The sequence below is a fragment of the Heptranchias perlo genome, unplaced genomic scaffold (genome assembly GCF_035084215.1).
Source record: "Heptranchias perlo isolate sHepPer1 unplaced genomic scaffold, sHepPer1.hap1 HAP1_SCAFFOLD_184, whole genome shotgun sequence".
In the NCBI taxonomy this organism is placed as follows: Eukaryota; Metazoa; Chordata; class Chondrichthyes; order Hexanchiformes; family Hexanchidae; genus Heptranchias; species Heptranchias perlo.
Genome location: NW_027139120.1, coordinates 609121 through 681209, shown reverse-complemented (window position 1 = coordinate 681209; position 72089 = coordinate 609121). Strand labels below are relative to the sequence as shown.

At 51.2% G+C, this 72089-nt stretch overlaps 1 protein-coding gene across 2 annotated transcripts; it reads right to left on the bottom strand.

Annotated features, from left to right (window-relative positions):
- Positions 1–13046: 13046 nt before the first annotated feature.
- On the bottom strand, positions 13047–54571 carry LOC137309852 (uncharacterized). 2 transcript variants are annotated; one of them, XM_067977866.1, is made up of 5 exons: positions 53999–54139; positions 48814–48974; positions 38677–38890; positions 35291–35493; positions 13047–14721 (listed from the first exon to the last, which is right to left on the bottom strand). In XM_067977866.1, exons 1-5 carry the CDS (start codon positions 54081–54083, stop codon positions 14545–14547), a joined length of 840 nt encoding a protein of 279 aa, XP_067833967.1. In that variant the 5' UTR covers positions 54084–54139; the 3' UTR covers positions 13047–14544. The 2 variants fall into 2 exon arrangements, with proteins under 2 accessions (XP_067833967.1, XP_067833968.1); XM_067977867.1 differs by lacking the exon at positions 53999–54139 and adding an exon at positions 54339–54571 and having other exon boundaries at positions 13049–14721.
- Positions 54572–72089: the final 17518 nt, after the last annotated feature.

Sequence of the window (72089 nt, the reverse complement as noted above, 5' to 3'; positions counted from 1 at the left end):
TGATTAATAGAGCAGTGACATTCGGAGAAAGTTGATTCCCAGTGGATTGTTGGCACATGGAAAGCTTTGCATATGAACACTGAGGCAGGGAAAATTGGATCAATATTTGACGCAGAAAGAAAGAAATTGCATTTGAATCGCACCATGCACAATCTCGGGACATCCCAAAGAGCTTTGCAGCCAATGAAATACCTTTGAAGTGTTGTCTTTGTTGTAATGTAGGGAATCTGGCAGCCAATCGGCACACGGAGAGTGATAGAGGGCTATGGGGAGAGAGTGGGGCAGTGGGATTAGTTTGGGGATTGATAGAGGGCTATGGAGAGAGAGCGGGGCAGTGGGGTTAGTTTGGGATTGATTCAGGGCTATGGGGAGAGAGTGGGGCAGTGGGATTAGTTTGGGATTGATACAGGGCTATGGAGAGAGAGTGGGGCAGAGGGATTAGTTTGGGATTGATACAGGGCTATGGGGAGAGATCGGGGCAGAGGGATTAGTTTGGGATTGATACAGGGCTATGGGGAGAGAGTGGGGCAGTGGGATTAGTTTGGGATTGATACAGGGCTATGGAGAGAGAGTGGGGCAGAGGGATTAGTTTGGGATTGATACAGGGCTATGGAGAGAGAGTGGGGCAGTGGGATTAGTTTGGGATTGATACAGGGCTATGGAGAGAGAGTGGGGCAGAGGGATTAGTTTGGGGATTGATACAGGGCGATGGGGAGAGAGTGGGGCAGTGGGATTAGTTTGGGATTGATACAGGACTATGGGGAGAGAGTGGGGCAGTGGGATTAGTTTGGGGATTGATACAGGGCTATGGGGAGAGAGTGGGGCAGTGGGATTAGTTTGGGGATTGATACAGGGCTATGGGGAGAGCGGGGCAGTGGGATTAGTTTGGGATTGATACAGGGCTATGGGGAGAGAGCGGGGCAGTGGGATTAGTTTGGGATTGATACAGGGCTATGGAGAGAGAGCGGGGCAGTGGGGTTAGTTTGGGATTGATACAGGACTATGGGGAGAGAGTGGGACAGTGGGATTAGTTTGGGATTGATACAGGGCTATGGAGAGAGAGCGGGGCAGTGGGGTTAGTTTGGGATTGATACAGGGCTATGGGGAGAGAGTGGGGCAGTGGGATTAGTTTGGGGATTGATACAGGACTATGGGGAGAGAGTGGGGAAGTGGGATTAGTTTGGGATTGATTCAGGGCTATGGGGAGAGAGTGGGGCAGTGGGATTAGTTTGGGATTGATACAGGGCTATGGGGAGAGAGTGGGGCAGTGGGATTAGTTTGGGATTGATACAGGGCTATGGGGAGAGAGTGGGGCAGTGGGATTAGTTTGGGATTGATACAGGGCTATGGGGAGAGAGTGGGGCAGTGGGATTAGTTTGGGATTGATACTGGGCTATGGGGAGAGAGCGAGGCAGTGGGATTAGTTTGGGATTGATACAGGGCTATGGGGAGAGAGTGGGGCAGTGGGATTAGTTTGGGATTGATACTGGGCTATGGGGAGAGAGCGAGGCAGTGGGATTAGTTTGGGATTGATACAGGGCTATGGGGAGAGAGTGGGGCAGAGGGATTAGTTTGGGATTGATACAGGACTATGGGGAGAGAGTGGGGCAGTGGGATTAGTTTGGGATTGATACAGGGCTATGGGGAGAGAGCGAGGCAGTGGGATTAGTTTGGGATTGATACAGGGCTATGGGGAGAGAGTGGGGCAGTGGGATTAGTTTGGGATTGATACAGGGCTATGGGGAGAGAGTGGGGCAGTGGGATTGTTTGGGATTGATACAGGGCTATGGGGAGAGTGGGGCAGTGGGATTAGTTTGGGATTGATACAGGGCTATGGGGAGAGAGCGGGGCAGTGGGATTAGTTTGGGATTGATAGAGGACTATGAGGAGAGAGTGGGGCAGTGGGATTAGTTTGGGGATTGATACAGGGCTATGGGGAGAGAGTGGGGCAGTGGGATTAGTTTGGGATTGATACTGGGCTATGGGGAGAGAGCGGGGCAGTGGGATTAGTTTGGGATTGATACTGGGCTATGGGGAGAGAGTGGGGCAGTGGGATTAGTTTGGGATTGATACTGGGCTATGGAGAGAGTGGGGCAGTGGGATTAGTTTGGGATTGATACAGGGCTATGGGGAGAGAGCGGGGCAGTGGGATTAGTTTGGGATTGATACAGGGCTAAGGGGAGAGAGTGGGGCAGTGGGATTAGTTTGGGGATTGATACAGGGCTATGGGGAGAGAGTGGGGCAGTGGGATTAGTTTGGGATTGATACAGGTCTATGGGGAGAGAGCGGGGCATTGGGATTAGTTTGGGATTGATACAGGGCTATGGGGAGAGAGCGGGGCAGTGGGATTAGTTTGGGATTGATACAGGGCTAAGGGGAGAGAGTGGGGCAGTGGGATTAGTTTGGGGATTGATACAGGGCTATGGGGAGAGAGTGGGGCAGTGGGATTAGTTTGGGATTGATACAGGGCTATGGGGAGAGAGCGGGGCAGTGGGATTAGTTTGGGATTGATACAGGGCTATGGGGAGAGAGTGGGGCAGTGGGATTAGTTTGGGGATTGATACAGGGCTATGGGGAGAGAGTGGGGCAGTGGGATTAGTTTGGGATTGATACAGGGCTATGGGGAGAGAGCGGGGCAGTGGGATTAGTTTGGGATTGATACAGGGCTATGGGGAGAGAGTGGGGCAGTGGGATTAGTTTGGGATTGATACAGGGCTATGGGGAGAGAGTGGGGCAGTGGGATTAGTTTGGGATTGATACAGGGCTATGGGGAGAGAGTGGGGCAGTGGGATTAGTTTGGGATTGATACAGGGCTATGGGGAGAGAGTGGGGCAGTGGGTTAGTTTGGGATTGATTCAGGGCTATGGAGAGAGAGTGGGGCAGTGGGATTAGTTTGGGATTGATACAGGGCTATGGGGAGAGAGTGGGGCAGTGGGATTAGTTTGGGATTGATACAGGACTATGGGGAGAGAGTGGGGCAGTGGGATTAGTTTGGGATTGATACAGGACTATGGGGAGAGAGTGGGGCAGTGGGATTAGTTTGGGATTGATACAGGGCTAAGGGGAGAGAGTGGGGCAGTGGGATTAGTTTGGGATTGATACAGGGCTAAGGGGAGAGAGTGGGGCAGTGGGATTAGTTTGGGATTGATACAGGGCTATGGGGAGAGAGTGGGGCAGTGGGTTAGTTTGGGATTGATACAGGGCTATGGGGAGAGAGTGGGGCAGTGAGATTAGTTTGGGATTGATACAGGGCTATGGGGAGAGAGCAGGGCAGTGGGATTAGTTTGGGATTGATACAGGGCTAAGGGGAGAGAGTGGGGCAGTGGGATTAGTTTGGGATTGATACAGGGCTATGGGGAGAGAGTGGGGCAGTGGGATTAGTTTGGGGATTGATACAGGACTATGGGGAGAGCGGGGCAGTGGGATTAGTTTGGGATTGATACAGGGCTATGGGGAGAGAGTGGGGCAGTGGGATTAGTTTGGGGATTGATACAGGGCTAAGGGGAGAGAGTGGGGCAGTGGGATTAGTTTGGGGATTGATACAGGGCTAAGGGGAGAGAGTGGGGCAGTGGGTTAGTTTGGGGATTGATACAGGGCTAAGGGGAGAGAGTGGGGCAGTGGGATTAGTTTGGGATTGATACAGGGCTATGGGGAGAGAGTGGGGCAGAGGGATTAGTTTGGGATTGATACAGGGCTATGGGGAGAGAGTGGGGCAGTGGGATTAGTTTGGGATTGATACAGGGCTATGGGGAGAGAGTGGGGCAGAGGGATTAGTTTGGGATTGATTCAGGGCTATGGGGAGAGAGTGGGGCAGAGGGATTAGTTTGGGATTGATACAGGGCTAAGGGGAGAGAGTGGGGCAGTGGGATTAGTTTGGGGATTGATACAGGGCTATGGGGAGAGAGTGGGGCAGTGGGATTAGTTTGGGATTGATACAGGGCTATGGGGAGAGAGTGGGGCAGTGGGTTAGTTTGGGATTGATACAGGGCTATGGGGAGAGAGCGGGGCAGTGGGATTAGTTTGGGATTGATACAGGGCTATGGAGAGAGAGCGGGGCAGTGGGGTTAGTTTGGGATTGATACAGGACTATGGGGAGAGAGTGGGACAGTGGGATTAGTTTGGGATTGATACAGGGCTATGGAGAGAGAGCGGGGCAGTGGGGTTAGTTTGGGATTGATACAGGGCTATGGGGAGAGAGTGGGGCAGTGGGATTAGTTTGGGGATTGATACAGGACTATGGGGAGAGAGTGGGGAAGTGGGATTAGTTTGGGATTGATTCAGGGCTATGGGGAGAGAGTGGGGCAGTGGGATTAGTTTGGGATTGATACAGGGCTATGGGGAGAGAGTGGGGCAGTGGGATTAGTTTGGGATTGATACAGGGCTATGGGGAGAGAGTGGGGCAGTGGGATTAGTTTGGGATTGATACAGGGCTATGGGGAGAGAGTGGGGCAGTGGGATTAGTTTGGGATTGATACTGGGCTATGGGGAGAGAGCGAGGCAGTGGGATTAGTTTGGGATTGATACAGGGCTATGGGGAGAGAGTGGGGCAGAGGGATTAGTTTGGGATTGATACAGGACTATGGGGAGAGAGTGGGGCAGTGGGATTAGTTTGGGATTGATACAGGGCTATGGGGAGAGAGCGGGGCAGTGGGATTAGTTTGGGATTGATACAGGGCTATGGGGAGAGAGTGGGGCAGTGGGATTAGTTTGGGATTGATACAGGGCTATGGTGAGAGAGTGGGGCAGTGGGATTAGTTTGGGATTGATACAGGGCTATGGGGAGAGTGGGGCAGTGGGATTAGTTTGGGATTGATACAGGGCTATGGGGAGAGAGCGGGGCAGTGGGATTAGTTTGGGATTGATACAGGACTATGAGGAGAGAGTGGGGCAGTGGGATTAGTTTGGGGATTGATACAGGGCTATGGGGAGAGAGTGGGGCAGTGGGATTAGTTTGGGATTGATACTGGGCTATGGGGAGAGAGCGGGGCAGTGGGATTAGTTTGGGATTGATACTGGGCTATGGGGAGAGAGTGGGGCAGTGGGATTAGTTTGGGATTGATACTGGGCTATGGAGAGAGTGGGGCAGTGGGATTAGTTTGGGATTGATACAGGGCTATGGGGAGAGAGCGGGGCAGTGGGATTAGTTTGGGATTGATACAGGGCTAAGGGGAGAGAGTGGGGCAGTGGGATTAGTTTGGGGATTGATACAGGGCTATGGGGAGAGAGTGGGGCAGTGGGATTAGTTTGGGATTGATACAGGGCTATGGGGAGAGAGCGGGGCAGTGGGATTAGTTTGGGATTGATACAGGGCTATGGGGAGAGAGTGGGGCAGTGGGATTAGTTTGGGGATTGATACAGGGCTATGGGGAGAGAGTGGGGCAGTGGGATTAGTTTGGGATTGATACAGGGCTATGGGGAGAGAGCGGGGCAGTGGGATTAGTTTGGGATTGATACAGGGCTATGGGGAGAGAGCGGGGCAGTGGGATTAGTTTGGGATTGATACAGGGCCATGGGGAGAGAGTGGGGCAGAGGGATTAGTTTGGGATTGATGCAGGGCTATGGAGAGAGAGTGGGGCAGTGGGATTAGTTTGGGATTGATACAGGGCCATGGGGAGAGAGTGGGGCAGAGGGATTAGTTTGGGATTGATAGAGGGCTATGGGGAGAGAGCGGGGCAGTGGGATTAGTTTGGGATTGATACAGGGCTATGGGGAGAGAGTGGGGCAGTGGGATTAGTTTGGGATTGATACAGGGCTATGGGGAGAGAGTGGGGCAGTGGGATTAGTTTGGGATTGATACAGGGCTATGGGGAGAGAGTGGGGCAGTGGGATTAGTTTGGGATTGATACAGGGCTATGGGGAGAGAGTGGGGCAGTGGGTTAGTTTGGGATTGATTCAGGGCTATGGAGAGAGAGTGGGGCAGTGGGATTAGTTTGGGATTGATACAGGGCTATGGGGAGAGAGTGGGGCAGTGGGATTAGTTTGGGATTGATACAGGGCTATGGGGAGAGAGTGGGGCAGTGGGATTAGTTTGGGGATTGATACAGGGCTATGGGGAGAGAGTGGGGCAGTGGGATTAGTTTGGGATTGATACAGGACTATGGGGAGAGAGTGGGGCAGTGGGATTAGGTTGGGATTGATACAGGACTATGGGGAGAGAGTGGGGCAGTGGGATTAGTTTGGGATTGATACAGGGCTAAGGGGAGAGAGTGGGGCAGTGGGATTAGTTTGGGATTGATACAGGGCTAAGGGGAGAGAGTGGGGCAGTGGGATTAGTTTGGGATTGATACAGGGCTATGGGGAGAGAGTGGGGCAGTGGGTTAGTTTGGGATTGATACAGGGCTATGGGGAGAGAGTGGGGCAGTGAAATTAGTTTGGGATTGATACAGGGCTATGGGGAGAGAGCAGGGCAGTGGGATTAGTTTGGGATTGATACAGGGCTAAGGGGAGAGAGTGGGGCAGTGGGATTAGTTTGGGATTGATACAGGGCTATGTGGAGAGAGTGGGGCAGTGGGATTAGTTTGGGGATTGATACAGGACTATGGGGAGAGCGGGGCAGTGGGATTAGTTTGGGATTGATACAGGGCTATGGAGAGAGAGCGGGGCAGTGGGGTTAGTTTGGGATTGATACAGGACTATGGGGAGAGAGTGGGACAGTGGGATTAGTTTGGGATTGATACAGGGCTATGGAGAGAGAGCGGGGCAGTGGGGTTAGTTTGGGATTGATACAGGGCTATGGGGAGAGAGTGGGGCAGTGGGATTAGTTTGGGGATTGATACAGGACTATGGGGAGAGAGTGGGGAAGTGGGATTAGTTTGGGATTGATTCAGGGCTATGGGGAGAGAGTGGGGCAGTGGGATTAGTTTGGGATTGATACAGGGCTATGGGGAGAGAGTGGGGCAGTGGGATTAGTTTGGGATTGATACAGGGCTATGGGGAGAGAGTGGGGCAGTGGGATTAGTTTGGGATTGATACAGGGCTATGGGGAGAGAGTGGGGCAGTGGGATTAGTTTGGGATTGATACTGGGCTATGGGGAGAGAGCGAGGCAGTGGGATTAGTTTGGGATTGATACAGGGCTATGGGGAGAGAGTGGGGCAGAGGGATTAGTTTGGGATTGATACAGGACTATGGGGAGAGAGTGGGGCAGTGGGATTAGTTTGGGATTGATACAGGGCTATGGGGAGAGAGCGGGGCAGTGGGATTAGTTTGGGATTGATACAGGGCTATGGGGAGAGAGTGGGGCAGTGGGATTACTTTGGGATTGATACAGGGCTATGGGGAGAGAGTGGGGCAGTGGGATTAGTTTGGGATTGATACAGGGCTATGGGGAGAGTGGGGCAGTGGGATTAGTTTGGGATTGATACAGGGCTATGGGGAGAGAGCGGGGCAGTGGGATTAGTTTGGGATTGATACAGGACTATGAGGAGAGAGTGGGGCAGTGGGATTAGTTTGGGGATTGATACAGGGCTATGGGGAGAGAGTGGGGCAGTGGGATTAGTTTGGGATTGATACTGGGCTATGGGGAGAGAGCGGGGCAGTGGGATTAGTTTGGGATTGATACTGGGCTATGGGGAGAGAGTGGGGCAGTGGGATTAGTTTGGGATTGATACTGGGCTATGGAGAGAGTGGGGCAGTGGGATTAGTTTGGGATTGATACAGGGCTATGGGGAGAGAGCGGGGCAGTGGGATTAGTTTGGGATTGATACAGGGCTAAGGGGAGAGAGTGGGGCAGTGGGATTAGTTTGGGGATTGATACAGGGCTATGGGGAGAGAGTGGGGCAGTGGGATTAGTTTGGGATTGATACAGGGCTATGGGGAGAGAGCGGGGCAGTGGGATTAGTTTGGGATTGATACAGGGCTATGGGGAGAGAGTGGGGCAGTGGGATTAGTTTGGGGATTGATACAGGGCTATGGGGAGAGAGTGGGGCAGTGGGATTAGTTTGGGATTGATACAGGGCTATGGGGAGAGAGCGGGGCAGTGGGATTAGTTTGGGATTGATACAGGGCTATGGGGAGAGAGTGGGGCAGTGGGATTAGTTTGGGATTGATACAGGGCTATGGGGAGAGAGTGGGGCAGTGGGATTAGTTTGGGATTGATACAGGGCTATGGGGAGAGAGTGGGGCAGTGGGATTAGTTTGGGATTGATACAGGGCTATGGGGAGAGAGTGGGGCAGTGGGTTAGTTTGGGATTGATTCAGGGCTATGGAGAGAGAGTGGGGCAGTGGGATTAGTTTGGGATTGATACAGGGCTATGGGGAGAGAGTGGGGCAGTGGGATTAGTTTGGGATTGATACAGGGCTATGGGGAGAGAGTGGGGCAGTGGGATTAGTTTGGGGATTGATACAGGGCTATGGGGAGAGAGTGGGGCAGTGGGATTAGTTTGGGATTGATACAGGACTATGGGGAGAGAGTGGGGCAGTGGGATTAGTTTGGGATTGATACAGGACTATGGGGAGAGAGTGGGGCAGTGGGATTAGTTTGGGATTGATACAGGGCTAAGGGGAGAGAGTGGGGCAGTGGGATTAGTTTGGGATTGATACAGGGCTAAGGGGAGAGAGTGGGGCAGTGGGATTAGTTTGGGATTGATACAGGGCTATGGGGAGAGAGTGGGGCAGTGGGTTAGTTTGGGATTGATACAGGGCTATGGGGAGAGAGTGGGGCAGTGAGATTAGTTTGGGATTGATACAGGGCTAAGGGGAGAGAGTGGGGCAGTGGGATTAGTTTGGGATTGATACAGGGCACTGGGGAGAGAGTGGGGCAGTGGGATTAGTTTGGGGATTGATACAGGACTATGGGGAGAGCGGGGCAGTGGGATTAGTTTGGGATTGATACAGGGCTATGGGGAGAGAGTGGGGCAGTGGGATTAGTTTGGGGATTGATACAGGGCTCAGGGGAGAGAGTGGGGCAGTGGGATTAGTTTGGGGATTGATACAGGGCTAAGGGGAGAGAGTGGGGCAGTGGGTTAGTTTGGGGATTGATACAGGGCTAAGGGGAGAGAGTGGGGCAGTGGGATTAGTTTGGGATTGATACAGGGCTAAGGGGAGAGAGTGGGGCAGTGGGATTAGTTTGGGGATTGATACAGGGCTAAGGGGAGAGAGTGGGGCAGTGGGATTAGTTTGGGATTGATTCAGGACTATGGGGAGAGAGTGGGGCAGTGGGATTAGTTTGGGATTGATACAGGGCTATGGGGAGAGAGTGGGGCAGAGGGATTAGTTTGGGATTGATACAGGGCTATGGGGAGAGAGTGGGGCAGTGGGATTAGTTTGGGATTGATACAGGGCTATGGGGAGAGAGTGGGGCAGAGGGATTAGTTTGGGATTGATTCAGGGCTATGGGGAGAGAGTGGGGCAGAGGGATTAGTTTGGGATTGATACAGGGCTAAGGGGAGAGAGTGGGGCAGTGGGATTAGTTTGGGGATTGATACAGGGCTATGGGGAGAGAGTGGGGCAGTGGGATTAGTTTGGGATTGATACAGGGCTATGGGGAGAGAGTGGGGCAGTGGGTTAGTTTGGGATTGATACAGGACTATGGGGAGAGAGTGGGGCAGTGGGATTAGTTTGGGATTGATACAGGGCTATGGGGAGAGAGTGGGGCAGTGGGTTAGTTTGGGATTGATTCAGGGCTATGGGGAGAGAGTGGGGCAGAGGGATTAGTTTGGGATTGATACAGGGCTATGGGGAGAGAGTGGGGCAGTGGGTTAGTTTGGGATTGATTCAGGGCTATGGGGAGAGAGTGGGGCAGAGGGATTAGTTTGGGATTGATACAGGGCTATGGGGAGAGAGTGGGGCAGTGGGTTAGTTTGGGATTGATACAGGGCTAAGGGGAGAGAGTGGGGCAGTGGGATTAGTTTGGGATTGATACAGGGCTAAGGGGAGAGAGTGGGGCAGTGGGTTAGTTTGGGATTGATACAGGGGTATGGGGAGAGAGTGGGGCAGTGGGATTAGTTTGGGGATTGATACAGGGCTATGGGGAGAGAGTGGGGCAGTGGGTTAGTTTGGGATTGATACAGGGCTATGGGGAGAGAGTGGGGCAGTGGGATTAGTTTGGGATTGATACAGGACTATGGAGAGAGAGTGGGGCAGTGGGTTAGTTTGGGATTGATACAGGACTATGGGGAGAGAGTGGGGCAGTGGGATTAGTTTGGGATTGATACAGGGCTAAGGGGAGAGAGTGGGGCAGTGGGATTAGTTTGGGATTGATACAGGGCTATGGGGAGAGAGTGGGGCAGTGGGATTAGTTTGGGATTGATACAGGACTATGGAGAGAGAGTGGGGCAGTGGGTTAGTTTGGGATTGATACAGGGCTAAGGGGAGAGAGTGGGGCAGTGGGATTAGTTTGGGATTGATACAGGACTATGGAGAGAGAGTGGGGCAGTGGGATTAGTTTGGGATTGATACAGGACTATGGAGAGAGAGTGGGGCAGTGGGATTAGTTTGGGATTGATACAGGGCTATGGGGAGAGAACGGGGCAGTGGGATTAGTTTGGGATTGATACAGGGCTATGGGGAGAGAGTGGGGCAGTGGGATTAGTTTGGGATTGATACAGGGCTAAGGGGAGAGAGTGGGGCAGAGGGATTAGTTTGGGATTGATACAGGGCTATGGGGAGAGAGTGGGGCAGTGGGATTAGTTTGGGATTGATACAGGGCTAAGGGGAGAGAGTGGGGCAGTGGGTTAGTTTGGGATTGATACAGGGCTAAGGGGAGAGAGTGGGGCAGTGGGTTAGTTTGGGATTGATACAGGACTAAGGGGAGAGAGTGGGGCAGTGGGATTAGTTTGGGATTGATACAGGGCTATGGGGAGAGAGTGGGGCAGTGGGATTAGTTTGGGATTGATACAGGGCTAAGGGGAGAGTGTGGGGCAGTGGGTTAGTTTGGGATTGATACAGGGCTATGGGGAGAGAACGGGGCAGTGGGATTAGTTTGGGATTGATACAGGGCTATGGGGAGAGAGTGGGGCAGTGGGTTAGTTTGGGGATTGATACAGGGCTTTGGGGAGAGAGTGGGGCAGTGGGATTAGTTTGGGATTATTCTAGCAGAGCGTTGGCAGAGACACGATGGGCTGAGTGTCCTCCTCCTGTTCGTAAACTGCTTTGGTTCCTGTAAGCAGACCTCGTGTTGGCCATGATCTGGAGTGCAGCCTTTTCAACCCAGTATCGAGAGAAATGATTGTGAGCCCCCGAGAACTCTTGCTCTAAACCCCGGCTATTGTAATATGTCTCACGCTGCCTCTCCTGGAAAGGAGGGCTGAAGATGCACTGTGTCAGACAGAAGATCAGAATCTAGGCCAACAGTTTATTTAAATAAAACAGGTAAATGAATGCTTTACAGTATAAAACAGTGAATCATACACTTTACTATCCTCACTACATAAAATAATAGAGACACCACTCACTCCCGCTCTAATTGGGGCGACGAGCATAGATACATTTAAGGGGAAGCTAGATAAACAAATGAGGGAGAAATGAATAGAAGCATATGCTGATAGGGTTAGATGAAGTAGGGAGGGAGGAGGCTCGATTGGATCTTAATCACCAGCATGGACCAGTTGGGCCGAATGGCCTGTTTCTGTGCTGTATGTTATGTGTGAATCCATGAAAAATGGGTGGCCAATCCACTATCGCCAAGACAAGTTTCTACCCTAAATGCATCTACAGGTTGTGCTGTGAATTCCCTTCATTGTACAGAAGATAGCCAGCTGTCACTGATGATAACCCTGTGTGACCCCTGACTTTAACCCCTCACTTGCTGAATCCAGCAATAAATAATCTACCCCTCTTCCTGTCCATTGATTTCTCACGAAACCCCACTTCCCGTCCATTGGTATCTCCCCATCGACCCCCCACTTTCTGTCCATTGGTATCTCCCCATCGACCCCCCACTTCCCGTCCATTGGTATCTCCCCATCGACCTCCACTTCCCGTCCATTGGTATCTCCCCATCGACCCCCCACTTCCCGTCCATTGGTATCTCCCCATCGACCCCCCACTTCCCGTCCATTGGTATCTCCCCATCGACCCCCACTTCCCGTCCATTGGTATCTCCCCATCGACCCCCCACTTCCCGTCCATTGGTATCTCCCCATCGACCCACCACTTCCCGTCCATTGGTATCTCCCCATCGACCCCCCACTTCCCGTCCATTGGTATCTCCCCATCGACCCCCCACTTCCCGTCCATTGGTATCTCCCCATCGACCCCCCACTTCCCGTCCATTGGTATCTCCCCATCGACCCCCCACTTCCCGTCCATTGGTATCTCCCCATCGACCCCCCACTTCCCGTCCATTGGTGTCTCCCCATCGACCCCCCACTTCCCGTCCATTGGTATCTCCCCATCGACCCCCCACTTCCCGTCCATTGGTATCTCCCCATCGACCCCCCACTTCCCGTCCATTGGTATCTCCCCATCGACCCCCCACTTCCCGTCCATTGGTATCTCCCCATCGACCCCCCACTTCCCGTCCATTGGTATCTCCCCATCGACCCCCCACTTCCTGTCCGTTGGTATCTCCACATCGATCCCCCACTTCCCGTCCATTGGTATCTCCCCATCGACCCCCCACTTCCCGTCCATTGGTATCTCCACATCGATCCCCCACTTCCCGTCCATTGGTATCTCCCCATCGACCCCCCACTTCCTGTCCGTTGGTATCTCCCCATCGACCCCCCACTTCCTGTCCATTGGTATCTCCCCATCGACCCCCCACTTCCTGTCCGTTGGTATCTCCCCATCGACCCCCCACTTCCCGTCCATTGGTATCTCTCCATCGACCCCCCACTTCCTGTCCGTTGGTATCTCCCCATCGACCCCCCACTTCCCGTCCATTGGTATCTCCCCATCGACCCCCCACTTCCTGTCCATTGGTATCTCCCCATCGATCCCCCACTTCCCGTCCATTGGTATCTCCCCATCGATCCCCCACTTCCTGTCCATTGGTATCTCCCCATCGATCCCCCACTTCCCGTCCATTGGTATCTCCCCATCGATCCCCCACTTCCCGTCCATTGGTATCTCCCCATCGATCCCCCACTTCCTGTCCATTGGTATCTCCACATCGATCCCCCACTTCCCGTCCATTGGTATCTCCCCATCGATCCCCCACTTCCTGTCCATTGGTATCTCCCCATCGATCCCCCACTTCCCGTCCATTGGTATCTCCCCATCGATCCCCCACTTCCTGTCCATTGGTATCTCCCCATCGACCCCCACTTCCTGTCCGTTTATCCACTGTCTCTTGTGTTTTTTTGCTTTGTTTATTAAAGTATAATTTTCTCTGCATAAACCTATTGTATATGAAAAATTTAGGGTTTTTACAGATCGAACCTTAGTGAAAGATTATTGCAGAAACAAATGAAGATATTTTTGTCACACCACCTGTGTAAATAAACAGTGCTGAAGTCCGCTGACCTTCTCCTAATGTGGCACAGTCTGACCAGGGCTAACAATTAACAATTTTAGCCAGTGTGCCATTGTCAGAAATCAAGACCAAGGCCCAGAGATTCCTGGATGGGAGAGAGGGCAAGACCCATTTCCACCCGGGGAGTGGGCCTGGAATATGGGCCAGAACCTGGTTCCATCAGGATTCCGCCTGGTTTCGGCCAGACCTCTCAATCCCAGTCGGGAGGGGTTGGTCAGATTTTCCACTCTCCCCCTCTGCTCCCCATGTCCGGGGGGGAATGGGGAGGGTTTTCCCAGAACAGCCTGAGAGTTCCCTCCTTTATGTCCTTGAAAGGCCTCAGTTGAGACCTGGAATTAGTCCATTTGAAGGCCCTCAGCCTTTCTTAAAGTAAGGTCATCGATCGGGCCTACTCTAGAGGCTTCAGTGGGAGGGTCAACTCAGGTAGAATGGCAGGGCACTGCCTTCCCATATAAGGGCAGAGGGGGCTGGGCGGGGTGGGTGCTGCTGTTGGGCCTCGGCTAAGCAAATTTGGGAAAGTGTCACCAGCCTGGGGCAAGGGTGGAGCGGGCATTCTGCCAGCTGCCATGGCATTTACATGGAGGTAGAGCACAGTGAGCGTATTGGCGGGTGTATCGGTGGGTAGAGCAGGTGACTGAATACAAAGTACGACTGATTCCTCCACAGCTCTTTAGGGGCATTCTTGGTGTGCCCTTCACCCAGGGGAACTGGTGCCCTTTAGCTGTACCCACTGAGTATGGGGTTGTGGTGCTCTGTACCCAGTGGGGTGCCCTGTACCAGCTGCCCTTTTGAAAGCGGCAAGATGCTCAGTCCCAATGTGGGTCTGAATTCCGTTCCTGCCTCGTTTCACTGCAGAAATTACCATGGACATTTGCATCAATCAGTGGCCCAGTGACACGTCAGCTCATTGGCTCATTCTGACCTGGACCTGAACCAGGCAGGATATGGCCGTCAATGTGAAGGCTGGACTCGGGCCTACAGGTCACTATGGCCTCTGCTTTTGTGATGAATTGGATGGAGGAGGCAGTGAGACGTACTGCGGGGCTCCGAGAAACCACTGGACAGAGACAGAGAGTCAGGCAAGTGGGGCCAAGTCCCTCTCCCTACTGATGCCAGTCTAAGAGATGCCTCACTCACTGTATAAAGAATATAATGGATCATTTATTTGTGCCCGCGCTCGAGAATTCCTCTGTTTCTCCAAAGAAATCCTTTGGATTTGCTCCCTCAGAGATTCCATCATTTCCCTCTCCACATCCACATCTGGTTGGGTAGATTCCTGCTTTGGACCCCTCACTCTCCTTAAAACCTGAAAGAAATGATGGGAGTGAGATGATGTTGCCTTTTGAAAGCCAGTAAAGAAAGAATCATAGAAACATAGAAAATAGGAGCAGGAGTTGGCTATTCAGCCCTTCGGGCCTGCTCCTCCATTCAAAATGATCATGGCTGATCGTCTAACTCAGTACCCTGTTCCTACTTTTTCCCCATATCCCTTGATCCCTTTAGCATTAAGAAATATATCTATCTCCTTCTTGAATACATCTAATGACTTGGCCTCCACTGCCTTCTGTGGTAGAGAATTCCACAAGTTCACCACCCTCTGAGTGAAGATATTTCTCCTCATCTCGGTTCTAAATGGCATACCCCGTATCCTGAGACTGTGACCCCTGGTTCTGGACTCCCCAGCCATCGGAAACATCCTCCCTGCATCTAGTCTGTCTAGTCCTGTTAGAATTTTATATGTTTCGATGAGATCACCTCTCATTCTTCTAAACTCTAGTCAATATAGGCCTAGTCGACCCAATCTCTCCTCATACGTCAGTCCTGCCATCCCAGGAATCAGTCTGGTAAACCTTTGTTGCACTCCCTCCATGGCAAGGACATCCTTCCTCAGATAAGGAGACCAAAACTGCACACAATACTCCAGGTGTGGTCTCACCAAGGCTCTGTATAACTGCAGTAAGACATCCCTGCTCCTGTACTCAAATCCTCTTGCAATGAAGGCCAACATACCATTCGCCTTCCTAACTGCTTGCTGCACCTGAATGTTCGCTTTCAGCGACTGGTGTACAAGGACACCCAGGTCTCGTTGCCCCTCCCCTTTTCCCAATCTATCACCATTCAGATAATAATCTGTCTTTCTGTTTTTACAACCAAAGTGGATAACCTCACATTTATCCACGTTATACTGCATCTGCCATGTTCCTGCCCACTCACCCAACTTGTCTAAATCACATTGGAGCCTCTTTGCATCCTCCTCACAGCTCACATTCCACCCCAGGTTTGTGTTGTCTGCAAACTTGGAAATGTTACATTTAGTTCCCTCATCCAAATCATTGATATATATTGTGAATAGCTGGGGCCCAAGCACTGATCCCTGCGGTACCCCACTAGTCACTGCCTGCCACCCGGAAAAAGACCCGTTTATTCCTACTCTCTGTTTCCTGTCTGTCAACCAATTCTCAATCCATGCCAGTATATTCCCCCCAATCCCATGTGCTTTAATTTTGCACACTAATCTCTTGTGTGGGACCTTATCAAAAGCCTTCTGAAAATCCAAGTACACCACATCCACTGGTTCTCCCCTATCTATTCTACTAGTTACATCCTTAAAAAACTCCAGTAGATTAGTTGAGCATAATTTCCCTTTCATAAACCCATGCTGACTTTGTCCAATCCCGTTAATGCCCTCCAAGTGTTCTGTTATCACATCTTTTATAATAGACCAGCATTTTCCCCACTACTGATGTTAGGCTAACTGGTCTGTAATTCCCTGTTTTTTTTCTCTCCCTTTTTTAAATAGTGGGGTTACATTTGCCACCCTCCAATCTGTAGGAACTGTTCCGGAGTCGATAGAATTTTGGAAGATGATCACCAATGCATCCACTATTTCCAGGGCCACTTCCTTTAGTACTCTGGGATGTAGATTATCAGGCCCTGGGGATTTGTCAGCCTTTAGCCCCATTAATTTCCCGAGCACTATTTTTTAACTAATACTGGTTTCCTTCAGTTCCTCCCTCTCACTAGACCCTTGGTTCCCTAACATTTCCGGGAGGTTATTTGTGTCCTCTGTGAAGACAGAACCAAAGTATGTGTTTAATTGTTCTGCCATTTCTTTGTTCCCCATTATAATTTCCCCCATTTCTGACTGTAAGGGACCTACATTTGTCTTCACTAATCTTTTTCTCTTGACATATTTATAGAAGCTTTTACAGTCAGTTTTTATGTTCCCTCCTGGTTTATTCTCATATTCTATTTTTCCCCTCTTAATCAATCTCTTTGTCCTCCTTTGCTGAAAGATAGAAGTTACATTTCTTTTGCACCTTTCACAACCTCAGGCCGTCCCAAAGAGCCAAGGAAATACTTTTTGAAGTGTAGTCACTGTTGTAATGTAGGAAACACGGCAGTAAATTTGTGCACAGCAAGATCCCACAAACAGCAATGTAATAATGACCAGGTAATCCATTGGATGAGGGATAAATATTGGCTCGGACACTGGGGAGAACTCCCCTGACTCTTCGAATAATGTCATGGAATCTTTTACATCCACCTGAGAGGGCAGACGGGGCCTCGGTTTAACATCTCATCCGAATGGCAGCACTTCCAACAGTGCAGCACTCCCTCAGTACTGTCCCTCCAACAGTGAATCGCTCCCTCAGTACTGACCCTCCGACAGTGCAGCACTCCCTCAGTACTGACCCTCCGACAGTGCATCACTCCCTCAGTACTGACCCTCCGACAGTGCAGCGCTCCCTCAGTACTGACCCTCCGACAATGCAGCGCTCCCTCAGTACTGACCCTCCGACAGTGCAGCACTCCCTCAGTACTGACCCTCCGACAGTGCAGCACTCCCTCAGTACTGACACTCCGACAGTGCTGCACTCCCTCAGTACTGACCCTCCGACAGTGCAGCACTCCCTCAGTACTGACCCTCCGACAGTGCAGCGCTCCCTCAGTACTGACCCTCCGACAGTGCAGCACTCCCTCAGTACTGACCCTCTGACAGTGTAGCACTCCCTCAGTACTGCCCTTCTGACAGTGCAGCAGTCCCTCAGTACTGACCCTCCGACAGTGCTGCACTCCCTCAGTACTGACCCTCCGACAGTGCAGCGCTCCCTCAGTACTGACCCTCCGACAATGCAGCGCTCCCTCAGTACTGACCCTCCGACAGTGCAGCACTCCCTCATTACTGCCCTTCTGACAGTGCAGCACTCCCTCAGTGCTGACCCTCCGACAGTGCAGCGCTCCCTCAGTACTGACCCTCCGACAATGCAGCGCTCCCTCAGTACTGACCCTCCAACAATGCAGCGCTCCCTCAGTACTGACCCTCCGACAGTGCAGCGCTCCCTCAGTACTGCCCCTCCGACAGTGCAGCACTCCCTCAGTACTGACCCTCCGACAGTGCAGCACTCCCTCAGTACTGCCCCTCCGACAGTGCAGCACTCCCACAGTACTGCCCCTCCGACAGTGCAGCACTCCCTCAGTACCGACCCTCCGACAGTGCAGCACTCCCTCAGTACTGCCCCTCCGACAGTGCAGCACTCCCTCAGTACTGACCCTCCGACAGTGCAGCGCTCCCTCAGTACTGACCCTCCGACAGTGCAGCGCTCCCTCAGTACTGACCCTCCGACAGTGCAGCACTCCCTCAGTACTGACCCTCCGACAGTGCAGCGCTCCCTCAGTACTGACCCTCCGACAGTGCAGCGCTCCCTCAGTACCGACCCTCCGACAGTGCAGTACTCCCTCAGTACTGACCCTCCGACAGTGCAGCACTCCCTCAGTACTGACCCTCTGATAGTGTAACACTCCCTCAGTACTGACCCTCCGACAGTGCAGCACTCCCTCAGTACTGACCCTCTGATAGTGTAGCACTCCCTCAGGACTGACCCTCCGACAGTGAAGCACTCCCTCAGTACTGACCCTCCGACAGTGTAGCACTCCCTCAGTACTGACCCTCTGACAGTGTAGCACTCCCTCAGTACTGACCCTCCGACAGTGCAGCACTCCCTCAGTACTGACCCTCCGACAGTGTAGCACTCCCTCAGTACTGACCCTCCGACAGTGCAGCACTCCCTCAGTACTGACCCTCCGACAGTTTAGCACTCCCTCAGTACTGACCCTCCGACAGTGTAGCACTCCCTCAGTACTGACCCTCCGACAGTGCAGCGCTCCCTCAGTACTGACCCTCCGACAGTGCAACACTCCCTCAGTACTGCCCTTCTGACAGTGCAGCACTCCCTCAGTACTGACCCTCTGACAGTGTAGCACTCCCTCAGTACTGCCCTTCTGACAGTGCAGCGCTCCCTCAGTACTGACCCTCCGACAGTGCAGTGCTCCCTCAGTACTGACCCTCCAACAATGCAGCGCTCCCTCAGTACTGCCCCTCCGACAGTGCAGCGCTCCCTCAGTACTGACCCTCCGACAGTGCAGCGCTCCCTCAGTACTGACCCTCCGACAGTGCAGCACTCCCTCAGTACTGACCCTCCGACAGTGCAGCACTCCCTCAGTACTGACACTCCGACAGTGCTGCACTCCCTCAGTACTGACCCTCCGACAGTGCAGCGCTCCCTCAGTACTGACCCTCCGACAGTGCAGCACTCCCTCAGTACTGACCCTCTGACAGTGTAGCACTCCCTCAGTACTGCCCTTCTGACAGTGCAGCACTCCCTCAGTACTGACCCTCCGACAGTGCTGCACTCCCTCAGTACTGACCCTCCGACAGTGCAGCGCTCCCTCAGTACTGACCCTCCGACAGTGCAGCGCTCCCTCAGTACTGACCCTCCGACAGTGCAGCGCTCCCTCAGTACTGCCCTTCTGACAGTGCAGCACTCCCTCAGTGCTGACCCTCCGACAGTGCAGCGCTCCCTCAGTACTGACCCTCCGACAATGCAGCGCTCCCTCAGTACTGACCCTCCGACAATGCAGCGCTCCCTCAGTACTGACCCTCCGACAGTGCAGCGCTCCCTCAGTACCGACCCTCCGACAGTGCAGCGCTCCCTCAGTACCGACCCTCCGACAGTGCAGCACTCTCTCAGTACTGACCCAAGACAGTGCAGTACTCCCTCAGTACTGACCCTCCGACAGTGCAGCACTCCCTCAGTACTGACCCTCTGATAGTGTAGCACTCCCTCAGTACTGACCCTCCGACAGTGCAGCACTCCCTCAGTACTGACCCTCTGATAGTGTAGCACTCCCTCAGGACTGACCCTCCGACAGTGTAGCATTCCCTCAGTACTGACCCTCCGACAGTGTAGCACTCCCTCAGTACTGACCCTCCGACAGTGTAGCACTCCCTCAGTACTGACCCTCCGACAGTGCAGCACTCCGTCAGTACTGACCCTCCGACAGTGTAGCACTCCCTCAGTACTGACCCTCCGACAGTGCAGCACTCCCTCAGTACTGACCCTCCGACAGTGTAGCACTCCCTCAGTACTGCCCTTCTGACAGTGCAGCACTCCCTCAGTACTGACCCTCTGACAGTGTAGCACTCCCTCAGTACTGCCCTTCTGACAGTGCAGCGCTCCCTCAGTACTGACCCTCCGACAGTGCAGTGCTCCCTCAGTACTGACCCTCCAACAATGCAGCGCTCCCTCAGTACTGCCCCTCCAACAGTGCAGCGCTCCCTCAGTACTGACCCTCCGACAATGCAGCGCTCCCTCAGTACTGACCCTCCAACAATGCAGCGCTCCCTCAGTACTGCCCCTCCGACAGTGCAGCACTCCCTCAGTGCTGACCCTCCGACAGTGCAGCGCTCCCTCAGTACTGACCCTCCGACAATGCAGCGCTCCCTCAGTACTGACCCTCGAACAATGCAGCGCTCCCTCAGTACTGCCCCTCCGACAGTGCAGCACTCCCTCAGTACTGACCCTCCGACAGTGCAGCACTCCCTCAGTACTGCCCCTCCGACAGTGCAGCACTCCCTCAGTACTGCCCCTCCGACAGTGCAGCACTCCCTCAGTACTGACCCTCCGACAGTGCAGCACTCCCTCAGTACCGACCCTCCGACAGTGCAGCACTCCCTCAGTACTGACCCTCCGACAGTGCAGCGCTCCCTCAGTACTGACCCTCCGACAGTGCAGCACTCCCTCAGTACTGACCCTCCGACAGTGCAGCGCTCCCTCAGTACTGACCCTCCGACAGTGCAGCACTCCCTCAGTACTGACCCTCCGACAGTGCAGCACTCCCTCAGTACCGACCCTCCGACAGTGCAGCACTCTCTCAGTACTGACCCAAGACAGTGTAGTACTCCCTCAGTACTGACCCTCCGACAGTGTAGCACTCCCTCAGTACTGACCTTCCGACAGTGTAGCACTCCCTCAGTACTGACCCTCCGACAGTGCAGCACTCCCTCAGTACTGACCCTCCGACAGTGCGGCGCTCCCTCAGTACTGACCCTCCGACAGTGCAGCACTCCCTCAGTACTGACCCTCCGACAGTGTAGCACTCCCTCAGTACTGACCCTCCGACAGTGCAGCACTCCCTCAGTATGACCCTCCGACAGTGTAGCACTCCCTCAGTACTGACCCTCCGACAGTGCAGCGCTCCCTCAGTACTGACCCTCCGACAGTGCAGCGCTCCCTCAGTACTGACCCTCTGATAGTGTCGCACTCCCTCAGTACTGACCCTCCGACAGTGTAGCACTCCCTCAGTACTGACCCTCCGACAGTGTAGCACTCCCTCAGTACTGACCCTCCGACAGTGCAGCACTCCCTCAGTACTGACCCTCCGACAGTGTAGCACTCCCTCAGTACTGACCCTCCGACAGATTGGCACTCCCTCAGTACTGACCCTCCGACAGTGTAGCACTCCCTCAGTACTGACCCTCCGACAGATTGGCACTCCCTCAGTACTGACCCTCCGACAGTGTAGCACTCCCTCAGCACTGCACTGAAGTGTCAGCCTGGATTTTGTGCTCAAGTCTCTGGAGTGGGCCTTGACCCCATGACCTTCTGACTCACAATAAGAGTGCAGCCACTGAGCCATGGCTGACACTGTAAGATTCCTCACTGACCACTGGTTCCCTCCAGCCAGGTGCTGAACAGTGTTCAGGATGCGAGTCTAACCAGGATACACAGTGACCCCTGGGCTCTGCTCACTCTCACTGGTAAAACTGATGGAGCAGTGTCTGGGGCACAGGGGATTGTGGGGATTGTTGCCACCATAATCAGGTGGGATTGATGGAGGGAGCAGCATCGCTGGCGGGAGTTGGACAGGACCAGAGACCCCCCACACCACCTGTCTCCAGCCTCTGACCCTCGAGCTCTGCCGTTCCCGGGCCTCATGTAATCTTCAGTGTTTGACTGGCTTTTGGCCCCAAGCATTTATACCACCTGTCTTACATCTCCACTGTTCCCTGGGTCGGTACATTGTGTCTGGGGAGATCTCACAGTGTGTGTACCAGTCTGTACACTGTGTCTGGAGAGATCTCACAGTGTGTGTACCTGTCTGTACACTGTGTCTGGGGAGATCTCACAGTGTGTGTACCAGTCTGTACACTGTGTCTGGAGAGATCTCACAGTGTGTGTACCAGTCTGTACACTGTGTCTGGGGAGATCTCACAGTGTGTGTACCAGTCTGTACACTGTGTCTGGGGAGATCTCACAGTGTGTGTACCAGTCTGTACAATGTGTCTGGGGAGATCTCACAGTGTGTGTACCAGTCTGTACACTGTATCTGGGGAGATCTCACAGTGTGTGTACCTGTCTGTACACTGTGTCTGGGGAGATCTCACAGTGTGTGTACCAGTCTGTACACTGTATCTGGGGAGATCTCACAGTGTGTGTACCTGTCTGTACACTGTGTCTGGGGAGATCTCACAGTGTGTGTACCAGTCTGTACACTGTATCTGGGGAGATCTCACAGTGTGTGTGCCAGTCTGTACACTGTGTCTGGGGAGATCTCACAGTGTGTGTACCAGTCTGTACACTGTATCTGGGGAGATCTCACAGTGTGTGTACCTGTCTGTACACTGTGTCTGGGGAGATCTCACAGTGTGTGTACCAGTCTGTACACTGTGTCTGGGGAGATCTCACAGTGTGTGTACCAGCCTGTACACTGTGTCTGGAGAGATCTCACAGTGTGTGTACCAGTCTGTACACTGTATCTGGGGAGATCTCACAGTGTGTGTACCTGTCTGTACACTGTGTCTGGAGAGATCTCACAGTGTGTGTACCAGTCTGTACACTGTATCTGGGGAGATCTCACAGTGTGTGTACCTGTCTGTACACTGTGTCTGGGGAGATCTCACAGTGTGTGTACCAGTCTGTACACTGTGTCTGGGGAGATCTCACAGTGTGTGTACCAGCCTGTACACTGTGTCTGGAGAGATCTCACAGTGTGTGTACCAGCCTGTACACTGTGTCTGGAGAGATCTCACAGTGTGTGTACCAGTCTGTACACTGTATCTGGGGAGATCTCACACTCTGTGTTCTATGTAATTCTATGTAAAACGAGGGGACAATCCACTATCGCCAAGTCAAGTTTCTGCCCTAATGCATCTACAGCGACCCCTTTGCGCCCAGACTGTGTTGTAAATTCCCTTCATTGTACCGAAAATGGCCAGCTGTCACCCTGGTAACCCTGTGCGACCCCTGACCTTTAACCCCTCACTTGCTGTTTCCAGCAATAAAGAATCCAAATCAAAAGATGAGTACAGACAAAAAATGAAGATATTTTTGTCACACCATCTGTGTAAATAAACAGTGCTGAAGTCCGCTGACCTTCTCCTAATGTGGCACAGTCTGACCAGGGCTAACAATTAACAATTTTAGCCAGTGTGCCATTGTCAGAAATCAAGACCAAGGCCCAGAAATTCCTGGATGGGAGAGAGGGCAAGACCCATTTCCACCCGGGGAGTGGGCCTGGAATATGGGCCAGAACCTGGTTCCATCAGGATTCCGCCTGGTTTCGGCCAGACCTCTCAATCCCAGTCGGGAGGGGTTGGTCAGATTTTCCACTCTCCCCCTCTGCTCCCCATGTCCGGGGGGGCATGGGGAGGGTTTTCCCAGAACAGCCTGAGAGTTCCCTCCTTTATGTCCTTGAAAGGCCTCAGTTGAGACCTGGAATTAGTCCATTTGAAGGCCCTCAGCCTTTCTTAAAGTAAGGTCATCGATCGGGCCTACTCTAGAGGCTTCAGTGGGAGGGTCAACTCAGGTAGAATGGCAGGGCACTGCCTTCCCATATAAGGGCAGAGGGGGCTGGGCGGGGTGGGTGCTGCTGCTGGGCCTCGGCTAAGCAAATTTGGGAAAGTGTCACCAGCCTGGGGCAAGGGTGGAGCGGGCATTCTGCCAGCTGCCATGGCATTTAGATGGAGGTAGAGCACAGTGAGCGTATTGGCGGGCGTATCGGTGGGTAGAGCAGGTGACTGAATACAAAGTACGACTGATTCCTCCACAGCTCTTTAGGGGCATTCTTGGTGTGCCCTTCACCCAAGGGAACTGGTGCCCTTTAGCTGTACCCACTGAGTATGGGGTTGTGGTGCTCTGTACCCAGTGGGGTGCCCTGTACCAGCTGCCCTTGTGAAAGCGGCAAGATGCTCAGTCCCAATGTGGGTCTGAATTCCGTTCCTGCCTCGTTTCACTGCAGAAATTACCATGGACATTTGCATCAATCAGTGGCCCAGTGACACGTCAGCTCATTGGCTCATTCTGACCTGGACCTGAACCAGGCAGGATATGGCCGTCAATGTGAAGGCTGGACTCGGGCCTACAGGTCACTATGGCCTCTGCTTTTGTGATGAATTGGATGGAGGAGGCAGTGAGACGTACTGCGGGGCTCCGAGAAACCACTGGACAGAGACAGAGAGTCAGGCAAGTGGGGCCAAGTCCCTCTCCCTACTGATGCCAGTCTAAGAGATGCCTCACTCACTGTATAAAGAATATAATGGATCATTTATTTGTGCCCGCGCTCGAGAATTCCTCTGTTTCTCCAAAGAAATCCTTTGGATTTGCTCCCTCAGAGATTCCATCATTTCCCTCTCCACATCCACATCTGGTTGCGTAGTTTCCTGCTTTGGTACCATAGAACCATAGAAAAGATACAGCACAGAAGGAAGCCATTCGGCCCATCGTGTCCGCGCCGGCTCAAAGAACAACCAGGTGCCCATTCTAATCCCACCTTCCAGCACCCGGTCCGTAGCCCTGCAGCTTACAGCACATTAGGTGCAGGTCCAGGTACTTTTTAAAAGAGCTGAGGGTCCCTGCCTCTACCACCAATTCGGGCAGTGAATTCCATACACCCACCACCCTCTGGGTAAAAAAGTTTTTCCTCATGTCCCCTCTAATCCTTCCATCAATCAGCTTAAATCTATATCCTCTAGTTCTTGTACTCTCCGCTAGGGGAAACAGGTCCTTCCTGTCTGCTCTATCTGGGCCCCTCACAATTTTGTATACCTCAATCAAGTCTCCCCTCAGCCTCCTCTGCTCCAAGGAAAATAACCCCAGCCTATCCAATCTCTCCTCATAGCTGCAATTTTCAAGCCCTGGCAACATTCTTGTAAATCTTCTCTGCACTCTCTCTCCAGAGCAATTATGTCCTTCCTGTAATGTGGTGACCAGAACTGCACACAATAGTCCAGCTGTGGCCTTACCAGCGTTTTATACAGTTCCATCATTACATCCCTGCTTTTGTATTCTATACCTCGGGTAATAACAGAGAGCATTCCGTATATGTTCTTCACAACCTTATCTACCTGTACTGCCACCTTCAGGGACCTGTGCACGTGCACTCCAAGGTCTCTCACTTCCTCAACCCCTCTCAATATATTCCCGTTTACTGCGTATTCCCTTTTACTGTTTGCCCTCCCTAAGTGCATTACCTCACACTTCTCCGGGTTGAACTCCATTTGCCACTTTTCCGCCCACTCCACCAACCCATTGATATCTTCTTGGAGTCTACAGCTATCCTCTTCACTATCAACTACACGGCCAATTTTTGTGTCATCTGCAAATTTGCCAATCATGCCCCCTACATTCAAGTCCAAATCATTAATATATACCACAAACAGCAAGGGACCCAACACTGAGCCCTGTGGCACACCACTGGAAACGGATTTCCATTCGCAAAGACATCCATCGACTTTTACCCTTTGTTTCCAGTTACTGAGCCAATTTCGGATCCAATTCGCCACATTTCCCTGTATCCCATGGGCTTTTACCTTTCTGACCAGTCTGCCATGTGGGACCTTGTCAAATGCCTTACTAAAATCCATGTAGACAACACCCACTGCACTACCCTCATCAATCCTCCTTGTCACATCCTCAAAGAATTCAATCAGATTTGTAAGGCATGACCTTCCCGGAACAAATCCATGCTGACTATCCCTGATTAAACCATGCCTTTCCAAGTGACAGTTTATCCTATCTCTCAGTATTGATTCTAATAGTTTGCCCACCACCGAGGTAAGACTGACCGGCCTATAATTGTTCGGCCTTTCCCTCGTGCCCTTTTTAAACAATGGTACTATGTTTGCAGTCTTCCAGTCATAGAGTCATAGAGTCATAGAGTTATACAGCACGGATAGAGGCCCTTCGGCCCATCGTGTCCGCGCCGGCCATCAGCCCTGTCTACTCTAATCCCATATTCCAGCATTTGGTCCGTAGCCTTGTATGCTATGGCATTTCAAGTGCTCATCCAAATGCTTCTTGAATGTTGTGAGGGTTCCTGCCTCCACAACCCTCTCAGGCAGTGAGTTCCAGACTCCAACCACCCTCTGGGTGAAAAAGTTCTTTCTCAAATCCCCTCTAAACCTCCCGCCTTTTACCTTGAATCTATGTCCCCTTGTTATAGAACCCTCAACGAAGGGAAAAAGCTCCTTAGTATCCATCCTATCTGTGCCCCTCATAATTTTGTACACCTCAATCATGTCCCCCCTCAGCCTCCTCTGCTCCAAGGAAAACAAACCCAATCTTCCCAGTCTCTCTTCATAGCTGAAGCGCTCCAGCCCTGGTAACATCCTGGTGAATCTCCTCTGCACCCTCTCCAAAGCGATCACATCCTTCCTGTAGTGTGGCGACCAGAACTGCACACAGTACTCCAGCTGTGGCCTAACCAGTGTTTTATACAGCTCCATCATAACCTCCTTGCTCTTATATTCTATGCCTCGGCTAATAAAGGCAAGTATCCCATATGCCTTCTTTACCACCTTATCTACCTGTTCCACTGCCTTCAGGGATCTGTGAACTTGCACACCAAGATCCCTCTGACCCTCTGTCTTGCCTAGGGTCCTCCCATTCAATGTGTATTCCCTTGCCTTGTTAGTCCCTCCAAAGTGCATCACCTCGCACTTTTGCGGGTTAAATTCCATTTGCCACTGTTCTGCCCATCTGACCAACCCATCTATATCGTCCTGCAGACTGAGGCTATCCTCCTCGCTATTTACCACCCTACCAATTTTTGTATCATCAGCGAACTTACTGATCATACCTTTTACATTCATATCCAAGTCATTAATATAGACCACAAACAGCAAGGGACCCAGCACCGATCCCTGTGGTACCCCACTGGCCACAGGCTTCCAGTCACAAAAACAACCTTCGACCATCACCCTCTGCCTTCTGCCACTAAGCCAGTTTTGTATCCAAAGTGCCAAGGCACCCTGGATTCCATGGGCTCGTACCTTCTTGACCAGTCTCCTGTGGGGGACTTTATCGAAGGCCTTACTGAAATCCATGTATACCACATCCACTGCGTTACCCTCATCCACACGCCTAGTCACCCCCTCAAAAAATTCAATCAAATTAGTCAGAGATGATCTTCCCTTGACAAAGCCATGTTGACTATCCCTGATTAATCCTTGCTTCTCCAAGTGGAGACTAATTTTGTCCTTCAGAATTTTTTCCAATAATTTTCCTACCACTGATGTTAGGCTCACTGGCCTGTAGTTCCCTGGTTTTTCCCTACTCCCCTTCTTGAATAATGGTACTACATTAGCGGTTCTCCAGTCCTCTGGCACATCCCCTGTGGCCAGAGAGGTTCTGAATATATGTGTCAGAGCCCCCGCAATCTCCTCCTTTGCCTCACACAGTAGCCTGGGATACATTTCGTCCGGGCCTGGGGATTTATCCATTTTTAGGCCTGCTAAAACCGCCAATACCTCCTCCCGCTCGATGTTAATATGTTCGAGTATATCACAGTCCCCCTGCCGTATTTCTATGTCTACATCGTCCTTCTCCATAGTGAAAACAGATGCAAAAAATTCATTTAGAACCCCTCCTACATCTGCCGGCTCCACACACAGATTGCCATTTTGTCCCTAATGGGCCCTATTTTTTCCCTAGTCATCCTCCGGTACCTCCCCTGTATCTAGTGAGGATTGGAAAATGATCCTCAGAACATCCGTTATTTCCTCCCTGGCTTCCTTCAATAGCCTCGGAAACAATCCATCCGGCCCTGGTGACTTATCAACTTTCAAGGATTCCAGTCCCTCTTGTACTTCCTCTCTCGTTATGTTTACCTTATCCAATATTTCACACCTCTCCTCTTTAACTACCATGTCCGGATCATCCCTTTCCTTTGTGAATACGGAGACAAAATATTAATTTAAAACCCTACCCACATCCTCTGCTTCTACACACAAGTTACCCTCATCATCCCTGATAGGTCCCACCTTTTCCTTAGCTATCCTCTTGTTCTTAATGTACTGATGAAACATCTTTGGGTTTTCTTTAATCTTACTGGCTAATATTTTTTCATGCCCTCTCTTTGCTTTCCTTATTTCCTTTTTTACGTCATCTTGTACTTTCTATACTCCTCTCGGCTTTCTGCAGTATTTAGTTTTCTGTGACAGTCATAAGCTTTCTTTTTCTGCTTTATCTTGCCCGTATACTTCTAGACAACCAGGGGGCTCTAAATTTGGCAGTGCCACCCTTTTTCTTTGAGGGGACGTGTCTGCATTGTACCCGTAGAATTTCACTTTTTTGTGCCTCCCACTGGCTTGCCACTGATTTCTCCTCAAGTAGTTGTGTCCAGTCCACTTCTGCCAAATCACCTCTTAGTTCTGTAAAATTTGCCTTCCCCCAATTTAAAACGTTTACTTCTGATTTAAATCTGTCCTTTTCCATAATAATGCTAAAACTAACTGAATTGCAGTCACTATCCCCAATATGGTCACCCACTGTCACTTCACCCACTTGCCCATCTTCATTTCCCAGGACTAAATCTAGAATTGCATCCCCTCTTGTTGGGCTTGTCACGTACTGGCTAAAAAAGTTCTCCTGGACACCGGTCAAGAATTTTGCACCCTCTGTGCCCCTCACACTGTTTGAATCCCAGTTGATGTCAGGGTAGTTGAAGTCCTCGACTATTATTGCCCTCTTATTTTTGCACTCAGAAATTTGCCGACATATTTGTTCTTCTATCTCCCTTTCGCTATTCGGGGGTCTATAGTACACTCCTAGTAGTGTGACTGCCCCTTTTTTATTTCTTAGCTCAACCCATATGGCCTCGATTGATGATCCATTTAGCATATCATCCTTTCTCACAACTGAAATTGATTCTTTAACCAATAATGCTACCCCCCCTCCTTTTTCATCACCCACTCTATCCTGCCTGAAAACTCTATATCCAGGGATATTGAGCTGCCAATTTAGGCCAGGTTTCCATTATAGCAATAATATCATGCTGCTATGTGTCTATCTGTGCCCTTAGCTCATCTGCTTTGTTTGTAATACCCCTTGCATTGAAGTATATACCCTTTAACCCCGTCAAATTCCTGTGCAGAACACTATTTAAACTTTGCTTCTTTTGCCTTTCTGAGTCACTAACTACGTCACTAACTGCTTTTCCACTTCCAGTTTTCTGGTCTGAATTTGTCCTATCTGTACCTGCCCTTTAGTTCCCATTCCCCTGCCATACTAGTTTAAACCCTCCCCAACAGAACTAGCAAATCCCCCGCGAGGATATTGGTCCCGGCTCTGCTTGGGTGCAACCTGTCCAGCTTCTACAGGTCCCGCCTTTCCCAGAATCGGTCCCAATGCCTCAGGAATTTAAACTCCTCCCTCCTACACCATCTCTCAAGCCAAGCATTCATCTGGTCTATTCTCCTATTTCTGCTCTCGCCAGCACGTGGCACTGGGAGTAATCCTGAGATTACTACCTCAGAGGTCCTGCTTTTTAATTTATTTCCGAAATCCCTATATTCTGCTTGCAGAACCTCATCCCTTTTTTTACCGATGTCGTTGGTACTGATATGGACCAGGACCTCTGGCTGTTCACCCTCCCCCTTCAGAATGTCCTGTAGCCGCTCCGTGACATCCTTGACCCTAGCACTCCTGTCCCTTCACTCTCCTTAAAACCTGAAAGAAGTGATGGGAGTGAGATGATGCGGCCTTTTGAAAGCCAGTAAAGAAAGATAGAAGTTACATTTCCATAGCGCCTTTCACAACCTCAGGCCATCCCAAAGAGCCAATGAAATACTTTTTGAAGTGTAGTCACTGTTGTAATGTAGGAAACGCGGCAGTCAATTTGCACACAGCAAGATCCCACAAAGAGCAATGTGATAATAACCAGATAATCTATTGGATAAATATTGGCTCAGACAATGGGGAGAACACCCCTGGCTCTTTGAATAATGCCATGGAATCTTTTACATCCACCTGAGAGGGAAGACGGGGCCATAATCAGGTGGGATTGATGGAGGGAGCAGCATCGCTGGCGGGAGTGGGACAGGACCAGAGACCCCCCACAATCCCCCCACACCACCTGTCTCCAGCCTCTGACCCTCGAGCTCTGCCGTTCCCGGGCCTCACGTAATCTTTAATGTTTGACTGGCTTTTGGCCCCAAGCATTTATACCACCTGTCTTACATCTCCACTGTTCCCTGGGTTGGTACATTGTGTCTGGGGAGATCTCACAGTGTGTGTACTAGTCTGAACTCTGTGTCTGGGGAGATCTCACAGTGTGTGTACCAGTCTGTACACTGTGTCTGGAGATCTCACAGTGTGTGTACTAGTCTGTACACTGTGTCTGGGGAGATCTCACAGTGTGTGTACCAGTCTGTACACTGTGTCTGGGGAGATCTCACAGTGTGTGTACCAGTCTGTACACTGTGTCTGGGGAGATCTCACAGTGTGTGTACCAGTCTGTACACTGTGTCTGGGGAGATCTCACAGTGTGTGTACCAGTCTGTACTTTGTGTCTGGGGAGATCTCACAGTGTGTGTACTAGTCTGAACTCTGTGTCTGGGGAGATCTCACAGTGTGTGTACTAGTCTGTACACTGTGTCTGGAGATCTCACAGTGTGTGTACCAGTCTGTACACTGTGTCTGGAGATCTCACAGTGTGTGTACTAGTCTGTACTCTGTGTCTGGGGAGATCTCACAGTGTGTGTACCAGTCTGTATTCTGTGTCTGGGGAGATCTCACAGTGTGTGTACCAGTCTGTATTCTGTGTCTGGGGAGATCACACAGTGTGTGCACCAGTCTGTACTCTGTGTCTGGGGGAGATCTCAAACTCTTTGTACCAGTCTGTACCCTGTGTCTGGGGCTGATTCCACACTCTGTGAACCAGTCTGTACCCTGTGTCTGGGGGTGATTCCACACTCTGTGTACCAGTCTGTACCCTGTATCTGGGGGTGATTCCACACTCTGTGTACCAGTCTGTACCCTGTGTCTGGGGATGATTCCACACTCTGTGTACCAGTCTGTACCCTGTGTCTGGGGGTGATTCCACACTCTGTGTACCAGTCTGTACCCTGTGTCTGGGGCTGATTCCACACTCTGTGAACCAGTCTGTACCCTGTGTCTGGGGGTGATTCCACACTCTGTGTACCAGTCTGTACCCTGCGTCTGGGGGTGATTCCACACTCTGTGTACCAGTCTGTACCCTGTGTCTGGGGGTGATTCCACACTCTGTGTACCAGTCTGTACCCTGTGTCTGGGGGTGATTCCACACTCTGTGTACCAGTCTGTACCCTGTGTCTGGGGATGATTCCACACTCTGTGTACCAGTCTGTACCCTGTGTCTGGGGGTGATTCCACACTCTGTGTACCAGTCTGTACCCTGTATCTGGGGATGATTCCACACTCTGTGTACCAGTCTGTACCCTGTGTCTGGGGGTGATTCCACACTCTGTGTACCAGTCTGTACCCTGTATCTGGGGATGATTCCACACTCTGTGTACCAGTCTGTACCCTGTGTCTGGGGATGATTCCACACTCTGTGTACCAGTCTGTACCCTGTGTCTGGGGGTGATTCCACACTCTGTGTACCAGTCTGTACCCTGTGTCTGGGGATGATTCTACACTCTGTGTACCAGTCTGTACCCTGTGTCTGGGGGTGATTCCACACTCTGTGTACCAGTCTGTACCCTGTGTCTGGGGATGATTCCACACTCTGTGTACCAGTCTGTACCCTGTGTCTGGGGATGATTCCACACTCTGTGTACCAGTCTGTACCCTGTGTCTGGGGATGATTCCACACTCTGTGTACCAGTCTGTACTCGGTGTCTGGGGATGATTCCACACTCTGTGTACCAGTCTGTACCCTGTGTCTGGGGGTGATTCCACACTCTGTGTACCAGTCTGTACCCTGTATCTGGGGATGATTCCACACTCTGTGTACCAGTCTGTACCCTGTGTCTGGGGATGATTCCACACTCTGTGTACCAGTCTGTACCCTGTGTCTGGGGATGATTCCACACTCTGTGTACCAGTCTGTACTCGGTGTCTGGGGATGATTCCACACTCTGTGTACCAGTCTGTACTCGGTGTCTGGGGATGATTCCACACTCCGTGTACCTGTCTGTACTCGGTGTCTGGGGATGATTCCACACTCCGTGTACCAGTCTGTACTCGGTGTCTGGGGATGATTCCACACTCCGTGTACCAGTCTGTACTCGGTGTCTGGGGATGATTCCACACTCCGTGTACCAGTCTGTACTCGGTGTCTGGGGATGATTCCACACTCCGTGTACCAGTCTGTACTCGGTGTCTGGGGATGATTCCACACTCCGTGTACCAGTCTGTACTCGGTGTCTGGGGATGATTCCACACTCCGTGTACCTGTCTGTACTCGGTGTCTGGAGACTGAATCCTATGCCAGTCAATGATGCCGCTGTTATTTGATGTGCCGTAGAAACTGCAAAAATTGACAGGGGGTGTCCCAGGACGTGCGATGCACTCCTGGTCGATGCCCCCAATGTGTACAGGGCAAGACAGGAGGAGAGGGACAATGAGGGGCTCGGTTCCACTGGGGTCTCGGCGAACCAGAATCCGCCAGCACCCTCATGGAAAGAATTGAGAGGCGGGCTCAGATCGGACTGTGTTACTGTGGCCAAGGTCCCAAGGCTATTGAGGCATGAGGTGTCCTGCTTAACTCTGCCCTAGGAGGGGGCTGTGGATCAGGCTGGTGACAATAGGCACCAGACAGAGCACCTCCTGCCTGACCACAGACAGAGCACCTCCTGCCTGACCACAGACAGAGCACCTCCTGCCTGACCACAGACAGAGCACCTCCTGCCTGACCACAGACAGAGCACCTCCTGCCTGACCACAGACAGAGCACCTCCTGCCTGACCACAGACAGAGCACCTCCTGCCTGACCACCAGACAGAGCACCTCCTGCCTGACCATAGACAGAGCACCTCCTGCCTGACCACTGACAGAGCATCTCCTGCCTGATCACAGACAGAGCACCTCCTGCCTGACCACAGACAGAGCATCTCCTGCCTGACCATAGACAGAGCACCTCCTGCCTGACCACAGACAGAGCACCTCCTGCCTGACCACAGACAGAGCACCTCCTGCCTGACCACAGACAGAGCACGTCCTGCCTGACCACAGACAGAGCACCTCCTGCACCATTAGCAGCTCGGACAGGACGCGTTTAACAAACCCAACCTTTAATGAGTTGCCTTACACCTTCAATGGAGAACAGGGATGTCCACATGAGCCCAATACTCTGGCCAAATAAAGCAGCTCCTCCACTGGACCCAGATGTACATCAAGGCCCATGAATCCAGCCACCTTTCCCCCAAGAACCTTCACCTCCCTCGCACTGAGAGAACTGTCAGAGAGCACTCCAGGGTCGACCAACCCAGCTTTCAGGAACCTCTCATGTACTCAGGGCTTTTGGCCCCTGTGCTCCCATTCAGTGAAGGGGTATGGGGGTGAGTTGAGTGGGTGTGGGTGTGGGGTCTGGGGGAGGCCCAGTCACTGGGCGGGTGTGGGTGTGGGGTCTGGGGGAGGCCCAGTCACTGGGTGGGTGTGGGGTCTGGGGGAGGCCCAGTCACTGGGCGGGTGTGGGTGTGGGGTCTGGGGGAGGCCCAGTCACTGGGTGGGTGTGGGGTCTGGGGGAGGCCCAGTCACTGGGTGGGTGTGGGGAGTGGGGGAGGCCCAGTCACTGGGTGGGTGTGGGGTCTGGGGGAGGCCCAGTCACTGGGTGGGTGTGGGTGTGGGGTCTGGGGGAGGCCCAGTCACTGGGTGGGTGTGGGGTCTGGGGGAGGCCCAGTCACTGGGTGGGTGTGGGGAGTTGGGGAGGCCCAGTCACTGGGTGGGTGTGGGGTCTGGGGGAGGCCCAGTCACTGGGTGGGTGTGGGTGTGGGGTCTGGGGGAGGCCCAGTCACTGGGTGGGTGTGGGTGTGGGGTCTGGGGGAGGCCCAGTCACTGGGTGGGTGTGGGGTCTGGGGGAGGCCCAGTCACTGGGTGGGTGTGGGTGTGGGGTCTGGGGGAGGCCCAGTCACTGGGTGGGTGTGGGGAGTGGGGGAGGCCCAGTCACTGGGTGGGTGTGGGGTCTGGGGGAGGCCCAGTCACTGGGTGGGTGTGGGGTCTGGGGGAGGCCCAGTCACTGGGTGGGTGTGGGGAGTGGGGTCTGGGGGAGGCCCAGTCACTGGGTGGGTGTGGGGAGTGGGGGAGGCCCAGTCACTGGGTGGGTGTGGGGTCTGGGGGAGGCCCAGTCACTGGGTGGGTGTGGGTGTGGGGTCTGGGGGAGGCCCAGTCACTGGGTGGGTGTGGGGTCTGGGGGAGGCCCAGTCACTGGGTGGGTGTGGGTGTGGGGTCTGGGGGAGGCCCAGTCACTGGGTGGGTGTGGGGAGTGGGGGAGGCCCAGTCACTGGGTGGGTGTGGGGAGTGGGGGAGGCCCAGTCACTCTTTCTGCTGGGTTGGCGGGCGGCCTTCTAACTACCGTTGCCGTGGGTACTGATGGGGTGGCTCCTTGGCCCCTCCGTGTGACCCAACACATGGCGAGTCACTTGTTTGGGGTGGGCCGGGTGGTACAGATATGTTGTTGCCCTGAGAGACATCTTCACCACCCGTGCCAGCTCCTGCCATTCCCCGGTATGGGCACTCCCTTAGAATGGCCCGAGCTCTGTGTTGGAGCAGGCTGCAGGGTAACAGTGAGGCTGTTACCACCTCAGTCTGATTCTCTAACATGGTGACTTTGGAGCCAAAGGTCTCGAGAGCCCCAGTCAGAGCCATGCCTCAGCCCACAAGCTCGGGCAAATTGGGGGCACTGCCGAGGAGAGGCCCCTGGAGAGATCACTTTCTCCACGCGGGGCCTGCAGCTCGGCCAGGGGGTGCGGCCGCTCGGCCAGGGGGTGCGGCCGCTCGGCCAGGGGGTGCGGCCGCTCGGCCAGGGGGTGCGGCCGCTCAGCCAGGGGGTGCGGCCGTTCTTTTACCCTTAGAATTACGCCCTTTGGTTTATGATCTTTAAAGAAGTTAAATTCCATTTTGATTTCAGGGGATCTGAGGATTTTTCTGGGATCTTACTGGGTTTTCAGGGACTGTATTCCACAGTTCCGGCTATTTATTGGTGAAAACCTTACACCAGCAGCCTTAGCCATTCTGTACCCGTGGTTTATCAGAGCCAATCGCATCGCACATTTAGTCTCGAGCCCCTCCCCCCATCGCTGGAATACAATTCACAGTCATTGAGAATGATCTCACCTGGATACAGCAGTAACAGGCCAGGCCTTTGACGATATATAAAACAGCCACAAAGCTGAGGGATGCACTGGTGCCTATTGTGGACGGGATACATAGGCAGGGAGCCGGGAGAGTGACGAGCTGTGGGGCACTCGGAGACATCAGGCTAAACACTCCCCGAGACACTGCTGCAGGACTTGTGGCTGGTCCAGTGGGTGAACACACTGTGGAGGCAAAAAACCATCGTCAGAACATAAAGAGTCTTAAAGGGGCAGAGCCTCACTACCAATCGAAATCCCCCTCCCCTTTAAATAGGGTGAGGTTTCACTGTGGGCAGAATCTGCCCTCCCCTTTAAATAGGGTGAGGTTTCACTGTGGGCAGAATCTCCCCTCCCCTTTAAATAGGGTGAGGTTTCACTATGGGCAGAATCTGCCCTCCCCTTTAAATAGGGTGAGGTTTCACTATGGGCAGAATCTGCCCTCCCCTTTAAATAGGGTGAGGTTTCACTGTGGGCAGAATCTGCCCTCCCCTTTAAATAGGGTGAGGTTTCACTATGGGCAGAATCTGCCCTCCCCTTTAAATAGGGTGAGGTTTCACTATGGGGAGCTGTTAGGGGGACGTCAGCCATGTGCTGAATTTGTTTTTTCCCATTTCTCCATCAGACCAAGAGATGGTTTCGAGTTTAAGAGGTACCATTAAATACTGGGGGGAGAATTCCCGCCCAGCTGCCGAACAGCTGTATAAAGGGGCTTTACGCCACAGTTCCTGTGGTGGAGCAGGATTATCCCTGAGGAAATTCACCACCAATAAATGGTTAACCCCTCTGACTGACAAGTGAGAACAAAAATAAATTCAGTCTTTGAGGATGTAACTGGTAGAATAGATAAGGGAGAACCAGTGGATGTGGTTTATTTGGATTTTCAGAAGGCTTCCGATAAGGTCCCACACAAGAGGTTGGTGAACAAAGTTAGAGCACATGGGATTGGTGTAATATACAGACATGGATTGAGAATTGGTTAACAGACAGAAAACAGAGAGTAGGAATAAATGGGTCTTTATCAGGGTGGCAGGCGGTGACTAGTGGGGTACCACAGGGATCAGTGCTTGGGCCCCAGCTATTCACAATATATATCAATGGTTTGGATGAAGGGACCAAATGTAATATTTCCAAGTTTGCTGATGACACAAAACTAGGTGGGAATGTGAGTTGTGAGAAGGATGCAAAGAGGCTTCAAGGCGATAGAGACAGGCTAAGTGAGTGGGCAAATACATGGCAGATGGAATATAATGTGGAAAAATGTGAAGTTATCCACTTTTGTAGGGAAAACAGAAATGCAGAGTAATTTTTAAATGGTGAGAGATTGGGAAATGTTGATGTTCAAAGGGACCTGGGTGTCCTTGTACATGAGTCACCGAAAGCTATCATGCAGGTGCAGCAAGCAATTAGGAAGGCAAATGGTATGTTGGCCTTTATTACAAGAGGATTTGAGTACAGGTGTAAAGATGTCTTACTGCAATTATACAGGGCCTTGGTGAGACCGCATCTGGAGTATTGTGTACAATTTTGGTCTCCTTACCTAAGAAAAGATATACTAGCCATAGAGGGAGTGCAACGAAGGTTCACCAGACTGATTTCTGGGATGGCGGGATTGTCGTATGAGGAGAGATTGAGTGGACTAGGCCTGTATTCTCTCGAGTTTAGAAGATTGAGAGGTGACCTCATTGAAACATACAAATTTCTTACAGGGCTCGACAGGGTAGATGTAAGGAGGATGTTTCTCCTGGCTGGGGAGTCTAGAACCCGGGGTCACAGTCTCAGAATAAGGGGTAGGCCATTTAGGACTGAGATGAGGAGAAATTTCTTCACTCAGAGGATGGTGAATCTTTGGAATTCTCAACCCCAGAGGGCTGTGGAGGCTCAGTCATTGAGTACATTCAAAACAGAGAGTGATAGATTTCTAGATATTAAAGGCATCAAGGGATATGGAAATGGTGCAGGAAAATGGCGTTGAGGTAGAAGATCAGCCATGATCTTATTGAATGGTGGAGCAGGCTCGAGGGGCCGGATGGCCTACTCCTGCTCTTATTTCTTATATTCTTAGCATATTCCAAACCAAATCTCCCTCCGTTTAACTTTGTCTTTGGTTTGCCTCCTGCATTGGAACTCTTAAAGGGGAATTCCCCATTCATTGTTTTCCCAATTGTTTAATTCTCTTTAACATTCTATGTTTATGTGGCCCACTTTGGCCTTTTGGGACAGTGTGTAACCATGGAAACCATTAATGATGGATTAAGCTGAATAGAAGCCAGTCAATAAATATCACATAAATAAAAGCAGAAAATGCTGGAAACACTCGGCAGGTTAGGCAGTGTCTGTGGGGAGAGAAACAGAGTGATCTGAATTGTTAACTCTGTTTCTCTCCCCACACACACTGCCTGACCCGCTGAGCATTCCCAGCATTTTCTGTGTGGATTTCAAATTTATAGCATCGGTAGTATTTTGCTTTTGAATAAATATATGGTAACATGAGGCTGTTTGAATATCCACAGAGCTACACACAGGAAACAAAGTGGGCCTGATTTTCAGGGCCTGTGTCCCTGAGGTCTCAGGCCGCAATTTGAGCAGTAAGTGCCCATGGGGGCCTCCATCTCACCATCCCCCTCAACCCCCTCTCTCAGTAACAGTGACACTTACAGCTTTTCAGTGTGCATTGGTGGAAATTTATTCCACATCTCTGTTACTCTTCTGGGCTGCCAATTTCTGCTGATTTCCCTATTAATTCCCAGGATCCTCATTTTTATTCAGTAACCCCTGGGATTTGAACTCTTCTCCTCACTTCAGGAAGGATGTCTAGGCCTTGGAGAGGATGCAGAAGATATTTACTGGGGAAGCGGGAATTCCGTTATGTGGAGAGACTGGAGAATCTGGGATTGTTCTCCTTCGAGCGGAGAAGGTTAAAGAGAGATTTGATAGAAGTGTTCAAAATCAGGAAGGGTTTTGATAGAACTGTTTCCACTGGCAGGAGAGTCAGTAGACAGAGGACACAGAATGAAGATAATTGGAAAAAAAACAGGATGGAAATGAGAATTTTTTTCACGCAGTGAGCTGTAATGATCTGGAATGCACTGCCTGAACTCCAGCAGATTCAATAGTAACTTTCAAAAGGGAATTGGATAAATACTTGAAGAGAAAAATGTGCAGGGCTATGGGGAAAGAGCAGGGGAATGGGACTAATTGGATAGCTCCTTCAGAGAGCCTGCACAGGCACGATGGGCCGAATGGATTCTTCCTGTGCTGATTTTTTCCCAAAGAAAAGAGCCCAACTCCCTGAACTTTTCCTCAATTTCAATTACTGATACCCGGAATCAGTGCCCTGCAGTGTATAAGATGCTGATTGAGTCCCACCTGAAACCTGTAGGGACACATGTCCATCCTGATTGGAGCCTCCCAGAGAGGCAAAGAGAGAGCACCGATATATGCCAGCATCCTCTTCAGTCACATGTGCAATAGTGAGCGAGTCACTCTCACCTATCGTCACACTCCTGTCAAAGCCCTTGTAAAGCAGAACACTGCTGTCCACTTTCCGAATAATCCCCATCAGCTTCATCTGATTTACCACCTGGGAATGGAGTAACGGTTTGAGATTAGTGATCTGCCAAGACCACAATCACTGCCTGCTGTCTTTTTTAAAGAAACACACCCTTTCTTTCCCATTGCTATATACAAGGCTCACTACTCCATAACCAACGGTGCAGAGAAATCCTTTCCCCAAATATCAGTTCTGGTCCACGCCAGGTGTCTCAGTCTTTGCTGAGCGTCCTCAGTGTCCTGGGACCTCAGAAGCAAGAATCAGAAACCAGGCTCCCTCCCACTTCTTTTACAGCAAAACATCTCCCCCACGCTCTGCTATTTTCTCCCCTTCACCTTCAACTCTCTGGCGTGAAACCTGGCGGCAAACAGCGGGGCTCCAAGGCCTGCTCCCCGGAGGTCGATAAAGTGGGTTCACATTCAGGATCCCATGTACTCAAAAAGCACACAATTGATATCCACAAAGATAGGCAGCATTGTAAGCAGTGTAGATGGAAGCACAAAATTACAGAGAGATATTAATAGATTAAGTGAATGGGCAAAACTGTGGCAAATGGATTTCAAGGTAGGTAAGTGTGAGGTCATCCACTTTGGACCTAAAAAGGATAGATCAGAGTACTTTCTAAATGGTGAAAAGCTCGAAACAGTGGAGGTCCAAAGAGACTTAAGGGTCCATGTCCATAGATCATTAAATGTCATGGACAGGTGCAGAAAATAATCAAAAAGGCTAATAGAATGCTGGCCTTTATATGAAGAGGACTAGAATACAAGGGGGTAGAAGTTATGCTACAGCTATACAAAGCCCTGGTTAGACCTCACCTGGAGTACTGCGTACAGTTCTGGGCACCGCACCTTAGGAAGGATATAATGGCCTTGGAGGGCGTGTAGCATAGATTTACTAGAATGATACCTGGACTCCAAGGGTTAAATTACGAGGAGCGATTACACAAACTAGGGTTGTGTTCCCTGACATTTAGAAGATTAAGGGGTGTTTTGATCGAAATTTTCAAGATATTAAGGGGAACTGATGGTGTAAATAGTGAGAAACTCTGCTGTTTGGGGAGTCTAGAACTAGGGGACACAGCCTAAACATTAGAGCCAGGATTTTCAGGAGTGAAGTGAGGAAACACTTCTACACGCAAAGGGTGGTAAAAGTTTGGAACTCTCTTCTACAAATGGCAGTTGATGCTAGCTCAATTATTAATTTTAAATCTAAGATTGATAGATTTTTGTTAACCAAAGATATTAAGGGATATGGGGCTAAGGCGGGTAAATGGAGTTAGGTCACAGATCAGCCATGATCTCATTGAATGACGGAACAGGCTCGAGGGGTTAAATGGTCTCCTCCTGTTCCTACATTCCTATGAGATCTCAATTATTCAAAAGGACACACTTGATATCCCATGTACTCAAAAAGCACACGCACACAGGGAACATGGGAATGAGAATAGCAACCTAACATACACAGCACAGGCCTTGCCAGGAGGGCTAACCTCTCAGCCCAACTATACCCTGCTGGTACCAGCAACCATCTGCCTGCAGAGGCAAGATGTTGTTTGAGGGCACTGAGAGTAGCTACAACACTTGTGTCTCTTATGCAAGTATCTCTGAGGGCAGGTACACCCCTGGTATATATTATGAAAGTATATCTGAGGGCAGGAATTACTGCTGGACCTAGTAATTGGAAATGAACTAGAGAAGTAAGCATAGAGGAACATCTAGGCAATAGTGATCATAACAGAATAAGGTTTTGAGAAGGACATAAGGAAGACAAAGACCAAAGTAATATATTGGAAAAAAGCTAATTTTAAGGGGATGAGAATGGAACTAGGGAAGGTTAACTGGAAAAAATTCCAGACAAACAAAGAGATAGAACAGCAGTGAGAAATATTTAAAACGGTGATCAATAGAGTTCAGGAGAAATATATTCCTCTAAAAACAAGAACAAACTAACCAATAAAGAAACACCATGGATGAATAAAGAGATAAGAGTAAAACTGAAACTAAAGGAAAGGACACACTCTAAGTACATGGACAATAAAGGGGAGGATGATAAAAGGGAATATGAAGAGATTAGGAAAGAAGTCAAAAAAACAATTCGGAAAGCAAAGAGGAACTACAAGATTAAATTATCAAGGAATATATAAAAATAGTAAAGTATTCTACAGACACATAAATAACAAAAGAAAAATCAGGAAAGTGATAGGGCCACGAAGGGATACACAAGATAAACTCACAGGGAAGTGGCAGAGATATTGAATAATGACTTTGCCTCAGTATTTACCCGGGTGACTAACAAGGTGGATATGACATTAGAAGAAGAGATCAAAAAAGATATAAAGACTTTTAAGAAAGAAAGGGGGGAGATAATCGATAAACTTAGAGGATAAAACCCCCGGTCCGGATGGATTGGATCCACGCATATTAAAAGAAGAAGGAAAGAGATTGCAGAGGCACTATTATATAGAATGGTTACGGCACAGAAGGAGGCCATTCGGCCCATCAAGCCTGTGCCAGCTCCTTGTAAGAGTAATCGAGTTATTCCCAATCCACCGCCCTATCCCCATATCCCTGCAATTTTTTTCCCTTCAAGTACTTATCCAGTTCCCTTTTGAAGGCCATGATTGAATCTGCCTCTACCACCCCCTCGGGCAGTGCATTCCAGATCCTAACCACTCGCTGTGTAAAAAGGTTTTTCCTTATGTTGCCTTGGTTCTTTTACCGATCACCTTAAATCTGTGCCCTTTGGTTGTCGACCCTGCTGCCAATGGGAACAGTCTCTCTCCATCTACTCTTTCTAGATCCCTCATGATTTTGAATACCTCTATCAAATCTCCTCTCAACCTTCTCTGCTCCAAGGAGAACAACCCCAGCTTCTCCAGTCTATCCACGGAACTAAAGTCTCTCATCCCTGGAATCATTCTAGTAAATCTCTTCTGCACCCTCTCTAAGGCCTTCACATCTTTCCTAAAGTGCGGTGTCCAGAACTGGACACAATACTCCAGTTGTGGTCAAACCAGTGTTTTATAAAGGTTCATCATGACTTCCTTCCATCTGTACTCTATGCCTCCATTTATAAACCCAGGATCCCGTATGCTTTTTTAACGGCTTTCCCAAACTGCCCTGCCACCTTCAATGATTTGTGCACATATACCCCCAGATCTCTCTGTTCCTGTACCCCGTTTTAGAATTGTACCATTTAGTTTATATCGCCTCTCCTCATTCTTCCTGCCAAAATGTATCAATTCTCATTTCCCTGCGTTAAATTTCATCTGCCACGTGTCCGCCCATGCCACCAGCCTGTCTATATCCTCTTGAAGTCTATCACTATCCTCCTCACTGTTTACTACCCTACCAACTTTTGTGTCATCTGCAAATTTTGAAATTGTTCCCTGTACACCCAAGTCATTAATATATATCAAGAAAAGCAGTGGTCCCAGCACTGACCCCTGAGGAACACCATTGTACATCTCCCTCCAGTCCGAAAAACAACCATTCACCACAACTCTCTGTTCCCCGTCACTTAGCCAATTCTGTATTCATGCTGCCACTGCCCCCTTTATTCCATGGACTTCAATTTTATTGCCAAGTCTATTATACGGCAGTTTATCAAACGCCTTTTGAAAGTCCATATACACCACATCAACTGCATTGTCCTCATCGACCCTCTCTGTAACATCATCAAAAAACTCTATCAAGTTAGGTAAACATGATTTGCCTTTAACAAATCCATGCTGGCCTATAGTTGCTGGGTTTATCCTTACTCCCTTTTTTGAACAAGGGTGTAACATTTGCAATTCTCCAGTCCTCTGGAGCACCTCCATATCTACTGATGTTTGGAAGATTTTGGCCAGTACCTCCGCAATTTCCACCCTTACTTCCCTCAGCAACCCAGGATGCATCCCATCCGGACTGGGTGATTTATCTACTTTAAGTACAGTCAGCCTTTCTAGTACCTCTTCTTTATCAATTTTTAGCCCATCCAGTATCTCACTATATCTTCCTTTACTGAGACTCTGGCAGCATCTTCTTCCTTGGTAAAGACAGATGAAAAGTATTCATTTAGTACCTCAGCCATCCCCTCTGTCTCCAAGCATAGATCTCCTTTATGGTCCCTAATTGACCCCACCCCTCCTCCTACTATTTACATGCCTGTAGAAGACTTTTGGATTCCCTTTTATGTTGGCCACCAGTCTATTCTCATACTCTCTCTTTGCCCCTCTTATTTCCTTTTGAATTATAGAATCATAGAAGGTTACAGCATGGTCGGAGGTCATTTGGCCCATCGAGTCTGTGCCGGCTCTCTGCAAGACCAATCCAGCGAGTCCCACTCCCCTGCCCTTTCCCTGTAGTCCTGCAAATTTTTCTCCTTCAGGTACCTATCTAATTCCTTTTGAAAGCCATGATTGAATCTGCTTCCACCACCCCCTCGGGCAGTGCATTCCAGATCATAACCACTCGCTGCGTAATAAAGTTTTTCCTCATGTCACCTTTGGTTCTTTTGCCAATCACCTTAAATCTATGCCCTCTGGCTCTTGACCCTTCCTCCAATGGGAACAGTCTCTCTCTATCTACTCTGTCTGGACCCTTCATGATTTTGAACACCTCTATCAAATCTCCTCGTAACCGTCTCTGTTCCAAGGAGAACAACCCCAGCTTCTCCAGTCTATCCACGTAACTGAAGTCCCACATCCCTGGAATCATTCTAGTAAATCTCTTCTGCACCCTCCCTAAGGCCTTCACATCTTTCCTAAAGTGCGGTGCCCAGAACTGGACACAATACTCCAGTTGTGGCCGAACTAATGTTTTATAAAGGTTCATCATGACTTCCATACTTTTGTACTCTATGCCTCTATTTATAAAGCCCAGGATCCCATATGTTTTTTAAACTGCTTTCTTAACCTGTCCTGCCACCTTCAACAACTAATGTAGATATACCCCCAGGTCACTATGTTCCTGCACCCACTTTAGAGTTGTACCCTTTAGTTTATATTGCCTCTCCTCATTCTTCCAACCAAAATGTATTGCCTCACACTGCTACGCGTTAAATTTCATCTGCCATGTGTCCGCCCTCTGAACTTTCTATATTCTGCCTGGTTCTCACTTGTGTTATCAACCTGACATCTGTCATATGCCCCTTTTTTCTGCTTCATCTTACTCTCTATCTCTTTTGTCATCCAGGGAGCTCTGGCTTTAGTTGCCCTATCTTTACCCCTCATGGGAATGTGCCGAGACTGTACCTGAACCATCTCCCACTGTTCAATTACAGTTTTCCCTGCCAATCTTTGATTCCAATTTACCCGGGCCAGATCTGTTCTCCACCCACTGAAATTGGCCCTCCTCCAATTGAGTATTTTTACTTTAGATTGCTCCTTGTCCTTTTCCATAGCTGATCTAAACCTTATGATACTTATGATAAATGCTCCCCCACTGACACTTGCTCCACTTGTCCCACCTCATTCCCCAGAACCAGATCCGGCAATGCCTCCTTCCTCGTTGAGCCGGAAACGTACTGGTCAAGAAAGTTATCCTGAACACACTTCAGAAATTCTTCCCCCTCTTTGCCCCTTTACACTATTACTATCCCAGTCTATATTAGGATAGTTGAAATCCCCCGTTATCACTACTCTATGGTTCTTGCACCTCTCTGTAATTTCCCTGCAAATTTGCTCCTCTTTCTCCTTCCCACTAGTTGGTGGCCTATAGAATACACCCAGTAATGTAATGGCACCTTTATTGTTTCTTAACTCTAACCAAATAGATTCTGTCCTTGACCCCTCCAGGACATCCTCTCTCTCCAGCACTGCAATATTCTCCTTAATCAATACTGCCCACCCCCTCCTTTCTTTCCTTCCCTATCTTTCCTGAACACCTTGTATCCAGGAATATTTAGTACCCAATCCTGCCCTTTTTTGAGCCCAGTCTCTGTTATCACCATGACGTCATATTCCCATGTGACTATTTGCGCCTGAGCTCACCAACCTTGTTTACCACGCTTCGTGCGTTTACACACATGCACTGTAAACCCGTCTTAGACCTTAGTGTATTCTCTCTTGGTCTGATCCCATCTAATACTGTCCTATTTCTTACTATAGTACTATCTGTCTCTCCCAATCCTTGTTTCTCCTTTTTAATGCTGCAGCCTGGTGCCCATCTCCCGCCATATATATAAAAATTCATTAAAAAAGGGAATGGTGCCAGAGGACTGGCAGACAGCTAATCTGATTCCGTTATTTAAAAAGGAAGATAGAAAAGTCCAGTAAATTATAAGCCAGTTAGCTTAACGTCGGTGGTAGGAAAGATAATGGAATCTGTACTCAACGATATAATAGAAAAACATAACTATAATAAAGACTCGTCAGCACGGATTTCAAAAGGGAAAGTCATGCTTGACCAACCTTATTGAAATCTTTGAAGAACTAACACAAAGAGTAGACAAGGGTAATGTAGTAGATGTAATATATTTGGATTTTCAAAAGGCCTTCGATGAGGTACCGCATTGTAGACTCATGACTAAGGTCAGAGCGTGTGGAGTCAGGGGACAGGTAGCAGAATGGATAGCAAGCTGGCTACAAAACACAAAACAGAGAGTAGGGGTTAAAGGTAGTTACTCAGACTGACAAAAGGTGGGAAGTGATGTTCCACAGGGATCGGTGCTGGGACCACTGTTGTTCACCATTTACATCAACGATTTGGACTCAGGAATCAGAAGCACAATTTCAAAATTTGCAAACGACACCAAATTGGGGGGTGTGGTTAATACTGAGGAGGATTGTGACAAAATACAGGAAGACATTAATAAACTTGCAGAATGGGAGTGTAATTGGTAAATGAATTCCAATATTGATAAGTGTGAGCGGGTGCATTTTGGTACGAAGAATAAGGAGGCCACATATTGCTGGGATAATAAGAGTCTAAATGGGGTAGAGGAGCTGAGGGATCTGGGGGTACAGGTACACAAATCACTAAAAGTAACGATGCGGGTTATTAACACCATAAAAAAGCAAACCAAGCACTGGGTTCATTTCCAGAGGGATAGAAATGAAAAGCAGAGAAGTTTTGTTAAACTTGTATAGACCCTTGGTTAGACCACACTTGACGTACTGTGAACAGTTCTGGTCTCCATATTATAAAAAGAATATAGAGGCAGTGGAGAAGGTGGAAAAAGATTTAGTACAATGATACTGGAACTGAGAGGTTAGACCTATCAGGAAAGATTGAACAGGCTGGGGCTCTTTTCTCCAGAAAAGAGAAGACTGAGGGGTGACCTGATTGAGGTCTTTAAGATTGTGAAAGGGTTTGATTGGGTAGACGTGGAGAAGATATTTCCAATTGTGGGGGAGACCAGAACTAGGGGCCATAAATATAAGATAGTCACTAATAAATCCAATAGGGAATTCAGGAGAAACTTCTTTATTCAGAGAGTGATTAGAATGTTGAACTCGCTACCACAAGGAGTAGCTGAGGCGACGAGCATAGATACATTTAAGGGGAAGCTGGATAAACACATGAGGGAGAAATGAATAGAAGGATATGCTGATAGGGTTAGATGAAGTAGGGAGGGAGGAGGCTCATGTGGAGCATGGACCTGTTGGGCCGAATGGCCTGTTTCTATGCTGTACATTCTATGTAATTCTATGTATATTATGAAAGTATCGGTGCGAGTCGGTACACCCCTGGTGTATATTATGGAAGAGTCTCTGTATTTAAACCCGTCTATTGGACAGACTGCCCATTTGCGAGTGCTGAGGAACTAGGTCTCTCCGCACTAGTGTGGGAGCTGCCTGCAGTGCCTCACTGTCTATTATTATCACTGAGCAGAGGGACGCTCAGTCCATTGGGACTGGGACCACACAGACTGTGTGGTCTGCTTCAGTTCAGAGGCAGAGACCCGATTTCAGATGAATATCACTGGCCCTGTCCGAAGTGAAACTGTTTGTTACAAGTTTCGATTCTTCAGAGGGCAGTGGTGACTTCCTGTTGGAGTTCTCTCGAGTTCGTGGTCTCTGGTCTGATATTTCATTTCCTGTTTACAAGAAATCACAAACTAAACTGAATCTACTGATGGTGGAAAGTGAGTGTCATCACTACTGGGACCCCCCTCACCCGATCCCCCTCACCCGATCCCCCCTCACCCGATCCCCCCTCACCCGATCCCCCCTCACCCGATCCCCCCTCACCCGATCCCCCTCACCCGATCCCCCCTCACCCGATCCCCCTCACCCGATCCCCCCTCACCCGATCCCCCCTCACCCGATCCCCCCTCACCCGATCCCCCTCACCCGATCCCCCCTCACCCGATCCCCCTCACCCGATCCCCCTCACCCGATCCCCCCTCACCCGATCCCCCCTCACCCAATCCCACACCCCCCTCACCCGATCCCAATCCCCCCTCACCCGATCCCCCCTCACCCGATCCCAAACCCCCCTCACCCGATCCCCCCTCACCTGATCCCCTCACCCGATCCCCCCTCACCTGATCCCCCTCACCCGATCCCCCTTCACCCGATCCCCCTCACCCGATCCCCCTCACCCGATCCCCCCTCACCTGATCCCCCCTCACCCGATCCCCCCTCACCCGATCCCCCCCTCACCCGATTCCCCATCACCCGATCCCCCCTCACCCGATCCCCCCTCCCCCGATCCCCATCACCCGATCCCCCCTCACCCGATCCCCCCTCACCCGATCTCCCCTCACCCGATCCCCACACCCCCTTCACCCGATCCCCTTCACCCGGTCCCCCCTCACCCGATCCTCCCTCACCCGATCCCACATTCCCCTCACCCGATCCTCCCTCACCCGATCCCCCTCACCCGATCCCACATTCCCCTCACCCGATCCCCCCCTCACCCGATCCCCCCTCACCCGATCCCCCCTCACCCGATCCCCCCTCACCCGATCCCCACACCCCCTCACCCGATCCCCACACCCCCTCATCTGATCCCCAGACACCCTCTCACCCGATCCCCAGACAGCCCCTCACCCGATCCCCAGACAGCCCCTCACCCGATCCCCAGACAGCCCCTCACCCGATCCCCAGACAGCCCCTCACCCGATCCCCAGACAGCCCCTCACCCGATCCCCAGACAGCCCCTCACCCGATCCCCAGACAGCCCCTCACCCGAATCTGATGGACTCGTTCTCTCAGTCATGGGAACATTATTCTCCAAAACACATCTTTTCGAAACAACCCTCAACCCCGACTAGACCACAGACACTCACCGACCCCCGACTAGACCACAGACACTCACCGACCCCCGACTAGACCACAGTCACTCACCGACCCCCGACTAGACCACAGACACTCACCGACCCCCGACTAGACCACAGTCACTCACCGACCCCCGACTAGACCACAGTCACTCACCGACCCCCGACTAGACCACAGTCACTCACCGACCCCCGACTAGACCACAGTCACTCACCGACCCCCGACTAGACCACAGTCACTCACCGACCCCCGACTAGACCACAGTCACTCACCGACCCCCGACTAGACCACAGTCACTCACCGACCCCCGACTAGACCACAGTCACTCACCGACCCCCGACTAGACCACAGACACTCACCGACCCCCGACTAGACCACAGTCACTCACCGACCCCCGACTAGACCACAGTCACTCACCGACCCCCGACTAGACCACAGACACTCACCGACCCCCGACTAGACCACAGTCACTCACCGACCCCCGACTAGACCACAGTCACTCACCGACCCCCGACTAGACCACAGTCACTCACCGACCCCCGACTAGACCACAGTCACTCACCGACCCCCGACTAGACCACAGTCACTCACCGACCCCCGACTAGACCACAGACACTCACCGACCCCCGACTAGACCACAGTCACTCACCGACCCCCGACTAGACCACAGTCACTCACCGACCCCCGACTAGACCACAGACACTCACCGACCCTCGACTAGACCACCACCTCCAGTACATACCTTATACCAGCTGACAGCTCTGTAGTTGTGCTGCTCGACCCTGGGGGCCGTGCAGGGCAGTGTGACTGGGCCTGTGCACTGGGCTGTTATTGAGGTCGGTCCTGCGGCGATGGCTGGTGTGACCCAGAGTAAGAAGATCACAGTCCACTGGTGAATGGACTCTGGGGACAACAAGAGAGAATAACGTCAGCTTGGGATCATTTTCAGTTCAGCCATGATCTAAATGAGTGGCGGAACAGTCTCGAGGGGCTGAATGGCCTGCTCCTGTTACTATATTCCAATTCCAGTGCAGCCGCCCCATGCCTCCCGTCCCTGCACTGAACTTAAACGGACAGTGTGGACAGAGTGCTGCCTCACCAGGTCGCAGTGACAAGCTCACCCCCCTCCCCCTCCCCTGGCAGTAGCTGTCTTCAGTCAGACCTGCTGCAGATCCCCGTTGTGAGGTGAGCAGGTGAATAGTTTCTGTGAACAGGTTAACAGCTGCCACCCACTGAGGGACAGAGTGCGATCAGACAACACACTGACATCACTCACCCCCTCCACAGCCTCAGCTGTATCCCATTTAAAGGGGCCACACCCCTCCGCAGTGGGGCTTCTAAAGTACTCGAGAGCAGGTACCCTCCCCCGACCAGGGGCGGGGACTTGGCCACTGGCTGCTCGCTGTTCCTGTCAATCACAGGGACACACAAACCCCGACTGTCCCCCTCTCTCCCTCACACACAGGGACACACAAACCCCGACTGTCCCCCTCTCTCCCTCACACACAGGGACACACAAACCCCGACTGTCCCTCTCTCTCCCTCACACACAGGGACACACAAACCCCGACTGTCCCCCTCTCTCCCTCACACAGGGACACACAAACCCCGACTGTCCCCCTCTCTCCCCCACACACAGGGACACACAAACCCCGACTGTCCCCCTCTCTCCCTCACACAGGGACACACAAACCCCGACTGTCCCCCTCTCTCCCACACACACAGGGACACACAAACCCCGACTGTCCCCCTCTCCCTCACACACAGGGACACACAAACCCCGACTGTCCCCCTCTCCCTCACACACAGGGACACACAAACCCCGACTGTCCCCCTCTCTCCCTCACACACAGGGACACACAAACCCCGACTGTCCCCCTCTCTCCCTCACACACAGGGACACACAAACCCCGACTGTCCCCCTCTCTCCCTCACACACAGGGACACACAAACCCCGACTGTCCCCCTCTCTCCCTCACACACAGGGACACACAAACCCCGACTGTCCCCCTCTCTCCCTCACACACAGGGACACACAAACCCCGACTGTCCCCCTCTCCCTCACACACAGGGACACACAAACCCCGACTGTCCCCCTCTCTCCCCCACACACAGGGACACACAAACCCCGACTGTCCCCCTCTCTCCCACACACACACAGGGACACACAAACCCCGACTGTCCCCCTCTCTCCCCAAACACAGGGACACACAAACCCCGACTGTCCCCCTCTCTCCCTCACACACACAGGGACACACAAACCCGGACTGTCCCCCTCTCTCCCCCACACACAGGGACACACAAACCCCGACTGTCCCCCTCTCTCCCCCACACACACAGGGACACACAAACCCCGACTGTCCCCCTCTCTCCCCCACACACACAGGGACACACAAACCCCGACTGTCCCCCTCTCTCCCTCACACACAGGGACACACAAACCCCGACTGTCCCCCTCTCTCCCTCACACACAGGGACACACAAACCCCGACTGTCCCCCTCTCTCCCCCACACACAGGGACACACAAACCCCGACTGTCCCCCTCTCCCTCACACACAGGGACACACAAACCCCGACTGTCCCCCTCTCCCTCACACACAGGGACACACAAACCTCGACTGTCCCCCTCTCTCCCCCACACACACAGGGACACACAAACCCCGACTGTCCCCCTCTCCCTCACACACAGGGACACACAAACCCCGACTGTCCCCCTCTCCCTCACACACAGGGACACACAAACCCCGACTGTCCCCCTCTCTCCCTCACACACAGGGACACACAAACCCCGACTGTCCCCCTCTCCCCCACACACACAGGGACACACAAACCCCGACTGTCCCTCTCTCCCCCACACACAGGGACACACAAACCCCGACTGTCCCTCTCTCCCTCACACACAGGGACACACAAACCCCGACTGTCCCCCTCTCCCCCACACACACAGGGACACACAAACCCCGACTGTCCCTCTCTCCCTCACACACAGGGACACACAAACCCCGACTGTCCCCCTCTCCCCCTCACACAGGGACACACAAACCCCGACTGTCCCCCTCTCTCCCTCACACAGGGACACACAAACCCCGACTGTCCCCCTCTCTCCCTCACACACAGGGACACACAAACCCCGACTGTCCCCCTCTCTCCCTCACACACAGGGACACACAAACCCCGACTGTCCCCCTCTCTCCCTCACACAGGGACACACAAACCCCGACTGTCCCCCTCTCTCCCTCACACACAGGGACACACAAACCCCGACTGTCCCCCTCTCTCCCTCACACAGGGACACACAAACCCCGACTGTCCCCCTCTCTCCCTCACACAGGGACACACAAACCCCGACTGTCCCCCTCTCTCCCTCACACACAGGGACACACAAACCCCGACTGTCCCCCTCTCTCCCTCACACAGGGACACACAATCCCCGACTGTCCCCCTCTCTCCCACACACACAGGGACACACAAACCCCGACTGTCCCTCTCTCTCCCCCACACACAGGGACACACAAACCCCGACTGTCCCCCTCTCTCCCCCACACACAGGGACACACAAACCCCGACTGTCCCCCTCTCTCCCCCACACACAGGGACACACAAACCCGGACTGTCCCCCTCTCTCCCTCACACACAGGGACACACAAACCCCGACTGTCCCCCTCTCCCTCACACACAGGGACACACAAACCCCGACTGTCCCCCTCTCTCCCACACACACAGGGACACACAAACCCCGACTGTCCCCCTCTCTCCCTCACACACAGGGACACACAAACCCCGACTGTCCCCCTCTCCCTCACACACAGGGACACACAAACCCCGACTGTCCCCCTCTCTCCCTCACACACACAGGGACACACAAACCCCGACTGTCCCCCTCTCTCCCTCACACACAGGGACACACAAACCCCGACTGTCCCCCTCTCTCCCTCACACACAGGGACACACAAACCCCGACTGTCCCCCTCTCCCCCTCACACAGGGACACACAAACCCCGACTGTCCCCCTCTCCCTCACACACAGGGACACACAAACCCCGACTGTCCCCCTCTCTCCCTCACACACACAGGGACACACAAACCCCGACTGTCCCCCTCTCCCTCACACACAGGGACACACAAACCCCGACTGTCCCCCTCTCTCCCTCACACAGGGACACACAAACCCCGACTGTCCCCCTCTCTCCCTCACACACAGGGACACACAAACCCCGACTGTCCCCCTCTCCCTCACACACAGGGACACACAAACCCCGACTGTCCCCCTCTCTCCCTCACACACAGGGACACACAAACCCCGACTGTCCCCCTCTCTCCCTCACACACAGGGACACACAAACCCCGACTGTCCCCCTCTCCCTCACACACAGGGACACACAAACCCCGACTGTCCCCCTCTCTCCCTCACACACAGGGACACACAAACCCCGACTGTCCCCCTCTCTCCCTCACACACAGGGACACACAAACCCCGACTGTCCCCCTCTCTCCCTCACACACAGGGACACACAAACCCCGACTGTCCCCCTCTCTCCCTCACACACACAGGGACACACAAACCCCGACTGTCCCCCTCTCTCCCTCACACACAGGGACACACAAACCCCGACTGTCCCCCTCTCTCCCTCACACACAGGGACACACAAACCCCGACTGTCCCCCTCTCTCCCTCACACAGGGACACACAAACCCCGACTGTCCCCCTCTCTCCCTCACACACAGGGACACACAAACCCCGACTGTCCCCCTCTCTCCCTCACACACAGGGACACACAAACTGCAGTCCCTGGAGATGAGCTGACTCGACACGGACCGAGAATCGGAGCTGCCATCTTGTGGATCGGTTGCACACTTTGTTGCACACTCGGTTACACACTCGGTTACACACTGCCCTTACACACTGAGTGCACGGGAGAGGCACTAGTGGCTGCTTCTGGGGGTGATTATGAAACTGAGGTTGTGGCCCCATTCAGCCTCCAGTGATGGGTGAGTGCTCCTGCAGTGGGCCTGACCGTCCCGGACTGGGCCATTGCACGGCCTGCCCCGTCAGTTAGACCTTTCCTGCACCCTTCAGCTCAAATTTTTTTTGCCCACGAAGTTGCTGGAAGTGCGATCTGATAACACGCAGCGAGGGAAAAAGAGCATCTCGGACCTGAGTGAACAATGGGGCCAACACTCTATCTCCCTCATAAACAGAGGAGGAGGGTGGATTAGAGTCAAATTCGGTACAGAAAGAGAAATAAAGAGAGGGAAAGAAAGATTGGGTTCGAGAAAGAGAAAAGAGGCACAAAGAAAAGGGAAGTAAAAAATGTTAAGATTTAAAATATAACTTTTTAAAATTCTTTAAAACAAGTTACTACCTGAAGGAATGAGATTGAACAGTTTAAATAGTTCAGTTTCTGGGCCTGAGAGGTTCGTTGGCATTGAATTAACAATTACCAGGTCATTAAAAAGGTACTTCCCCTGTTAAATTCCAGCCTAACTTGCAATGATCTGGAATTTACTGCCTGAAAGGGCGGTGGAAGCAGATTCAATAATAACTTTCAAAAGGGAATCGGATAAATACTTGAAAATGAAAATATAAAGGCCTATGGGGAAAGAGCAGGGGGAGTGGGACTAATTGAACAGCACTACCAAAGAGCTAGCATGATGGGCCGAATGGCCTCTTTCTGTGCTATACCATTCTCTGATTCTAATGTGCAAACCCAGCAAGTTCTTTAAAATAACGGGGAGTTTAAGGGTGAGATGCAGAATGGCGTAAATCGATCAGCAAGTTTTGGGGATTTGCGTCTCCTGGCGTACCTCTTAATCCCCTGAATTTGCTGTCTGATTTATATCGCTGACAAGCCGTTATTATTACAACACCTCTTGTATTTGTACACAAGGCAGGGAAGTGTTTTAATTTACACAGCGTAACACTTACTGCAACACCTTACACAGGGGTTCCTGAAGATACAGCATCTGATAATCCTGCGGCTGGCAATCTGATGTGTTATCTGACAAACCATCTGTCAAAGCTCACTCAGCACAGGGAGATCCCAAAGGGAAAGATGCAATAAAGTGACTCTTCTTCAGCACAGCCAAACTCAGTGTCTGTCGCTGGGCACATTCCACACGACTATCTGTATTTGACAAGCAAGTCTGGCAAAAGTACGTAGAGGCTGTGAAAGCCCTGAGATAAATGTTACACTGGGTAATCTCAGTTCACAGTGGGCGCTGGACTATCACAGAATGAACAATAAACACAGAACCCGAACACTCACCGTACAATCCCTGCTTCATGCTCATCCTCCCCTGCTTCAACTCATGAAACTTCCTGTCTCAGGCTGAGCTCAGACTGATCTCTGGTCACAGTTCTCACCACAACACCTTCAAACCCGGAGACGCAGTGTTTTTTTATTCACTCTCAGGGAGTGGGCGTTGTGTAGGAAAGGCAGGCATTTACTGTCCATCCCATCTTAGTCAAGAAAAAGAAACTGAGTGCAGTCTGCTGTCCCTTCCTCTCCACAAGAGCTGGAAGCAGGGAGAAGAGGCAGAGAGAGAGAGAGAGGGAGAGCGTGACCCAATGCAGATATCATAGCGATCATAGAATCATAGAATGGTACAGCACAGAAGGAGGCCATTCAGCCCATCATTCCTGTGCTGGCTTTTTGAAAGAGCTATCCAATTAGTCCCACTCCCCTGCTCTTTCCCCATAGGCCTTTATATTTTCCTTTTCAAGTATTTATCCAATTCCCTTTTGAAAGTTATTATTGAATCTGCTTCCACCGCCCTTTCAGGCACTGCATTCCAGATCAGAACAGCTCACTGCGTAAAATAATTCTCATCTCACCTCTCCAGGACGGGGCAATCACACAGCTCGAAACTCACCACTGTAAAAATGGCAACGGGCGCATGTGTGGTGAGTTGGGGACCTGCCTGCCACCTTCAATGATTTGTGTACATACACCTCCAGGTCTCTCTGTTCCTGTATCCCCTTTAGAATTGTACCATTTAGTTTATATTGCTTCTCCTCATTCTTCCTACCAAAATGCATCACTTCACACTTCTCTGTGTTAAATTTCATCTGCCATGTGTCTGCCAATTTTGTATCCACACTGCCACTGCCCCTTCAATCCCATGGGCTTTGATTTTGCTAACAAGTCTATTATGTGGTACTTTATCAAACGCCTTTTGAAAGTCTATATACACATCATCAACCACACTACCCTCATCAACCCTCTCCGTTACTTCATCAAAGAACTCAATCAAGTTAGTCAAACACGATTTTCCTTTAACAAATCCGTGCTGACTTTCATTTATCAGTCCACACTTTTCCAAGTGACAATTAATTTTGTCCCGGATTATTGTCTCTAAAGGTTTCCCCACCACCGATGTTAGGCTGACTGGCCTGTAATTGCCGGGTTTGTCCCTCTCCCTTTTTTTGAACAGGGGTGTAACATTTCCAATCCTCCAGTCCTCTGGCACCACCCCCATATCTAAGGAGGATTGAAGATTGTGGCCAGAGTCTCCGCAATTTCCACCCTTACTTCCCTCAGTAACCTAGGATTATGTTGGGATAGACATCGTTCAGATGAGGTAGAGATTGTTCTGATGAGGACTGGACACTGGGTGTTGCCCGATACATGAGGCCAGTAGAAGAGCAGAGGGGTGTCTCGCTGGGAGAAGCATGCTGGGAGAGCATCAAACTCAAACAGGTGGCGTCTCTCAGATGAGATGTTAAACCGAGGCCCTGTCTGCCCTCTCAGGTGGATGTAAAAGTTCCCATGTTTTGAAGAAGAGCAGGGGAGGATCCCCCGGTGTCCTGGACAATATTTATCCCTCGACCAACATCCCTAAAAAAAAGATTATCTGCTCATTATCACATTGCTGTTTGTGGGATCTTGCTGTGCGAAAATTGGCTGCCGCGTTTCCTACATTACAACAGTGACTACAGTTCAAAAATACTTCATTGGCTGTAAAGCGCTTTGGGACGTCCTGAGGTCATGAAAGGCGCTATATAAATGCAAATCTTTCTCTCTTTGCAGAGACTCCAAACCATTGTTTGTAGCACTATCGGAGAGGGCAGTCCAGGGCAAGCTACAGCTCCAGGAACTGCAGCACACGTCCCACACAACACACAGGCCTCCTGACACACAATCCCAAGGCTATGTGAGGATTGATGTCCTGGGACACAGAACCTGCTGCCTGGGCCCTGTAGGAGGGGCTGGACCTCCTGCGGGGTTGCCCTATGGGCCTGGCCGCCCGAGAAATCTGCTGCTCCTCCTCCAACAAATAAACCGTAAATAGGGGACTCCCCAAGGGGAAAAACATTCTGCAACGTTCCCTTCCATTTTAGGAAACAGTGGGAGATTTCTAAACCAAGTCAGGAGTCTCATAAAGAAAGAGGAAAGAAAGTTTGACAAATCAATGCAAGGTTCTGAGTCTCAATCTAACAGCGCAGTGGAACAGAGCAATTTCCCATTCCCATCCCAGCACCTCTCATCCTCAGCTGCAGTTCTGGTTCTGGCAGAAGCCAGAGAGTAGGCTTGGCGGTGATGTCTCCCATGGTAGAATAGCCTGCACCGTTACTGCTCAGAGCACTGCTGGCCTCGCTTTCTCCACCCATCACATGTAAATAACGGCTGGTGGGGGGGGGGGGGGCGGGCGAGGCCCGGTCCCTGGGGGATTTCACTCCCCTCCGCTGCAGTGGGGGAAACGGGCCGGGAGGGGGCAGGTGGGAGTGCGGGTGGGGGAAACGGGCCGGGAGGGGGCCGGGAGGGGGGAGGGGCCTGGAGACGGCTGCAACAGAGCACGTGGAGAGAGCGGGCCTTGTGGAGGCCTCCTCTTCCACCATTGCAGCCCTGCTGCTTACCTGTTGTGGGCCACGGTCCCGTCTGACACCATCGATGGGACTGCGATTCCACCACCATGCTGGGCTCCCTCCTCTCGGCGGGATTCCTGCCCGTAGCCCACCCTGTGTCCTCAGGGACTGTGAACCAGGAGATAAAAGCCTCAGCTGCACCATTCTGCACGCTGGGAATAGGGCATGCCTGTGATGCCTCCTGTGGTGGAATGGCCTGTCGCCACTCACGGCCTAGAGTGGTGATGGAGTGAGGGTGACTGGCATCTGGGGAACTGTACTCCCAGCGGGAGAGGACACAGTTAATAAAGGTGGTGACGGGGGTGTGGGGATCGGGTGACGGGGGTGTGGGGATCGGGTGAGGGGGTGTGGGGATCGGGTGACGGGGGTGTGGGGATCGGGTGAGGGGGGTGTGGGGATCGGGTGAGGGGGTGTGGGGATCGGGTGAGGGGGTGTGGGGATCGGGTGAGGGGGTGTGGGGATCGGGTGAGGGGGTGTGGGGATCGGGTGAGGGGGTGTGGGGATCGGGTGACGGGGGTGTGGGGATCGGGTGAGGGGGTGTGGGGATCGGGTGACGGGGGTGTGGGGATCGGGTGAGGGGGGTGTGGGGATCGGGTGAGGGGGGTGTGGGGATCGGGTGAGGGGGGTGTGGGGATCGGGTGAGGGGGTGTGGGGATCGGGTGAGGGGGTGTGGGGATCGGGTGAGGGGGGTGTGGGGATCGGGTGAGGGGTGTGGGGATCGGGTGAGGGGTGTGGGGATCGGGTGAGGGGGTGTGGGGATCGGGTGAGGGGGTGTGGGGATCGGGTGAGGGGTGTGGGGATCGGGTGAGGGAGTGTGGGGATCGGGTGAGGGGGGTGTGGGGATCGGGTGAGGGGGGTGGGGATCGGGTGAGGGGGTGTGGGGATCGGGTGAGGGGGGTGGGGATCGGGTGAGGGGGTGTGGGGATCGGGTGAGGGGGGTGGGGATCGGGTGAGGGGGGTGGGGATCGGGTGAGGGGGGTGGGGATCGGGTGAGGGGGTGTGGGGATCGGGTGAGGGGGTGTGGGGATCGGGTGAGGGGGGTGTGGGGATCGGGTGAAGGGGATCGGGTGAGGGGGGATCGGGTGAAGGGGATCGGGTGAGGGGGGATCGGGTGAGGGGGATCGGGTGAGGGGGGATCGGGTGAAGGGGATCGGGTGAGGGGGGATCGGGTGAGGGGGATCGGGTGAGGGGGGATCGGGTGAGGGGGGATCGGGTGAGGGGGATCGGGTGAGGGGGGATCGGGTGAGGGGGGATCGGGTGAGGGGGGATCGGGTGAGGGGGGTCCCAGTAGTGATGACACTCACTTTCCACCATCAGTAGTTTCAGTTTAGTTTGTGATTTCTTGTAAACGGGAAATGAAATATCAGACCAGAGACCACGAACTCGAGAGAACTCCAACAGGAAGTCACCACTGCCCTCTGAAGAATCGAAACTTATAACAAACAGTTTCACTTCGGACAGGGCCAGTGATATTCATCTGAAATCGGGTCTCTGCCTCTGAACTGAAGCAGGATTGAAGGAGTTAATTTGTTGAATGAAGGGCAGGGAGGTCACATGATTGGATGGGATGAGGAGACAGGAGAACAAGATGACTGACAGGGAAAGTGGGATGGGGAATGGGTGTGGAGCAGTGGGCAAGATTGGCAGTGATTGGGCAGTGACATGAACCAATGGATCAATATTTCGGCTGGCAATAAAGAAGCTTAGAGTGTGGACTGGTGTAAGAAAGGGGATCGGGTGAGGGGGATAAAGAGAGCAGGATGGGGAGAAGGTTCAGCTCGGAGCTGGTGACGGCAAAGACTTATCCAGGGGACAAAAGGGAAGTGCGGTTTGGAACAGGAGACCAGGGGAGGAACTGAGGAGGGAAACAGTGAAGGAGCGGAGTGCAACCCGGGAAGGATAGTCCAGGAGACCAGCAGAAGATTGACACACAGTCCAGGAGACCAGCAGAAGATTGACACACAGTCCAGGAGACCAGCAGAAGATTGACACACAGTCCAGGAGACCAGCAGAAGATTGACACACAGTCCAGGAGACCAGCAGAAGATTGACACACAGTCCAGGAGACCAGCAGAAGATTGACACACAGTCCAGGAGACCAGCAGAAGATTGACACACAGTCCAGGAGACCAGCAGAAGATTAACACACAGTCCAGGAGACCAGCAGAAGATTAACACACAGTCCAGGAGACCAGCAGAAGATTGAAGTGTAGTCCAGGAGACCAGCAAAAGTTTGAAGCGCTGTCCAGGAGACCAGCAGAAGGTTGACCCACAGTCCAGGAGACCAGCAGAAGATTGACACACAGTCCAGGAGACCAGCAGAAGATTGACCCACAGTCCAGGAGACCAGCAGAAGATCGACGCACAGTCCAGGAGACCAGCAGAAGATTGACGCACAGTCCAGGAGACCAGTAGAGGATTGAGGCGCAGTCCAGGAGATCAGTAGAGGATTGAGGTGCAGTCCAGGAGACCAGTTCAGCAACAACCTTTTATCCAAGAGCCAGCATGGCAGCAGAATAAAGAACAAAAACTAACAGAACATGAACCTAGGAGATGATTACATTTCTACGTTATACCTTTAATGTAGAAAAACCTCCCAAGGTGCTTCACAGAGGCACAATCAGACAAAGACGGACACCAAGTCAAAGAAGGAGACAATGGCCCAGAATTTGCACCTGCCGTTACTTAGACTCGCTCTCACCCCTATAATCCCCATGATATCTTGGACTGCAAGTTGCTGGATGTGGGAGATGGGAACAGTGTGGTGTCTCCACAGGGTATCTGGGACCTGAGTGAACAGGGAAGCAACTGGGTATCTCCTTAACCAATCAGACTGAAGGATGGTGAAATTAACAACTCAAGGACTGAGAAGGAAGAGTAAGTTGGAGAGGGTGAATTCAATGTGAAATCAGGTACAGAAAGAGAAATTAAATGAGGGAAAGAAAGATTGGATTAAAGGAGAGAGAAAAAAGAGACAGAAAGAAAAAGTAAAAAAAAAGTTTAAAAATTTTAATTTTAAAAAATCTCCAACAACAATTAAAACCTGAAGGAATGAGACTCCACCCGTGTAATAGTTAATCTTCAGTGCCACAGAGGTTGACTGGCAGTAATTAACACTTATCGTGCTGTTAAAAGGTACTTAGACTGAAATGGACAAGATTGAACTTCCTGTGGTGAGTTTAGTTTGTATCTATCGTGAAAATACAGGAGCTTCACACCGTTCAATGTATTTCACGGTGAGTCGGACGGCGAGATGCCGTTTTCGTGAAGCTAATGGCAGAGCGGTGCATATCGGACAGGAACGTCCCGATTTTTGCTTCGAACAGCGTGTCTGCCCCTCACCTGAACTTACCGTGCGATTCGTGCATAAATAACGGAGAGCGCCATTAGTACCATTAGTACCATTAGTACCATTAGCACAATTAGTACCATTAGCACAATTAGTACCATTTGTACCATTAGTACCATTAGCACCATTAGCACCATTCGTACCATTAGTACCATTAGCACAATTAGTACCATTAGCACTATTAGTACCATAAGCACAATTAGTACCATTAGCACTATTAGTACCAATAGTGCCATTTGCACCATTAGCACTATTAGTACCATAAGCACAATTAGTACCATCAGTACCATTAGTGCCATTAGCGCCATTAGTACTATTAGCACCATTCGTTCTATTAGCACCATTAGTACTATTAGCGCCATTAGTACTATTAGCACCATTAGTACTATTAGCACCATTAGCACCATTAGTACTATCAGCACCATTAGTACCATTAGCATCATTAGCACTATTAGCCTCACTGTTATATTGACAGAAAATTCTGGGCCATTAAGACGGGTTATTAAAAACTTGGTCAAAGAGGTGGGTTTTAAGTACGATCTTGAAGGAGGAGAGAGAGGGGGAGAGGTTTAGGGAGAGAATTCCAGAGCTTAGAGTCTCGACAGCTGAAGGCACGGCCGCCAATGGTAGGGCGGAGGAAGTGAGGGATGCTTAAGAGGGCAGAATTGGAGGAGGTTACAGAGATAGGGAGGGGCGAGACCATGGAGTGATTTGAAGACAGGGATGAGAATTTTAAAATCGAGGCGTTCCCGGACCGGGAGCCAATGTAGGTCAGTGAGCACAGGGTGATGGGAGAATGGGACTTGGTGCGACTTAGGATACAGGCAGCAGAGTTTTGGATGAGCTCAAATTTATGGAGGGTGGAAGATGGGAGACCAGCCAGGAGAGCAATGGAATAGTCGAGTCTGGATAAGAAATAGGAGGATAGGGCAGATGAATGCCTGGCTGGAGAGATGGTGCAGGAGGGAGGGCTTTAGATTCCTGGGGCATTGGGACCAGTTCTGGGGGAGGTGGGACCTGTACAGGCCAGACGGGTTGCACCTCAACTGAGCTGGGACCAATGTCCTCATGGGGAGGTTCAGAGGTGCTGTGGAGAGGGTTTAAACTAATTTGTCAGGGGAATGGACAACAGGATGCAGCATTGGAATGGAGAAACAAGGTGCACAAAGGATCGGGGGGAAAGATAGCACAAGAGCAAGTAATAGTACAGTATTAGGTGGGATCAGACTAAGAGAGAGTACAAGAAAGTCTAAGACGGGTTTACAGTGCATGTGTGTAAACGCACGAAGCCTGGTAAACAAGGTTGGTGAGCTCAGGCACAAATAGTCACATGGGAATATGATGTCATGGCAACAACGGAGACTTGGCTCAAAAAAGGGGCAGGATTGGGTACTAAATATTCCTGGATACAAGGTGTTCAGGAAAGACAGGGAAGGAAAGAAAGGAGTGGGGGGCAGTATTGATTAAGGGGAATATTGCAATACTGGAGAGAGAGGATGTCCTGGAGGGGTCAAGGACAGAATCTATTTGATTAGAATTAAGAAATAAAAGAGGTGCCATTACACTACTGGGTGTATTTTATAGGCCACCAGCTAATGGGAAGGAGATCGAGGAGCAAATTTACAGCGAAATTACAGAGAGGTGCATGAACTATAGAGTAGTGATAACGGGGGATTTCAACGATCCTAATATAGACTGGGACAGTAATAATATAAGGGGTACAGAGGGGGAGGAATTTCTGAAATGTGTTCAGGATAACTTTCCGGCCCAATGAGGAAGGAGGCATTGCTGGATCTGGTTCTAGGGAATGAGGTGGGCCAAGTGGAGCAAGTGTCAGTGGGGGAACATTTAGAGAACAGCGATCATAATATCATAAGGTTTAGAATAGCTATGGAAAAGGACGTGGACCACTCTAAAGTAAAATGCTCAATTGGAGGAGGGCCAATTTCAGTGGGATGAGAACAGATCTGGCCCGGGTAAATTGGAATCAAAGATTGGCAGGGAAAACTGTAATTGAACAGTGGGCGGCCTTTAAAGAGGAAATGGGTCGGGTACAGTCCAGGTACATTCACACGAGGGAGAAAGGAAGGGCAACTAAAGCCAGAGCTCCCTGGATGACAAAAGAGATAGTGAGTAAGAGGAAATGGAAAAAAGGGGATATGACAGATGTCAGGTTGAAAACACAAGTGAGAACCAGGCAGAATATAGAAAGTTCAGAGGGGAAGTGAGAAAGGAAATAAGAGGGGCGAAGAGAGAGTATGAGAATAGACTGGTGGCCAATATAAAAGGGAATCCAAAAGTCTTCTACAGGCATGTAAACAGTAAACGGGTAGTAAGAGGAGGGGTGGGGTCAATATAGGGACCATGAAGGAGATCGACTCATGGAGGCAGAGGGGATGGCCGAGGTACTAAATGAGTACTTTGCATCTGTCTTTACCAAGGAAGAAGATGCTGCCAGAGTCTCAGTAAAGGAAGATATAGTGAGATACTGGATGGGCTAAAAATTGATAAAGAAGAGGTACTAGAAAGGCTGGCTGTACTTAAACTAGATAAATCACCCAGTCCGGATGGGATGCATCCTAGGTTGCTGAGGGAAGTAAGGGTGGAAATTGCGGAGGTACTGGCCATAATCTTCCAAACATCCGTAGATATGGGGGTAATGCCAGAGGACTGGAGAATTGCAAATGTTACACCCTTGTTCAAAAAAGGTGTAAGGATAAACCAGTTTAACCTCAGTGGTGGGGAAACTTTTAGAAAATATAATCCGGGACAGAATTAACAATCACTTGGACAAGTGTGGATTAATTAGGGAAAGCCAGCACGGATTTGTTAAAGGCAAATCGTGTTTAACTAACCTGATAGAGTTTTTTGATGAGGTAACAGAGAGGGTCGATGAGGGCAATGCAGTTGATGTGGTGGATATGGACTTTCAAAAGGCATTTGATAAAGTGCCGCATGGTAGGCTTATCATCAAGATTGAAGCCCATGGAATAAAGGGGGCAGTGACAGCATGGATACAGAATTGGCTAAGTGACAGGAAACAGAGAGTAGTGGTGAACAGTTGTTTTTCGGACTGGAGGGAGGTGTACAGTAGTGTTCCCCAGGGGTCGGTGCTGGGACCACTGCTTTTCTTGCTATATATTAATGACTTGGACTTGGGTGTACAGGGCACAATTTCCAAATCTGTGGATGACACAAAACTTGGAAGTGTAGTGAACAGTGAGGAGGATAGTGATAGATTTCAAGAGGATATAAACAGGCTGGTGGAATGGGCGGACACCTGGCAGAGAAATGCGAAATGATACATTTTGGTAGGAAGAATGAGGAGAGACAATATAAACTAGAGGACACAGCTCTAAAAGGGGTACAGGAATAGAGAGATCTGGGGGTATATGTACACAAATCGTTGAAGGTGGCAGGATAGGTTGAAAAAGTGGTTAAAAAAGCAAATGGGATCCTGGATTTTATAAATAGAGGCACAGAGTACAAAAGTAAGGAAGTCATGATGAGCCTTTATAAAACACTGGTTTGGCCACAACTGGAGAATTGTGTCCAGTTCTGGGCACCGCACTTTAGGAAAGATGTGAAGGCCTTAGAGAGGGTGCAGAAGAGATTTACTAGAATGATTCCAGGGATGAGGGACTTTATTACGTGGATAGACTGGAGAAGCTGGGGTTGTTCTCCTTGGAACAGAGACAGTTGCGAGGAGATTTGATAGAGGTGTTCAAAATCATGAAGGGTCTAGACAGAGTAGATAGAGAGAAACTGTTCCCATTGGCGGAAGGGTCAAGAACCAGAGGACATAGATTTAAGGTGATTGGCAAAAGAACCAAAGGTGACATGAGGAAAAACTTTTTTTACACAGCGAGTTAGGATCTGGAATGCACTGCCCGAGGGGGTGGTGGAGGCAGATTCAATCATGGCCTTCAAAAGGGAACTAGATAAGTACTTGAAAGAAAAAAATTTGCAGGGCTACGGGGAAAGGGCGGGGGAGTGGGACTAGCTGGATTGCTCTTGCATAGAGCCGGCGCAGACTCAATGGGCCGAATGGCCTCCTTCCGTGCTGTAACCTTTCTGTGATTCTAAGGTGGATGCTCAGTTGTTGAGTATATTCAAGAATGAGATTGATAAATTTTTGGACTCAAGGGATATGGGATAGGGCGGAAAATGGAGTTGAGTTTCAAGCTCAGCCATGGTCTTATTGGATGGCGGAGCAGGATCGAGGGGCCGAATGGAGAAGGAAGTAGGCAATGTTTGTGATGGAGAGGGTATGGGATTCGAATCTCAGTTCAGGATCAAATTGAATGCTGAGGTTGTGAACAGTCTGGTTTCACCTGTGACAGTGGCCAGGGAGGGGGATTGAATCAGTGTCAAGATCATGTAGTTTGTGGCTGATGGTTTTGGTCTACCCATTGTTTAACTGGAGCAAATTGCAAATTTCATCCAAGACTGGATATCAGAGAAGCAGCCTGGCAGAACAAAGACAATGGAGGGGTCGAGAGAGGTGGTGGTGAGGTAGAGCTGGGTGTCGCCAGCATACGTGTGGAGTCTGACATTGTGTTTTCGGATGATGTTACCGTGGGGTAGCATGGGGATGAGGAATAGAAGGGGGCCAAGGATAGATCGTTGGGGGACTCTGTTGCGTTTATATTGGATATTGTCATATGTCCCTTACCTTGAACACAGGTTTGAGGGCAAGGAAACACTGAAACGTCTGGGTAATACAGCCCAACACAGTAAACACAGCCCCTTCCATACAGTGTATTACGTTCTGGGTTCGAATTAACTTATGAGACATCAGTTCAACATATTAGATTATTAATCAAACTCAGTTAGACAAACATTAATAGACATTGATGAGAGTCCATCAGGCTTATTCGAATACAGGCAGCAATGAAGTAGTTGACGACAGACTCATGCTTGGGACACTTGGCTGGATTCCGATGTTGTCTCCTTTACTCCCGAAGTGATGAATAGCAAGAGCTTTGTTCCCCTTTTTATAATCATTTCATTGCCCATATATGGTCATATTTGTGATTTTATTTAAGTCAATGGGTGATAAATTGGATAAGGGTCTGTTCTGGGCGATGGTGCGCTGCCGCCCCATGCCCAACGGACCCTTCCCGTGCTGCCTGCTACTTACCCTGAAATCTCCGTGCAGCAAGCGCAGTCCTCGCTGCTGAGAGGCTGCACGGAGAATGAGGAAGTTGGAAATGGGGCGTGGACAGCGCACGTCATCAGCTGCCTGCATCTCTTAAAGGTGCAGACACATTTCCAATGGCAGATACACAGCCAAGGAGGAGAAGGGAGAATGGCATCACGAGTAGCTGCACCAGCAAGAGAGCGAGCACCAAGATTCTCCGACGATGCTCTGGAGGCCCTGGTGAAGGTGTGGACCAGAGGAGGGCAGCATTGTATCCGCAGGGTGGCCGGACAGCGTCTAGACCACAGCTGCATAGGCATTGGCAGGCCGTAGCACAGGAGGTGAATGTGAGGAGCATTGCACCACACACGTGGGTGCAGTGCCGCAAGAAATTTAATGATTTGACACGAGTGGTCAAGGTGAGTGAATGCAAGTGTCAAGTGGCACATCCGACCAACCGCACCAATATACCATGCACGACACCTCCCGTCACCCACCCACCCACCCACAAACACTGCCATCCACACGCAATGCTGCATCTCACCCGCACATAATACCACACTTGTTGGCCACACAACCACCACTCAAGTCACACAAACTGGCAGCTATTCATCCATGACAGGCACATCACCCAGACACCTTGCAGGATACTCACTGACACACTGTCCTCTGTCTTGTAGGAGAAGGTGGCATATAACACCCTGCAGCAGGAGGGACCTGAGGGAGGACGGGGACGTTTACACATTCTCACCCCCCTAGAGGAGACGGTGCTGCGGATCATTGGGTGGGCCGTCGCTGCAGCCATAAGACCATAAGACCATAAGAGATAGGAGCAGGAGTAGGCCATTCGGCCCCTCATGTCTGCTCCACCATTTAATGAGATCATGGCTGATCTGATTTTTACCTCAACTCCACTTTCCCGCCTTTTCCCCATATCCTTTGACTCCTTTGCTGATCAAAATCTTGTCTAACTCAGCCTTGAATGTATTCAATGACTCAGCCTCCACAGCTTTTGGGATAAAGAATTCCAAAGATTCACGACCTCTGGGAGAAGAAATTCCTCCTCATTTCCATCTTAAATGGGCGACCCCTTATTCTGAGACCCTGCTTTCTAGATTTAGATTCCCCCATGAGGGGTAACATCCACTCAACATCTACCCTATCGAGTCCCCTCAGAATCTTATGTTTCAATAAGATCTCCTCTCATTCTTCTAAACTCCAGTGAGTATAGACCCAATCTGTTCAATCTTTCCTCATAGACAACCCTTCCATACCCAGAATCAACCTAGTGAACCTTCTCTGAACTGCCTCCAATGTTCAATTCCTCTGCCATTTCCTTGTTTTCCATTATTATTTCCCCAGTCTCATCTTCTAAGGGACCAATGTTTACTTTAGCTACCCTCTTCCTTTTTATATAATTGTAGAAGCTTTTACTGTCAGTTTTTATATTTCTCGCTAGTTTACTCTCATAATTTATTTTCTCCCTCTTTATTATTCTTTTAGTCATCCTTTGCTGGTTTTTAAAGTTTTCCCAATCTTCGGGCTTACCAGTAATCTTTGCCATGTTGTGTGCTTTTTCTTTTAACCTGATACCATCCTTTACTTCCTTAGTTAGCCATGATTGGTTCACCCTTTTTGTGGCGTCTTTCCTCCTCACAGGGATATATTTTTGTTGCAAATCATAAAATATCTTTTTAAATGTTTGCCACTGCTTATCCACCATCATACCATCTAATCTGTTTACCCAGTCCACTTTAACCAATTCCTTTATAATTGCCCTTATTTAAGTTTATAGAGTCATAGAGTCATAGAGACATACAGCACGGAAAGAGGCCCTTCGGCCCATCGTGTCCGCGCCGGCCATCAAGCCCTGTCTACTCTAATCCCATATTCCAGCATTTGGTCCGTAGCCTTGTATGCTATGGCATTTCAAGTGCTCATCCAAATGCTTCTTGAATGTTGTGAGGGTTCCTGCCTCCACAACCCTCTCAGGCAGTGAGTTCCAGACTCCAACCACCCTCTGGGTGAAAAAGTTCTTTCTCAAATCCCCTCTAAACCTCCCGCCTTTTACCTTGAATCTATGTCCCCTTGTTATAGAACCCTCAACGAAGGGAAAAAGCTCCTTAGTATCCATCCTATCTGTGCCCCTCATAATTTTGTACACCTCAATCATGTCCCCCCTCAGCCTCCTCTGCTCCAAGGAAAACAAACCCAATCTTCCCAGTCTCTCTTCATAGCTGAAGCGCTCCAGCCCTGGTAACATCCTGGTGAATCTCCTCTGCACCCTCTCCAAAGCGATCACATCCTTCCTGTAGTGCGGCGACCAGAACTGCACACAGTACTCCAGCTGTGGCCTAACCAGTGTTTTATACAGCTCCATCATAACCTCCTTGCCCTTATATTCTATGCCTCGGCTAATAAAGGCAAGTATCCCATATGCCTTCTTTACCACCTTATCTACCTGTTCCGCCGCCTTCAGGGATCTGTGAACTTGCACACCAAGATCCCTCTGACCCTCTGTCTTGCCTAGGGTCCTCCCATTCATTGTGTATTCCCTTGCCTTGTTAGTCCCTCCAAAGTGCATCACCTCGCACTTTTCCGGGTTAAATTCCATTTGCCACTGTTCTGCCCATCTGACCAACCCATCTATATCGTCCTGCAGACTGAGGCCATCCTCCTCGCTATTTACCACCCTACCAATTTTTGTATCATCAGCGAACTTGCTGATCATACCTTTTACATTCATATCCAAGTCATTAATGTAGACCACAAACAGCAAGGGACCCAGCACCGATCCCTGTGGTACCCCACTGGCCACAGGCTGCCAGTCACAAAAACAACCTTCGACCATCACCCTCTGCCTTCTGCCACTAAGCCAGTTTTGTGTCCAAAGTGCCAAGGCACCCTGGATTCCATGGGCTCGTACCTTCTTGACCAGTCTCCTGTGGGGGACTTTACCGAAGGCCTTACTGAAATCCATGTATACCACATCCACTGCGTTATCCTCATCCACACGCCTAGTCACCCCCTCAAAAAATTCAATCAAATTAGTCAGACATGATCTTCCCTTGACAAAGCCATGTTGACTATCCCTGATTAATCCTTGCTTCTCCAAGTGGAGACTAATTTTGTCCTTCAGAATTTTTTCCAATAATTTTCCTACCACTGATGTTAGGCTCACTGGCCTGTAGTTCCCCGATTTTTCCCTACTCCCCTTCTTGAATAATGGTACTACATTAGCGGTTCTCCAGTCCTCTGGCACATCCCCTGTGGCCAGAGGACTGGAGAACCGCTAATGTAGTACCATTAATACAGTAGTTTCAGACCCAAGATCCTCGCTCTCAAACTGGATGTGAAATTCTATCATGTTATGATCACTGCTTCCTCAGGGATCCTTTACTTTGAGATCCTTTACTTGAGCCGTGACAACGTGCCGTGCTGGAGGTCCTGATGAAGGGGGGGGTCTCTGCATATCTAATGCTCCTTCTCCTTCTCCACAGCTCCCTCCTCCCATAATCTTTTCTGACTCGCATGCTGCAGATGCTGTCAGCACACACCTCTTACTTGCTCCTCTCCCCACTCCACAACTCAACCTGTTTCCCTTTGTCATTGGAGATACCCAAGAACACGTGACAGCACCGTCCGAGGAGGAGGAGGAGAAGGACACTGAAGCCACACCATCACTCGGTCTGACACTTGCTTCCACCAGCTCAGAGACTGACACTGCGCGTCCTTTAGAGGTTAGGTCAGAGGAGGGATCGGCACGTGGTGAGACACCGAGCACAAGTGTACAGGAGTCGGGGCGGGGGGAACAGATACCACAGGTGCCAGCTCGCCGGAGGGCGAGGTCGCTCACTAGTTCTGCTGCAGAGGAGTCAGATGAGGACTTCGATGGGCCAGGCTACAGAAGACGGCTGATGGGCGTACACCAACTGCTTCGGGCACTGGAAAGCCTGCCAGAAAGCCTGTGGACAATGAGAAGGGACATGGAGGAGTCCAGCTCCAACTTGGCGCAGAGCTTTGCGCAGAGCTTGGAGCCCATCCTTTCCAACATGGAACAGGTGGTCACCTCCATCAGCGCACCTGTGGAACCCACCATGATGCAGCGTCTGATGACTGATGTCACAGCTTCCATTGGAGCACAAACATCTGCCATCCAAGGTCTGTCTGCTGCAATGGAAGCTCAGACTGCTGCTATCGAGGGTCTGGGGACCACTGTGGAACGGGGCTTCCAGGGCGTCCCAGCACTCCGGCAATCCGTTCTCCAGCCGATCACCAGGATTGCTGAGATGCCGCTCCGGGAGAGTGTCAGTGGCGCCATGGCAGTCGGACCTGCTGTCCTCTCTCAGGACGACAGCATTCCTGCTCCCACCCCTCCCACTCCACCAGTGCCCCTGTTGTTGCCTCTCGGCCAGCCAGGCCAGACTGCTGCAGCACATGCTGAGATGGTGCAGTCTGAAGCCAGGCCCTCCTGGCCCAGAGCTGCTCGAGGTCGTCCTCCAAGGCCCTCTGGATGTTTCTCCATTGAAGGCCAGCAGCCTCCCACCACCCATGCTCCATCCACTGGGGAAGCACCTCGTAGGAGCACTGGGATAGGTAAAGGCACACGGACAACAGGCACCAAGGGAATGCACAGGGGTGAATAGTTCTGTTCTGTTTGCATAATTTCATTTATTCATTGATAAATGAGAGTTTGATTTTGCATTTGGTGGTGGTTTTTATTCATACAATGAGCTGAGGGGGAAACCAATGTGTAATCAGAAGGAGGGCGATTTGATTGTCTTGTGGGAGGGGAAAGGTGGGGAATGTAGGACTGTTGGTGAGTTGGGGGATGTGGTTCACCTTGTTAATAGCGGGCACGGATCAGGCGAGCTCGCAGAGCCCTTGCAGACAAGGCGTGTTGTTCCTGTTGCAACCTCGCATCTTCCTCCACCTCCTCTTCCGGCTCCACCCCCTCCTCCTGCTTCTCCGCCTCTTCCTCCTCAGCCTCTTCCTCCTCCTGCTCCTCCTGCTTCTCCGCCTCTTCCTCCTCAGCCTCCTCCTCCTCCTGCTTCTCCTCCTCTTCCTCCTCAGCCTCCTCCTCCACCTCTGGCTCAGGGTCTTCTCCAACCATTGGTGGCAAAGGCTGGTCCCTCATGATGGCGAGGTTGTGCAGCGTGCAGCAGACCACGAATCTGCCCACCCACTCAGGGGAGCACTGCAGGGCTCCTCCAGACCGGTCCAGTCAGTGGAAGCACTGTTTAAGGAGGCCTATGGTGTGCTCCACGATGTTGCGTGTGGCAGCATGGCTCTCATTATAGGCCTGCTGTGCACGTGTGCGTGGGTTCCTGATCGGTGTCATGAGCCATGGCGTGAGGCGATAGCCCTTGTCGCCCAGTAGCCAGCCTTTGACTTGCCGAGTCGGGTGAAAGATATCTGGCACGTTGGGCTGCTGCATGACAGCATCGTGACTGCTCCCAGGGTATCGGGCATCGAGCTCCATGATTCGATGTGTGTGGTCGCACACCAGCTGCACGTTGAGGGAGTGGAAGCCCTTTCGGTTGATGAAGACGGCGGAGTTGATGTGCGGGGCACGCAGGGCAATGTGCGTACAGTCAATGACACCCTGCACCATGGGGAAGCCAACAATGTGGGCGAACCCCCCGTGCTCACTCGTTCTGATTGTCTCTGTGGAGAGGGAAGGTGATGAACCTGTTCCTCATCTGGTACAGTGCGTCTGTGACCTCCCTTATGCAGCAGTGCACTGCATACTGTGAGATGTTGCACATGTCACCAGCAGAGGCCTGAAATGCTCCTGAGCCGTAGAAATTCAGCACCACGGTGACCTTCACAGCCCCAGGCAATGCTGTCCTCGCCCTGCTCTGAGGCTGCAGTTGTGGCCGCACCAGTTGACAGGTCTCAGTGACGGCTTCCTTGGTGAACCTCAGGCGTCGGATACAATGGTCCTCGGTTATGTTGAGGTAAGAGAATTGGTCCCGGAAGCCCCTCATTGGATAGGGCCTCCTGTTCAGTACCCTGCGCCTCCGCGTCCTCCGTCTCCTCGCAGCTTGACCTCTGGGTGTGGCATCTCTGCATGCTCCCAGTCATACTCAATGCCCAGCGGGAGCTCTAGCAGACCACCCATGGTTGGCAGGAATGTTGTTCAACCAGGGTTGTAACTTTCCGACCCATAAGGCAGTACCTGTCAAACCACTCTCAAATGTAGTCTCGGAACTCTCAGTGAGAATAGGGAGCTTCAAAAAACACTTCCTGCTCCACCAGCAGCCAGAAGCAATAATCCAGCAACTAACCTGCAACACCTGCATGGCCCCTTTAAATAGTGCTGGTGGGGGCGGGTCCTTCAGGCACAGTAAGACAAGTTCAGGTGTGCGTGATGAAGACTGTGAGTTGAGTTGGGCGTTAGGGTCCAAAATGATGTCACTTTAAATCAGCATTGCACACTAATTGCACACATTTTCTCCCTACTTTACCTGATTCCAGAGTTTGGGATTAGCGCCTGCGCTAACTCTATACCAAGATGGCGTCTGGCACATGTCACGCTGGAAACGTGCGTGTGCATCCAAGACGCCATCTTGGATGTTTGAGGGGCCGAACCAACGGGCGTCAGATGGCCCAATTCAGCGCCCATTAAGTTTTAACTTGTGACCCTTAAGTCATTG

Coding starts and splice junctions, on each gene's coding strand:
- LOC137309852 (XM_067977866.1), bottom strand. CDS start 54,083: ATGGTTTGTCAGATAACACATCAGATTGCCAGCCGCAGGATTATCAGA. Junction 38,891..48,813: donor GAGCTGTCAGCTGGTATAAG/GTATGTACTGGA, acceptor CTCCATTCCCAG/GTGGTAAATCAGATGAAGCT. Junction 35,494..38,676: donor TGTGTCCCTACAGGTTTCAG/GTGGGACTCAAT, acceptor TTGCCTCCACAG/TGTGTTCACCCACTGGACCA.